At 51.5% G+C, this 69586-nt stretch overlaps 2 protein-coding genes across 3 annotated transcripts; both read right to left on the minus strand.

Moving 5' to 3' along the window:
- Positions 1-24947: 24947 nt before the first annotated feature.
- Positions 24948-42186, minus strand: SUV39H1 (SUV39H1 histone lysine methyltransferase). Of its 2 annotated transcripts, XM_062183970.1 has the most exons (8): positions 42093-42186; positions 39915-40060; positions 38109-38771; positions 32723-32869; positions 32506-32635; positions 31750-31829; positions 27328-27381; positions 24948-26092 (listed from the first exon to the last, which is right to left on the minus strand). In XM_062183970.1, exons 1-7 carry the CDS (start codon positions 42109-42111, stop codon positions 27367-27369), a joined length of 1200 nt encoding a protein of 399 aa, XP_062039954.1. In that variant the 5' UTR covers positions 42112-42186; the 3' UTR covers positions 24948-26092; positions 27328-27366. The 2 variants fall into 2 exon arrangements, with proteins under 2 accessions (XP_062039954.1, XP_062039953.1); XM_062183969.1 differs by lacking the exons at positions 24948-26092; positions 27328-27381 and having other exon boundaries at positions 30258-31829.
- Positions 42187-47078: 4892 nt separating this feature from the next.
- Positions 47079-54583, minus strand: WAS (WASP actin nucleation promoting factor). Its single transcript, XM_062183438.1, has 13 exons — positions 54422-54583; positions 53983-54123; positions 52463-52549; positions 52259-52361; positions 52110-52151; positions 51963-52016; positions 51186-51360; positions 50172-50214; positions 49830-49983; positions 49762-49769; positions 49234-49647; positions 48899-49013; positions 47079-47265 (listed from the first exon to the last, which is right to left on the minus strand). The coding sequence occupies exons 1-13, from the start codon at positions 54551-54553 to the stop codon at positions 47210-47212; spliced, it is 1524 nt and encodes a 507-aa protein (XP_062039422.1). The 5' UTR covers positions 54554-54583; the 3' UTR covers positions 47079-47209.
- Positions 54584-69586: the final 15003 nt, after the last annotated feature.

Here is a 69586-nt window from a genome sequence, read left to right on the forward strand (position 1 = left end):
AAATCAGGGCGATTTCCCACGTTGGAGACCCGGAACAAGCTCCTCGCTCCTAGTTTCGGGTCAGCGCAACTCCGGCTGTTGCAGCCATCTGGGGAGTGAACCAGCAGTTGGAAAGCTCTCTCTCTGCCTCTCCTTCTCTATCTGTGTAACTCTGAGTTTCAAAGAAATAAATCTTAAAAAAAAATCAAGGTGATTAGCATAGCCACCACCCCAAACATTGATTTATTTCTTTGTGATGAAAAGATTATGAAATTGTAGTGAATGTTTTATTTAGACCGTGTTATTAGTGGGAATATGGCCCAACTTTTAAGTGATGATATGAGCTGCCAATATTGCCATCAAGACTTTTATTTGATTTTTTAAAAGATTTATTTATTTATTTGGAAGTCAGAGTTAGAGAGAGAAGGAGAGTGAGAGAGAGAGAGAGAGAGAGAGAAGTCTTCCATCCGCTGGTTCACTCCCCAATTGGCCACAATGGCCAGAGCTGTGCCGATCTGAAGCCAGGAGCCAGGAGCTTCTTCCAGGTCTCCCATGTGTGTGCAATGACCCAAGGACTTGGGCCATCTTCTACTGCTTTCCCAGGCCATAGCAGAGAGCTGGATCGGAGGTGCAGCAGCCGGGACTCCAACCGGCGCACGTATGCGATGCCGGCAGTGCAGGTGGTGGCTTTACCCACTCCACCACAGCACCAGCCCCGAGACTTTTATTTAAGTTGAAGAAATGTTCACCAGTCACATCTGGACTGTACAGCCAGGTGCAGTCAGGGGTGTGCAAGACCCCTGGAATGGAGAGAGGTTTGAGTGGCTGAGGGAAGAGTAGGCTATGTGGAGTGGGGTCCAGGACTGGCTGAAGAAAACCATTGCCCATGTAGGACATGAGGAACGCGGCACTTGGGGAAATGTGTGCCCGCATTCCTTCATGACTTCTCTAGGTTTTCCGAGAGCCCAGCTGGCAGAGGAAGGCTCGGAAAAGCGTGGCTGCCCTGGCATGTCCCAAACTCAGGTGTCTGCAAGGCCCAGCTGTCTCACAAACGAAGCCAACCTGGCAGTGGGCACAGGTGGCACGGAGGACAGAGTGAGCCGTCCAGAGGTGCAGCTGTAACTACCTCCAGCCCGCGTGGCTGTCCGCTTGTCAGCTCTCCCAACATCGCCAGCAGAAGGCAGACACTGCCATTGAGGGAGGAATGTTTTACTTCTTAGAGGTTAGCCACCAAGTAAATATCTTTCAGCTCCTTTGTAGCTAATAGCCAGGTGGGCAAAAGATTTCAGCAGGCACACCATGGAAGAGGTTTTCCAAATGTCCAACGAACCTGTGAGACATCAACCTTGTCATTTACCAGGGAAAAGAAAAGTGAAATCACAAAGAGAAACATCATATAATATCAGATCACTGTTTGTTTTTACATTTGAGAGGCAGAGAAACAGAAATGAGAGAGAGAGAGAGAGAGAGAGAGAGATTGATTCTTACCTACTGGTTTACCTCTCAAATGCCTGTGATGGCTGGGGACTGCGCCAAGCTGGGACCAGGAGCCAGGAACTCAATCTAGCGCTCCCGTGTGGTATGGCCTCCCAAAGTGCACATTAGCAGGCAGAGACCATCTAGATTTTTTTAAAAAGATTTATTTTATTTATTTGAAAGAGTTACAGAGAGAGGTAGAGACAGAGAGAGAGGTCTTCCATCCGTTGGTTCACTCTCCAATTGGCCACAATGGCTGGAGCTGTGCCAATCTGAAGCCAGGAGCCAGGAGCTTCTTCCGGGTCTCACACATGGGTGCAGGGGCCCAAGCACTACTGCTTTCCCAGACCATAGCAGAGAACTGGATTGGAAGTGGAGCAGCCAGGACGTGAACCGGCACCCATTTGGGATGCCAGCGCCCATTTGGGATGCCGGTGCTTCAGGCCAGGGCTTTAGCCTGCAGCGCCATAACGCCAGCCCCTTGTTTTTGTTTTTTAAAAAAGATTTAATGCATTTGAAAGAGAACTTTCGTACCAGTTCACTCTTTAAATGGCCATAGCTGGTCCAGGTCTCCCACATGCGTAGCTGTTTTCCACTGTTTTCTAAAGGAGGCTGGACCAGATGAGTCTCGAACCGGTACACCAATATGGGACGCCGGCAACGCAGGCAGCGGTTTAACCCGCTGCGCCACGAAGCCGGCCTCAACACCAAGGAGTTGAGAAAGCCTGAAATATTTACCAATTAGCCCTTTACAGGAAAAAAAAAAAAAAGGAGGCCAAAAAAAAAAAAAAACAAAAAACAAAAAAAACCACCACCAACAACACATGAGATCTTCGTGCTCTACTTCTTGAACCTGGCTCAGGTGTTCATTTCATACAGAATATCCATTTCATTCAATACATTTTTTGTGTGTATGGCGTTTGAGCCACACATAAGGTGGTGGGTGTCTTTTGCTGATTTTGTCTGGGTCGTCACGAAGGGAACCATTGGGGCCAGCATGGCCAATGGGTGGTGACAGAATTCACCAGAGCCATTCCATGGTCCAACAGGTTTTCCCAGTGAGGTAATCTGCATTCGTCGTCGCAGGAGGTAAAGGAGCCTGCAACGCTGCCCTTAAATCAGGTTCTCCATCAGCTGCCCTGGGGCGATGCTCCACGAGGATGTCCCCCGCATCCTATAGAGCTTTTTTTCAATAAATCACAAAAATCCAGCACTTGGAGCTCTTTTCCAGCTGCAGTAGTAGGTTCTTAAGTCACTTCCGTGTCAATATGACTCAGACTCTACCTCCCCAAAGACACATCTGGACAATCCCTTCGGTATTTCCAGGGGACTTGGCTGAGGGAACACCCAAAGGGGAGACCGAGGTCCGAAGTTGTGAACAAGTCCCCACTGTGGGTGATCACCTCGGATTCAACCCCGTGCTCTGAAAATCAGTGGCGCCACGTGTGAGAGTTGGCAAATCAGTCAGCGGATGAAGGAGGCCAAAGGTCTGACCTCGCGTTATCACTAAAGAGGGTGCCCACACGCCCAAAGAACAAGAGACTCAACCTCACCATTCGTGGGGAAAAGCGAATCTGAAAGACAATGCCGAACATCACTTTGATGGCTGATTTTGATTGGGCTCAGAGATACCTTGAGAGCGGGTCAAACATTATTTCTAGGTGTTTCCAGAAGAGATTAGCATTTGAATCAGTAGACTGAGTAAAGAACCTCTAGCCAAGCTAGGCAGGCCCACATCACCCTATCTGCTGGTGGACCCACCCAAAGCGAACAAAAAGGCCAAGGAAGGGCAAATTCTTTTCCTTTCTTCTGGAGCTGGGACATCCACTTTCACTTCCCTTGAGAAGTCGTCGTAACTTGAGATCATGGGCCTTTTGACTCTGGGACTTACACCGGTGCCCCCCCCCCCACCCTGAGCTCCCTCAGTTCTTAGGTCTTTGGGCCTCGACAGGGAGTTCACCGTTGGTTCCTCTGTCTCTCAACGCCTTTGGACTTGGACTGAATGCCACGGCCAGCTTTCCTGGGTCTTCGGCTTGCAGATGGCAGATCATGGGACTTCTCAGCCTCCATAACTGAGTGAGCCAATCCCCATAATCGGTCTCCTTGTCTACCTAACATCTATCGATCATCTATCTCTCCATCCATCCATCATCTAACAGTTCTGTTTCTCTGGAGAACTTAATACAACCACATCGGCTTGGTAAATTACAAAAATGCAATTCTTCACACACGGATACCAATTCTTTTTTTTTTTTTTTTGACAGGCAGAGTGGACAGTGAGAGAGAGAGAGAGAGAGAGAGAGAGAGAAAGGTCTTCCTTTACCGTTGGTTCACCCTCCAATGGCCGCCGCGGCTGGCGCGCTGCGGCCGGCACACCGCACTGATCCGATGGCAGCAGCCAGGCGCTTATCCTGGTCTCCCATGGGGTGCAGGGCCCAAGCACTTGGGCCATCCTCCACTGCCTTCCTGGGCCACAGCAGAGAGCTGGCCTGGAAGAGGGGCAACCGGGACAGAATCCAGCGCCCCGACCGGGACTAGAACCCGGTGTGCCTGCGCCGCAGGTGGAGGATTAGCCTATTCAATTCTAAAACTAGTATTTTTAATTATGATTTCGGTAATGTAACAAACAATACACTTAATGTATCTGTCTTATCAGGGATTACTTTCTTGGTGGGGATATCCCTGCCTTATTTGGGGTCTCTTTCCAGAGTTACTTATAGCAATAAGTCCTAAGGTATGACATTTCTGTTCTCATGGTGGGATTGAATCCTGGCTGTTGGGACAGCTGAAATATCTCATTGCTCAATGTCTAGTGTATAAAGTCTATGAGGTTTTGAGTGTCTGAAACCTGAGGGTTCTGGATTCGCAGTCTGCTTTTTAAAAAAAAATTATTTGAAAGGCAGAGTTAGAGAGAGAGAGAAGCCGCAATGATCAGGGCTGGAGCAGGCTGAAGCCAGGAGCCAGGAGCTTCTTCCAGGTCTCCTACATGGGTGCAGGGGCCCAAGGACTTGGGCCATCCTCTGCCGCTTTCCCAGGCATGTTAGCAGGGAGCTGGATTGGAAGTGGAGCAGCCAGGACTTGAACCGGAGCCCATATGGGATATCAGGGTTGCAGGCAGCAAGTTTACCTGCTACGCCACAGTGCTAGCCCTGGATTCACACCCTTAATGTGCAAGTGGTCAACTTCTGTGGGTTCTGAGTTCTGGGAGTAATTTGAGTTCTGTTTCCGGGCATGGGGTTTCTGTCTTTTTGGTAATCTCGGTTCCAGAGCGTGATGTGTCTGCTCTATTAAGGGAATGTTCCAGGCAGTAAGGTCACTGAGCTGTGTCAGTGCCTCTTTTCCAAGGTGTGGGGTAAAGCCACCGCCTGCAGTGCCGCCATCCCATATGGGCGCCAGTTCGAGTCCTGGCTGCTCTACTTCCAATCCAGCTCTCTGCTATGGCCTGAGAAAGCAGTAGAAGATGGCCCAAGTGCTTGGGCCCCTGCACCCATGTGTGAGACCCGGAAGAAGCTCCTGGCTTCTGATCGGCGCAGCTCTGGCCACTGCGGCCAACTGGGGAGTGAACCAGCGGATGGAAGACCTCTCTCTCTCTCTCTCCCTCTGACTTTCAAGTAAATAAATAAATCTTTAAATGTCTGTGTCCTTAAGTAAGAAGTCTCATAGGCTTTTTTTGGTTTGTCTCTAAGGATCTGTAGTTTGAGATATTTATGGGTCTGTATGCCAGCTTATGAGGCCTCTGAAACTTTTCTTTAAAGATTCATTTATTTATTTGACAAGCAGAGTCACAGAGAGACAGAGAGAGAGAGAGACAGATTTGCCATCCATTGGTTCACTTCCTAAATGGCTGTAATTAGGGCTGGGCCAGGCTGAAGTCAGGAGCCAGGTGTTTCTTCCAGGTGTCCCACGTGGGTGCAGGGGCCCAAGCACTTGGGCCATCTTCTACTGCTTTCCCAGGAACATTAGCAGGGAGCTGGATGGGAAGTGGAGCATCCGGGACTCAAACTGGCACCCGTATGGGATGCCGGTGCTGCAGGCAGTGACTTTACCTGCTATGGCACAATGCTGGCCCCGCTGAAACATTTTGAGGTTTGTGTGGAAGATATGTGATCTCAGAGATAGCACTGTGGCATAGCGGGTAAAGCCGCCGCCTACAGTGCCGGCATCCCATATTGGTGCTGGTTTGAGTCCTGGCTGCTCCACTTCCAAGCCCGCTCTCTGCTATGGCCTGGGAAAGCAGTAGAAGATGGCCCAAGTCCTTGGGCCCCTGCACCCACATGGGAGACCCGGTGAAAGCTCCTGGCTCCTGGCTCGGATCCGCGCAGCTCCGGCCGTTGCAGCCATCTGAGGAGTGAACCAGCAGGATGCCTTCTGTCTCTCACTGCCTCTGTCTCTGTCTCTCTGTAACTCTGCCTTTAAAAAAATCAATAAACCTTAAAAAAAAAGATATGTGATCTCTATGTATTTTTTAACTCTGTGTCCCAGGTTTCAGGGCATCTGAGGTGTTTGGGAGTCTTTGTTAAAGGGATTTAATTCTCTTCAAGGGTTTGAGGTCTCTTGAGATTTTGAATATGTGTTCCTGAAGGTATGATTCATGTCACCACGTTTGGGCTCTGTGAGCTATTTGGATATAAAATCCCAGAATGCCCTGTGGGCTGGTTGTCATGTTGAGCATGGTTTCCCACTTGCTTCCCCTCCACCCCATTAACAGAATTCCTTTAGGTAGGTCCTCCACCTAGCATAGGTTCGTCACCTTCATTCTCTCTGTGTTTAGGCTGCTGACTCGTTTGTGGTCTGTCAACTGGACGAGGTGTCTGTCCACATGGTTGATCTGCATGCCAGGTCACGAAGTCTCTGAGCTGCTTCAGGGTCTGTGTCCAGGGTGTGAGTTGTCATGGTGTGGAAGTTCCCCTCAGTTTTGGGCCCTGTCCCAAGGCATGAGGTCTCCAGAGCATGATGTGTGTTGTGTTACGTGTGCTCTCCAAGTTTTTGCCAGTCTTTGACCAGAATGTGAAGTATCTAGGTTGTTTTGGACTCTTTGGTCCATGATATGGTCTTTTGTGCTGTGTCCAATGATGTGAAAAATCCTCGAGCCATCTGGGGTATGTTTCCTGTGGTTAATGTTTCATTGTTGCACAGTCAACAGATACCCCATGGTATAACTAACACAACTCACTTCTTTCCATTTGATCTTTCCCTCCCTGGTTGGTTGGTCCTCACATTCCTGTGTGCACACACCTGTGTTCGTGTGTGTGACCGTTTCCTTAGAAGGGCAGGCATTTGGCAGTTAAACTGCTGCTTGAGACAGCTGCATCCCCTATCAGAGTGCCTGGGTTCGAGTCCTGGCTCCACTCCTGACTCCAGCTTCCTGATAATACACACTCTAGGGGGTGGGGAGTGGCAGCAGATGATGGCTCAAGTGCTTGGCCCCTATTACCCATGTAGGAGACCCGGATGAAGCTTCTGGCTCCTGGCTTCCATGTGGCCCGGCCGTGGCTGTTGTGAGCATCTGGGGAATGAACCAATGGATGGAGGATCTCTGTCTTTCAAAAGCAAAAACAAAAAACCCACCACATACTTAGAAGTGGAATTGCCAAAGGCATCATTCTCTAACAAACTCCCTTTTGTGTGTGTGTGTGTGTGGGGGGGTGTTACATCCACTCATCAGCTAAAATAGAGTATTACAAAAACCAGTGACAGTCACGCATGAATTTTATTGAATATGAGAGGCAAGGCAACTGATCGGGACCAACACTCCTTACCAGAGTGTGGCCCCCAACAGCCGAGTATTCTGTCCACTAGGGCTCACAATTTCGAACCGGGCCCCTGGTATTCAGTGAGCAATAAAAAAAAAAAAAACCAGAATATGGTTGTAAGATAACAGTTAACAATAACAGTTAACAACAGTTAATAATAACAAAAACCAATAACAGATCCAAGATATGGTTGTCAGATATCAGTGTAGGACCCATTTCTGTCAACCTAGTTCCTGGGAATTTGGGCCCACATAGTTTCACAACATACACCCTTAGTCATTAGTGATCTAATATGTACATAAGCAAGAGATCTGCAATTAGCTTTTAGCCACACTCACTCCATTTTGATTCTGATTCTACAGGGGCAGGCACCATGGAACTGGAAATTCACAGTTCGCTGCCCTGATGGTGTTCACATTTTACTAGGAAGCAGTGTCAACCCTTTGTTTTGATAAATACTGCCACACAAATGCACACTAATAGCCGAGGCCCGAGGAGATAACGCCTGGGCGGGGCTCTGCAGCACTGGGTTGGATGCCTGAGCCTCTGCGCTCTGCACGATCGTCAGGGTTCATGGCTAGGACGGTCCATTGGGGGACGTGAGGCGGGGGGGAAGGCAGATGTGAAAGGATCTTACTGAGTAGTGTTAAGGTGAATCGAAGACTAAATATTTCACGCGACATTGATATGAAACAGCCTTTCCTATGTCGCACAGACAAGGCGAACGTGAGGCGTGGGGCTGAGTTAACGATGAGACAATGCAACTCCAGGACATACCACTGCGCAACGAGGAGATGGAACAGTCCGCTCTGGGGCGTACCACCGGGGAGGGGGGTCGCGTATTTTGGAAGAGACCATTTTGTGTGTAGAGACATGAAACGTCTCCTCATCTCACGCGTGGATCGGCCCCCACCCCAGAGGGAAGAGAGAGTGACGCTGCCTTGACCGACCTCAACCCCCGCCTGCTTTCCACCTTCCGCCTAAAGCCTCCACCTGTGTGGAAACCGCCACCGCCGGGATCTTCAATCTGGTCCCGTCGGGGTTGGCTCTATGGATTCGCATCAACAGCCGGGCTGGGGTGGAGTGGAGCGCCGCGGGTCAGTGATTGGCTCCAGGATGAGTAGGGCGGGATCAAAACGTGCCCTGAGTTCTAATTAGTCACCTTGAGATTGGCTACCCCACGCTTTCCCAGGGCACCGAGGTTTTTTGGATTCTCTGAGAGGCTACCAGTCGGGTTTTCCAGCTCTGTGCTCCCATTGGCTGCTGGTTCGGCGCAGGCGCTATGGCTCCTGGGTTGACGTTCGGGATTGCCGAGACAGGGCTTTGGGCTACTGGACACCATGGGTTCGAATCCCGTTTAGGAGCTCTACTTGCACGCCTATAAAAGAAGCTGCATTATTGGCTTGTACTCAAGTGTTGGCACAGAGTGTGTTGGGTAATCTTTTCCGTTCTCTTCTACCTATTCTTTTAAGAACAATGCCTATTGCATCCTATTATATTGATTTCAGGATTCATCATTCACAACAGCATTGAGAAAAACCTTCCTCTAGGGTCCCTGGCATGTGTCTTTCAGGCTACCTATAGGTCTGAGTCTAGCAGATAAGGTTCAAGGCCATCTCATAATCCATCTCCAGGCCGGACGCTCTCCCCTAGAAGAGGGGGTGACCTACAGGCTTTCTGCTCCCTCTGGCCCGGGCCTGACTAGGTGTGTGGCTGGTGTGTGTGTGGGGAGGAGTAGGGTGAGGGAGTGGGCCATCAATGACTAAGGAAAGATGCGTGGTTTTGTGCCCTGGAGAGCTGAGGGCTGTGTGGCCGTTTTGCAGCAGGCCAGGAGGGTATGAGTTACCTCAAAGGAGTACACTTTTTAATGATGGGATTTTAAGCATCAGGCAGGAGGGGTGTTTGGCTGCGAGTAGGGAAGTAGGAAAGTGATTCTCCAATCAGCTCATCAGAGGGTGGTTATTACACTGCCCATGTGTTCAGGGTATCATATGTATGAACGGACTGGGGTGTTGGGAGATCTGTATAATGGGGGTTTATGTTTTTGGGATGTTTGTGGGTCTCTGATCCAGGGTGTACAGTTTCTAAGCTTTTTATGGTTCTTTACCCTGTATGTGCAAAGCTTTTTTTTTTCTTACAATTTAACTTCATTTTTCATTTTTGACATATCTGTGATTGCTAGAGAGGCTTAATACTGTGCTCTGTAATTGTTGGTAAGATGTACAAGTATTGAAGTTTTATAAATTCCCTGTTATGTGTGTGCTGGTCATTTTTCTGAAAGTTTTTTTTATTAAAAATCTTTAAACTTACAAAAAGATTATAATCCTGTACCCTATTCACCTACCTTTCCTTAATGTTGTTTTTTTTAAAACATTTATTTATTTATTTGAAAGTCAGAGTCACAGAGAGAGGGGGGAGAGATCTTCCATCTGCTGGTTCACTCCTCAAAAGGCCAGAATGACCAGAGCTAGGGCAAGCCAAAGCCAGCAGCCAGGAGCATCATGTGGGTTTCTCACGTGGGTAAGGGCCCAGTCACTTGGATCATCTTCCACTATGTTCCCAGGCACATTAGCAGGGAGCTGGGTCAGAAGTGGAGTAGCTGGGACTCGAACTGGCACCCAGATGGGATGCCGGCACTGCAAACAGCAACTTAACCCACTGTGCCACAAAGCCACCCTCCTCCCCCACCTTAATGCTTTTTTAAAAATTATTTCTTTAAGGGCCCACACCATGGCATAGTAGGTTAAACCTCTACCTGTGGCAACGACATCCCATTTGGGCGCCAGTTGGAGTCCTGGCAGCTCCACTTCCAATCCAGCTCCCTGTTAACGGCCTGGGATGGTCCAAGTGCTTGGGCCCCTGCACCCATGTGGGAAATCCAGGAGAAGCTCCTGGCTCCTGGCTTCAGATCGGCCCAGGTCTGGCAGTTGCAGCCATCTGGGTTTGTGAACCAGTAGATGGAAGATCTCTCAGTCTCTGTCTCTCCCTCTCTGTAACTCTGCCTTTCGAATAAAAGAAATAAATCTTTAAAAAATTATTTCTCTATTTTCAGCTTTACTTGGAAGGTAGAGAAACAGACCAAGAGAAATCTTCCATCCACTCGTTCACTCCCCAAATTCCCTCAACAGTTGGAGATGGACTAGGTAAAATCCAGGAGTCCAGAACTCAGTGGGTGGCAGGGACCCAAGTACTTGAGCCGGCATCTGCTGCCTCCCAGGGTGCATGTTAGTAGGAAGCTAAAATTGGAAGTCAAGCCAGGGCTGAAACCCAAGCACTCTGATATGGGATGTGGGTGTCCCAAGTTAAGTCTTAACTGCTGTGCCAAACTTTTCTCCCCTAACCACAGCCTCCTCTCATATTTGTAACTTTCTTTTTAAAAGATTTATTTGAAAGTCAGAGTTACACAGAAAGAGGAAAGGCAGAGAGAGAGGTCTTCCCTCTGATGGTTTACTCCAGTTGGCCGCAACGGCGGGAGCCACACTGATCCAAAGCCAGGAGCCAGGAGCTTCTTCCGGGTCTCCCATGGGGTGCAGGGGCCCAAGGACTTGGGCCATCCTCTACTGCTTTCCCAGGCCACAGCAGAGAGCCGGATCGGAAGTGGAGCAGCTGGGTCTCGAACCAGGTTTACTTCCGAGGAGTCTAGAACTAGATGCAGGTCTCCCACGTGGGTGGCAGGGACCCAGGTACTTGTCATCTCCTGCTGCCTCCCAGGGTGTGCAGAACAAGAAGCTGGATCAGAAGCAGAGCTGGAACTTGAACCCAGGCTCTCCAGTATGGAATGTGGGCATCTCAACTTACGTCTTAACTTCTGCACCAAACACTTCCCCCTCTTTTTAATTCATTTATTTGAGAAGCATAGAGAGAGCTGTCATCCACTGGCTCACTCCCCAAATGCCTACAATGGCTGAGGCTGAGCCTATCCAGAGCCAAGCCCTGGGAACTCACTCCAGGTCTCCCACGTGGGTGGCAGGGACCCAATCATTTGAGCCCTCTCCACTGCCTCCCAGGGTCCACATTAACGGGAAGCTGGAGTCAAGAGCCGGAGCCCAAGTACTCTGTAGGACATGGGCATCTGAGCTGCCACGTACGAATATTTCTGAGTTTGGTGGCAGAGGGCCTCTCTGTCCCAGAGTTTTGGCTCTCTGAGCTGTTTCTGAGGGTATGTCTGAGAATATAAAGTCCCTGGGATTTTGTGGGTGTCCCTGGTGTGCTTACAGCTCTGTGTTGCAGTCTAAGAGGTCTCTATTCATGGGAGTACGTATTACACGATGAGGTCTCTGAACAATCTCAATGTGTGCGCCTAAAGTTGTGAGGTCTCTCGTATGTTTGGCTCAGTGTTTCCCAGAATGAGAGATTCCTCCTTTTGTGGGTAAATATTCCAAGATGTGAGTTCTCTGGTCTCTTGGGGTGTTTATACATGGTTTCCATTCTGTTTGTGAGTGTATGAGGGTACTTCTAAAAAAAGTTTGTGCAAAAAGTGGAATTAAAGGATAAGTTTAGGGGCTGGCGTTGTGGCGCACTGGGCGAAGTCATCACCTGCAGTGCTAGCATTCCTTATGAGCATGGGTTCAAGTCCCAGCTGCTCCACTTCTGATTCAGCTCTCTCTGCTAATGCACCAAGGAAAGCAGCAGAATATGGCCCAAGTGCTTGGACTGGAGATCCAGGCACCTGGCTGTTGGTGCCATTATAAAGAGTTATGTATTGGCCGACGCCGCGGCTCACTAGGCTAATCCTCCGCCTGCGGCGCTGGCACCCTTGGTTCTAGTCCAGGTTGGGGCACCGGATTCTGTCCCAGTTGCTCCTCTTCCAATCCAGCTCTCTGCTGTGGCCCGGGAGTGCAGTGGAGGATGGCCCAAGTGCTTGGGCCCTGCACCCGCATGGGAGACCAGGAGAAGCACCTGGTTCCTGGCTTCAGATCAGCACAGCGCGCCAGCAGCAGCGGCCATTGGAGGGTGAACCAATGGAAGGAAGACCTTTCTCTCTGTCTCTCTCTCTCACTGTCTAAATCTGTCAAAGGAAAAAAAAGAGTTAGGTATTTATTTAAAAAGCAGAGTTTGAGAGAGAGAGAGAGAGAGAAAGAGAGAGAGAGGCAGAGACAGGTCTTCCATCTGCTGGTTCACTTCCCAAATGGTCACAATGGCTGGAGCTGGGTTGATCTGAAGTCAGGATCCAGGAGCTTCTTCTGGGTCCCCCATGTGGGTTCAGGGTCCAAGGACTCGGGCCATCTTTCACTGCCTTCCCAGGCGACCAGCACAGAGCTAGATCAGAAGAGGAGCAGCAGGGACTCGAACCAGCGCCCATATGGGATGCTGGCACTGCAGGCAGTGTCTTTACCCGCTACACCACAGCGCTGGCCTAGGCATCCATCCTGTTTCTGCAAGTATGTCCTAGAACATGAGTTCTCTGACCTGTTTGTGGGTGCATGGCTCAGGATTTGAGACGGAGGTTCTCTGATCTATGGGTGATTACACGTCCCTGAGTGGGAGGTCTCTGATTAGTTGTGGATTCAGTTCCTAGAGTTTGCCATCACCCATCTGTTTGCAAGTGTATGTCCCGCACATGCTGTCTGCTCCTTTCAGTGGCCTATGGCCCAGGATGTGAGGGATCTCATCTGTTCCTTGGTGGCTTTCCACCTTCGCATTTGAAGGTGTGGGCCCTGTGATGGGAGGGCCCTATTTTCTTGGCAAGTATACTCCCAAGGATGTGAGCTCTCTCTTGTTGGGATGGGACATCACAGTTTGAGAGCACTCTGCTTCCTCTCTGAGTGTATTTCCTAGTCTGTGGGGTCTCTGCTCTCTTTGTCATGTATACTGCTGGATTTGTGTTTTCCAGTCTATGTGCACGTATGCCTCAGGCTGTGTGGTTTCTTTTTCTTTCTTTTTTTAAAAAAAGATTTATTTATTTAGTTAGTTGAAAGCCATAGTTACAGAGAGAGGCAGAGAGGCACATAGAGAGAGAGAGAGAGAGGGAGGGAGAGAGGTTTTCCATCTGCTGGTTCACTCCCCAGATGACCACAATGGCCAGAGTTGCGCCGATCCGAAGCCAGGAGCAGCTCCAGCCGTTGAGGCCAATTGAGGAGTGAACCAGCGGATGGAAGACCACCCCCTTCTCTCTCTCTGTGTAACTCTTTCAAATAAATAAATAAATCTTTAAAAAGAAGAATCCCAAGTGACAAATGTAGAAGGAAGGCATGAGGGAAATAGAAAATCAGTGTCAGAACACCACAGAAGTAACTATTGCAAGCAAGATCCCCGAGGAATGCTAAAACCAGTGGGTAAAATTTTAAGGAGAAATCGGATATTGCATAGCTTCAATGTATCTGCCTGTTTCCTGAGATGGCAGACATGAGACCCGAGTAGAAGGAAGCATGCTAGCCAGTGAGGTTTCTTGTATCTTTCTGAGTATATATCACAGACTGAGGGCCTCTGATTGGTTTGTGTATGTTCATCAAGGGTATCAGATCTGTTCAAATTGTCCTTATAAATGTCCCAAGGTGTTAGGACCCTAGCTATAAAGCAAGTGCTTGTCCCACATCGTGTCCACTGTTTGTGGATGTATGTCCCAGGATGTGAGGTCTCTGATCTGTTTAGCTATGTTTATTCAAGGGGTGGCGTTTCTAGTCTGGTTTTGGATGCATATCATGCTGTAAGGCCTCTGATCTCATTGTGGGTCTAGCTCCCAGGATTTAAGATCTCTGATCATTTATGGGTGTAGTTTGGAAAGTGTGTTTCTCTACATTTTGTGGTTGTACATCCCAAGTTTTGAGGTCTCTGATCTTCTAGGGGAATTATTTTTCCAAAATGTGAGATTTCTTATTTGTTTGGGGGTATTTATCATAGCAAGTGAAGTGTTGGATTTCTTTGAGGTATGTATGTCCAGAATGTAAGGTTTGTTTTTACTTGGTTTTGTTTTTAATTTTAATTTATTTGAGGGTTTGTTTGGTTCACTCCCCAAATGCCCACAACAAGTGAGGCCAAAGCCAGGAGCTGGGAATTCAATCCAGGTCTCCACTGTGGGTGGCAGGAACCTAGTTATTTGATCCATCACTGCTGCTTCCCAGGGTCTGCATTAACAGGAAGTTGGAGTCAGGAGCCAGAGCTGGGAATTGAACCCAGGTACTCTGTTCAATAATGGATACAGGCATCTTAACTGCTAGGCTGACTACCTTCCCCCGCAAAGTGTAAGGCTTATGATCTTTTTGTGGTTGTATGTTTCATCATGTGAGGTCTCTGTTCATTGCTGTACTTTTTATTTATTTATTTTTAAATATTTATTTATTTATTTATTTGAAAGAGAGAGAGAGAGAAAGAGAGAAATCTTCTATCCACTGGTTCACTTCCCAAATGGTCACAATGGCCAGTCTGGAGCCAGGAGCTTCTTCCAGGTCTCCCATGTGGGGAGCAGGGGCCCAGGCACTTGGGTCATTTTCCACTGCTTTTCCCAGGCCATTAGCAAGGAGCTGGATGAGAAGCGGAGCATGGCCAGCGCCGTGGCTCAACAGGCTAATCCTCTGCCTAGCGGCACCGGCACCCCAGGTTCTAGCCCTGGTCGGGGCGCTGGATTCTCTCCCGGTTGCCCCTCTTCCGGGCCAGCTCTCTGCTGTGGCCCGGGAGTGCAGTGGAGGATGGCCCAAGTGCTTGGGCCCTGCACCCCATGGGAGACCAGGAGAAGCACCTGGCTTCTGCCATCGGATCGGCGCGGTGCGCCGGCCGCGGCGACCATTGGAGGGTGAACCAACGGCGAGGGAGGACCTTTCTCTCTGTCTCTCTCTCTGTGTCACTGTCCACTCTGCCTGTCAAAAATAAAAAACAAAACAAAAACAAAAGAAGTGGAGCAGCCAGGACACAAACTGGAGCCCTTATGGGATGCTGACGTTGTAGGCGGTGGCTTTACCCACTACACCATAGCGCCGGCCCCATTGCTGTACTTTTTAGTATGTGATGTCTCTGTCCATGAACTTTGTCAAAGATGTAAGTTCTCTGATCTGTTTGATGTTGAATGCACAGTGTGTGAGGCTTCTGAGTTTGCTGTGTGTGTGTCTCGGGGGGTGAGAGTTAGCACGGGTTTCTGGGTGTGCATCCCACGTTTTTGGGTCTGCTCACCTGCTGGGGATGAAGTTCAGCAAGTGGCAAATCTGAACCCTTTATGTGCAGGCAGCGAGGGCTCTCACAGGATGTAGGATTCACAGGATGTTGTGACTGTACATCCCTTGGTCTGAATCCTCTAATGTCTGTGGGTATGTGTCCCTAGAAGTGAGCTTTTATGATCTCCTTGTGGGTGCTGTGTCACAAGATATCGGGTCTATGATCTATTTCGGGCTCCTTTTCATAGCATGCCTGGTTTCTGACACGCTCGTGAGCGTACGTTGGCAGTGCTTGCTCTCTCTGATCTGTTTCTGCTCCTGTGTGGCCTCTGAGCACAGCCCATGGTGTGAGCTCACTGATCGTCAGTTGGTGTATGTCTCAGAGTATGACGTCTCTGACTTCTGTGTGGATGTGTATCATAGGGTTTGAGGTCTGTGCTCTCTTTGTGGCTACATATCCAGGTAATGAGGTCTCTAATCTGTCTATACGTCCACATAACAGCTGGGACTAGGCTGAGCCAAGCCTAGGAGGTAGGACCAGCGAGGTCTCTAACATGGATGGCAGGAACCCAGGCACTAGAATCATCATCAATTGGCTCCCAGGTGCATTAGTAGGAAGCTAAATGAGATGTGCGGAGTAGCCAGGACTGGACCCAAGCACCGTGACCAATATGGGATGCACATGTTCCCAGTGAAGGCATATCCCAAGATGGAAACTCTCTGTTCTTTTTTGTATTTGCCTAATGCCATGAAGAGTCTGATGTTTGGGGGCAATACTGTGGTACAGTGGGTAAAGCTGCTGCCTGCAGTGCCGGCATCCCATATGGGCACTGGTTTGAGTCCCGGCTCATTATTTGTTAAAGTGTCTAAGGCATGAGGTTTATTTTTTTTTAAGATTTTATTTTCATTTTATTTGAAAGGCAGAGTAACAGAGAGAGAGAGAGAGAGAGAGAGAAGAGATCTTCCATCTGCTGGTTCACTCCTCACACTCCTCAAATGGCCGCAACAGCCAGGTTGAAGCCAGGAGCTACGAACTCCGTCCCAGTCTCCAAGTGTGTGGCAGGAGCCCAGGCATTTGGGCCATCTTTTGCTGGTGTCCCAGGCACATTAGCAGGCAGCTGCATCGGAAGTGGAGCAGCCAGAAGTCGAACCAGTGCTCCAATATGGGATGTCAGCATTGCAGGTGGCAGTTGAACCTGCTGCACCACAACAGTGACTCGTGTTCTGAGTTCTTGTTTCAGAGGTACCTGCATCATTGTGGTGTCCGATCCGTTGTGCTTGCTATTTCTCAGGGGAGGTCTTTGTTCTGTTTGTGAGTGTGTCTCACAGTGTATGAGGCTCTTAAACCATCTCTTCTGCTCGTTTATCAAGAGTGCGAGGACTATTCTGTTTGTGGAGCGTGTGCCAGGATTTGAGGTCTCTGAGCTTTGTGGCAGTATGTGTCGTGTGAAATGAGCCTCTTTATTGTGTGCGCGGTTGTACTCTGCTGACTTACGGTCCCCTAAACATGCCCATGTCCTTGGAACTGAAACATGTGACCTTACCTGTTAAAAGCATACTTTGCAGACGGGATTCAACTCAGCATCTTTTTTTTTTTTTTTGACAGGCAGAGTTAGACAATGAGAGAGAGAGAGAGAGAGACAGAGAGAAAGGTCTTTCTTCTGTTGGTTCACCCCCCAAATGGCTGCCATGGCTAGCATGCTGCGCCGATCCGAAGCCAGGAGCCAGGTGCTTATCCCGGTCTCCCATGGGGTGCAGGGCCCAAGCACTTGGGCCATCCTCCACTGCACTCCCGGGCCACAGCAGAGAGCTGGACTGGAAGAGGAGCAACTGGGACAGAATCCGGTGCCCCAACCGGAACTAGAACCCGGGGTACTGGCGCCACAGGCAGAGGATTAGCCTAGTGAGCCGCAGCGCCGGCTGAACTCAGCGTCTTGAGACAGGCAGATTTTCTTGGATCTCCCCAGTGGGTCCAATATAAACACGTGAGTCCTTAGACAAAGGAAGACAAGAAAGGATGGTTGTTGTCACTGAATACAAAGTAATGACACCAGCTGAGTTGGAGGCAGCGACGTGATACTGGGAGTGTTTGTGAGTGTGTATTCCCGCGTGCCCTTATAAGTCTTTATGCCGCTCAGGGGAGTGCCTAGCCACGATGTGAAATCTCCAATTGTTTGTGCAGGTATGTGGGGGGGGCAGCTGAATAAAGGTCCCCTAAAGCTGTCCAGCAGAGGAGGTGTGAGCAGGGAGCCTGGACCAGGGAAGGGGATGGAGAGCTGCAGATGAAACGCTGTCGCCCTTAAAGGTGCAGGAAGGCAGGGAAGGCAGCAGGCAGCTCTGGGAGCTGCAGGAAGGCAAGGAAATGGCCTCTTCCCCGGAGCCCTCCAGGAGCAGGGCAGCTCTGTTGACACCGGACTTGAACATCGCGAAGACCCATGTTGCGGCCACTACACCATGTCAATGTAATCTAATAAATAAACCTGTGCTCTTCACAAGACGAAGACTGGGTGATTTGTTCCAACAGTGGCAAGGCGTGCAGGGCCTGATGCCCATCTGGTTGTTGGTGGGCATCCCCGCATGTGACTCCCCTGACCTGTGTGTGTGTGTGTGTTGTGCGGGAGGCCTCTGATCTGTGTGTGGGTGTTTGTACTGGACTGACAGGTCTCAGACCTATTGGAGAGTGTGTGTGTGTGTCCCTAGACGTGTGGACACCAAGGTTGTAGCAGGTGTGCCTCTTGGGATACGAGGTCTCTCATCTGTTTTTGTGTGTCTGAGGTTTCTTGGCTGACTGGAGGGGTGAGTTATGCTTAGGTTGTTAGGTTTCAGAGGTTTTGGGAGCATTTCCAGAATCACAGGTGTCTGAGCTGGGAATGAAGAGATGAGGTGTCTCTGGTGTGTCTGGGTGTGCATATCTGGGTGTGAGATTTGAAGCTCATTGTGGGTGGGTTCAGTGTGGCTTGAAGGCTCTGATCTTTCTGTGGGTCTGTGTCCTCCAGGAGTATATTCCCAAGATGTCAGCTCTATAATCACTCTCCAGTTGTTTTTCCGAGCACGTGAAGGTCTGTGATCTGTGGTGGCTGTGAAGTCTACAGTCAGTTGTGAGGGGCTGGTGTTGTCAATGAAGTGGGTGAAGCTGCCACTTGCAATGCCAGCATCCCGTGTTAGAGTGCTGGTTGGAGTCTTGGCTGCTCTACTTTTGATCCATCTCCTGCTAATGTGCCTGGGAAGGCAGCAAAAGTTACCCAAGTACTTGGGCCCCCTGCACCCATATGGGAGACTCAGATGGAGTTCCAGGCTCCTGGCTTCAGCCTGGCCCACACCTGACTGTTGTGGCTATTTGGGAAGTGAACAATTAGTGAATAAAAGATCTCTCTCTCTCTCTCTCTCTCTCTCTCTCTCTTGTTCTCTGTCACTGTGCCTGTCAAAAACACAAGAAATTGGGTGCGGCTCTGTGGCATAGTTGGTAAAGCCACCACCTGCAGTTCTGGCATCCCATATGGGCGCCAGTTCAGGTCCCAGCTGCTCCACTTCTGATCCATCTCTCTGCTATGGCCTGGGAAAGCAGTAGAAGATGGTCCAAGTCCTTGGGCCCCTGCACCCACGTGGGAGACCCGGAAGAAGCTCCTGGCTTCTGTCTTCAGATCGGCCCATCTCCAGCCATTGCGGCTATCTGGGACAGTAAACCAGAGGATGGGAGATCTCTCTCTCTCTCTCTGCCTCTCCTTCTCTCTGTGTGTCACTCTGACTTTCAAGTAAATAAGTAAATCTTTAAAACAAATACAAGAAATTGAAATAAAATCTCAAAAACAATAAATAAAGTCTGTTAAAAGTATGTATGTTGAGGTGTGAGGTATCTGGATGTGCAGTCTCTGATCTGTTATGGGAGTGTATTACAGGAATTGTGGTCTCTTCATCTCTTTGGATAGGCCTTCATTCTACATTCTTTAAAAGATTTATTTATTTATTTAAAGTCATAGTTACACAGAGAGAGAAGGAGAGGCAAAGAGAGAGTCTTCTATCCGCTGTTTCACTCCCTAGTTGGCTGCAATGGCCAGAGCTGAGCCGATCTGAAGCCAGGAGCCAGGAGCTTCTGGGTCTCCCACGTGGGTGCAGGGGCCCAAGGACTTGGGCCATCTTCTACTGCTTTCCCAGGCCATAGCAGAGAGCTGGATCTGAAGTGGAGCAGCCAGGACTCGAACCAGCACCCATATGGGATGCCGGCACTGCAGGCAGCTGCTTTACCTGCTTCGCCACAGCGCCGGCCCCTTCATTCTACATCTGCCTTTATGTCATCACAGCATTGGCATCTCTGATCCTTTTGTGTGTACTTATCAAGGTTGGGTGGTGTCTTCTGTTTGTGATTATGTGTCCCAGTTTGTGGTGTCCCTCCCCTCTTTGTGGGTGTATGACACAGAACATGTGCCTCCCCCTCATTTTGGATTCTGTGTCCACGGGTGGGAGGTCTCAGATCTCTTTGGAACAGTGTGACACAGGATGTGGGATCCCTGAGCTGCAGATGCGCGTGGTTCTCACCATGCGACGTTTTCCATTGCTTGTGGGTGTATATCTGAGGTTGGTGAAGTTAAGGTCCCTGAAGGATGTTCTTGTCCTAATCTCTGGAACGTGTGAGTCTGTGACCTTACACGTGGAGAGTCCCTAGCACATGTGACTGGGAATCATCGTGAGATGAGGAGACACCCAGATCTTCCTGGTGAGCCCAGTATAATCACCATGTGAGGTCTGGGGGCTGTTTGTCGTGTTTGTCCCTGGTGGCCGGATAACAGCACGTCAAAGTTGTCCTCTTCCTACTTCCTGGAACCCATGATTTTGCTCATTCCCGTGGACTCTGCACGTGTGATTAAGGTCAGCTGGGAAAATTACCCCAGAGTCTCTGGCTAGGCCCAAGGGAATCACAGCATCCTTATAGGAGGGAGGCATGAAGGCAAGAGTCAATGCAGTGGCCGGCGCCGTGGCTTAACAGGCTAATCCTCCGCCTTGCGGCGCCGGCACACCGGGTTCTAGTCCCGTTTGGGGCACTGGATTCTATCCCAGTTGCCCCTCTTCCAGGCCAGCTCTCTGCTATGGCCCGGGAAGGCAGTGCAGGATGGCCCAAGTCCTTGGGCCCTGCACCCACATGGGAGACCAGGAGGAGCACCTGGCTCCTGGCTTCAGATCAGCGCGATGCGCCGGCCACAGCGGCCATTGGAGGGTGAACCAATGGCAAAAAGGAAGACCTTTCTCTCTGTCTCTCTCTCTCTCACTATCCACTCTGCCTGTCAAAAAAAAAAAAAAAGAGTCAATGCAGTGACAGAAGCAGAGAGAAATGATGATGCTACAGTATTAGCAGAGGTCAGAGAGAGAGAGAGGAGAGGGCTGGGTACATGGTGGGGGGAGCGGCTGGTGTGAAGGTGGGGGTCTGGCACTGAGCTCAGGAATGCAGGCTCCTCCAGGAACTGGCCTCTCCCCGAAGAACTCCAGGAGGAAGTCGGCTCTGCCAGCACCTTGACTTTTACCCTGTAAAACTCCTTGTCGGGCTTCTCATCTGCGGAAACGTAAGACAATAAATTTGTGTTGTTTTACGACCAAACGATTGTGGTGGTTTGTTTCAGCAGCGACAGAAAACGAACACGATGTCCCAGGTTGGGGTGCCTCAGTTTGGTTGTCGGGGCACCTCCCGGGATGTGAACTCCGGGACGTGTGTGTGTGTGTGTGTGTCTGATGGTGGAGGTGTCTGGTGTCCATGCTGGTATATGTAGCAGGGGATTATGTCTCTGTTCTGTTGATCTGTTTGGAGGTTGGTGTTCCAGAATTTGTGCCCACAGCTTTTTGGGGGTGTTATGTCCCAGGACGGGAGGGCTCCAATCTAATTTTGTTCCATGTCCCAACCTGTGAATTCTCTGATCTGTTGAGGTGTGTGTAAGTCCAAGGGGTAAGGATTCCCTCTGGACTTTGTCAGTAGTCCTTTGTGAGTGTGTTTCCTTTTGTTTAGATAAGCCTGATGTGTTTCTGGCTTAATGTCCCAGAAAGTGAGACTCCCTGTCTCTGTCTCTGTCTCTGTCTCTCTGTCTGGTAGTATGAATCACAGTGTAATCACAGGATCCTTAGAGGAGAGAGGCAGAGAAGCCGAAAAGAGGCCCAAAGTAGACATCCGAGAGAGAGGTTTGAAGATGAACTGCTGCTGGCCTTGAAGACAGAGGAAGGAGCCCCAGGTCAAGGAGGGCATGCAGCTCTAGAAAGTGGAAATGGCCAGGTCACAGAGCCTCCAGCAGTGCTACAGCTCTGCCGACGACGTACTCGATTGTCGCCCTTCCAAAACCCATTTGGGTCTTCTGGCCTGCAGAAAGGTAAGATCATAAATCAGTCTTGTTTCACGACGCTGATTGTGATTTGTTATAGCCACAGTTGAAAAGGAGTACGTTGTCTCAGGTCGTGGTGTCTGTCTGCTTGTTGAGTTGCATTCCACGATGTGAACTCCATGTGTACGTGTGTGTCTGATGGGGGGAGTCTCTGGTGTGTGTCTAGGTGTATGGACCCCATTGAGAGGGCTCTGAGTGTTTGAGAGTGTGTGTGTGTCCCAGAATCTGAGGTTTTCCAGCTGCCTGTGTGTGAATGTCCTAGGATATGACATCTTTAGGCTGATTTCTGGGAGTGCATTCCTATGCGTGGGTCTTTGAGTTCGTGGAATAGGTTCCAGAAAGTTCAGCCTCATCCATTTGGAAGATATTACTGATGATCAGAACTTTCTGATTTTCTTGGTTGCATATGAGGGCACTTTCAAAAGAGTGTGGTAAAATGGAATTGAAGATAAATTTATTCTGGTACAAAAACGGGGGGGGGGTGGTATTTCAAAAATTTCATGGAAACACATTTTATACACACACACACACACACACATACTGTGAATTTCAAGTTTTTTCACACCCAAACACACTTGAAATTAATTCCATTTTTTGGAAAAACTTTTTGAAGTCTCCTTATATATAGCAGGATGTTGGTTGTCTGATCGATTTAGGTTTGTATGGCCAAGGCGTGAGGTTTCTGAGCTTTTTGTGGGTGTATGTCTCAGGGTGGAGGTCTCTCATATGTTTGCTGATACATGTCCCAGCACGAGATCTCTCGGATCCGTTGGTGGGCACTTGTGATCTATGTCTGGTGTTTTCCTGGCCTGTGAGGTCTCTGACTTGTGGGTATAGGTCGCAGGATTTGAGATCTCTTCAGCTATTTGTGGGTGCGTGTCTCAGGTCTGTATGGGCTCTGTATTGTTTGGGAAGCACATCTTAGGATCCGAACTTGCTGATTGGTTTACCGTATATGATTCCAGCTTTGAAAGTGCTGATCTGTCTGTGGCGATGTGTTGCAGTTTGAAGGCTGTGGGTGTCTTTGTGGATTCAGGTGCAGGTTGTGAGGCTTCTAATCCACTTGCCCGCGCATGTCCTTAGGATTTCAGCTCCCTGATCAGTTTGAAATCAGAGTGAGGACTCTGAACTATTTGTGGTATTTGAGGCCTCTGGTTGCTTTGTGGCTACATGTGCAGATTGTGAAGTTTTGAATCTGTTGGTGTGTGTTGCAGGATGTGGCCTTCTTGATAGGCATGCGGGCTACATCTGATGTTGTGAATTCTCAGGTCTACTTGCAGGCAAATGAACCAAGATGTGAGGTCTGTGTGAGGGTCTGTGTCGAGGCTCTGATGTCTCAGATCTGTCTGTAGGTGTATGTCCCATGATGGGACTTTCCTGATCTGTTTGTGGATGGTGCTGATGATGTGGAATGTCTGGGGTGTTTGACCTGTGCTGGAGATATCCTCCGGGCACTGGAGCTTTCTGGCCTGTTTGTGAAAGCATGGCCCTAGGAAATGTTTGCTCCCTAGACTCCTCATGGATGCACACCCCAGGAAGTGAGTTCTCTGAGCTATTGGGGCATGTGTAGAACAGCTTGTCGGATCTCTGAGGTCTTTTAGGTATATTTCCAAGCATATGTCATTTATTTGCAGATCTGTCTATATCATACATTCTGGTCTGATGAGGTGTGTATGTGTCCAGACTGGCAAGTTACTGAGTGCTTTGTGGATTACTTCCCTTAGTTTGAAAACCGCTGACCTGTCAGGGAGTATGTCTCAGGACATAAAATCTCTGATCTCTTTATATGAGTGCAAGACCTCAGATCCATGGCCTGTTTGGGGCTCTTTTTCTCTTTCTTTCTTTCTGTCTTTCTGTCTTTCCTTCCTTCCTTCTTTCTTTCTTTCTTTCTCTCTTTCTATTTGACAGGCAGAGTGGATAGTGAGAGAGAGAGACAGAGAGAAAGGTCTTCCTTTTTGCCGTTGGTTCACCCTCCAATGGCCGCTGCGGCCGGCGCATCTCGCTGATCCGAAGCCAGGAGCCAGGTGCTTCTCCTGGTCTCCCATGCGGGTGCAGGGCCCAAGGACTTGGGCCATCCTGCACTGCCTTCCCGGGCCATAGGAGAGAGCTGGCCTGGAAGAGGGGCAACCAGGATAGAATCCGGCGCCCCAACCGGGACTAGAACCTGGTGTGCCGGTGCCGCAAGGCACAGGATTAGCCTGTTAAGCCACAGCGCCGGCCTTGGGGCTCTTTTTCTTAGCATGTGAGGTCTCTGCCTTGAGTATAAGCCTATGTTGCAGGATTTTAAATCCCTGATCCGTGTATGTGTATCTGCCTCAAGCCATGAGATCCTGGATCTATGTGTGGGTACATGTCTCACAGGATCAGGTCTCTACATGCACTGTTGGTGTACGGCATGGATGTCAGGTCTCTAAGCTGTCTGTGGGTTCATGTTGTAGGGTTTGAGGTCTCTGTTGGTGCAAGTCGATCGCTGTATGTGGATGGCAGCGTCTGATCTCTGTGCGAGTTTGTAGAGGGTGTGGGGGCTATTGAGTTTGTTGTTCCATGTCCCATTTTGTGAGATGCATCACCTGTTTGGTGGGGTTTATCTCTGAGAAAGTGTTTCTCCTTGCAGTGTGTGTGTGTGTGTGCGTGTGTGTACATGTCTTGGGTCTGGAGGTTGGATCTGTTTGGGGGTATATTTCCCAGGATGTGAGGTCCCTGGTCTCCTAGTGGGTGTGGATGCTGTGATGTCAGCTCCATACCTCTCTGAGTGTATACATCTCAGATGGGAAGTTCTACGTGTTTATGGGTTTAATCCCAAGGGATGGAGGATTCTGAGCTGTTTTTCTTTTTTTTATCTTTTATTTAATGAATATAAATTTCCAAAGTACAGCTTATGGATTACAATGGCTCCCCCCCCCATAACTTCCCTCCCACCCGCAACCCTCCCCTTTCCCGCTCGCTCTCCCCTTCCATTCATATCAAGATTCATTTTCAATTCTCTTTATATACAGAAGATCAGTTTAGTATATATTAAGTAAAGATTTCAACAGTTTGCTCTCACATAGCAACACAAAGTGAAAAATACTGTTGGAGTACTAGTTATAGCATTAAATCACAATGTACAGCACATTAAGGACAGAGATCCTACATGATTTTTTTAAAAAAATTGATTAATTTTCTATGCAATTTCCAATTTAACACCAAGTTCTTTTTTTCATTTTCAATTATCTTTATATAGAGAAGATCGATTCAGTATATACTAAGTAAAGATTTCATCAGTTTGCACCCACACAGAAACACAAACTGTAAAAATACTGTTTCAGTACTAGTTATAGTGTTACTTCACATTGGACAACCCATTAAGGACAGATCCCACATGGGATGTAAGTACACAGTGACTCTTGATGTTGATTTAACATTTTAACACTCTTGTTTATGGCGTTAGTAATCTCCCTAGGCTCTAGTCATGAATTTCCGAGGCTATGGAAGCCTTTAGGGTTCACCGACTTCGATCTTATTCCGACAGGGTCATAGTCAAAGTGGAAGTTCTCTCCTCCCTTCTGAGAAAGGTACCTCCTACCTTGATGGCCCCGTTCTTTCCACTGGGATCACACTCACTGAGATCTTTCATTTAGGTCTTCTTTTTTTTTTTCCCAGAGTGTCTTGGCTTTCCATGCCTAAAATACTCTCATAGGCTCTTCAGCCAGATCCAAATGCCTTAAGGGCTGATTCTGAGACCAGAGTGCTATTTAGGACATCTGCCATTCTATGAGTCTGCTGTGTCTCCCACTTCCCATGTTGGATCGTTCTCTCCCTTTTTGATTTTATCAGTTAGTATTAGCAGACACTTGTCTTGTTTGTGTGATCCCTTTGGCTGAGCAGTTTTTCATGTGTGTCCAACAATGAGAAACTCTGCTCTTTGGGGATGTTATGTTAGATTGGTGGGAGATGTCCGATCTATTTGGAAGTATGCTGCTTCAAGTGAGGTCTGTGTACTGTTTGCCCTATTTGGCTCTGGTGGCTGGATGATGACACCCCAAAGATGTCCACTTCCTAATTCTTGGAACCCATGATTGTGCTAATTTACACAGAAAGGGGGGTTTTACAGATTAGATTAGGGTGAGCATCTAAGATGGGCAGAAACCCCAGAGTCCCTGGCTAGGCCTATGGGAATCACAGCATCCTTATAGGAGGGAGGCATAAAGGCAAGAGTCAATGCAGTGACAGAAGCAGAGAGAAATGATGATGCTACAGTATTAGCAGAGGTCAGAGAGAGAGAGAGGAGAGGGCTGGGTACATGGTGGGGGGAGCGGCTGGTGTGAAGGTGGGGGTCTGGCACTGAGCTCAGGAATGCAGGCGTGCTCCAGGAACTGGCCTCTCCCCGAAGAACTCCAGGAGGAAGTCGGCTCTGCCAGCACCTTGACTTTTACCCTGTAAAACTCCTTGTCGGGCTTCTCATCTGCGGAAACGTAAGACAATAAATTTGTGTTGTTTTACGACCAAACGATTGTGGTGGTTTGTTTCAGCAGCGACAGAAAACGAACACGATGTCCCAGGTTGGGGTGCCTCAGTTTGGTTGTCGGGGCACCTCCCGGGATGTGAACTCCGGGACGTGTGTGTGTGTGTGTGTGTGTCTGATGGTGGAGGTGTCTGGTGTCCATGCTGATGTATGATCTGATCTCTCCGTGGATCTGTGTTGCATGGTGTCAGGTCTATGATCTGTTTCTGGTGTTTTCCTGGCCTGTGAGGTGGCTAACTTGATTGCGGCTGTGTGTTGCAGGATTTGAGCTCTCCGATTTGTTTGTGGGTATGAGTATGAGCATGTGAGCTCCCTGACCTGTGCCATGGTGTATGTCCCACACACGGTGTGAGTTCTCGGAGGTGTTTCTGGGCATACGTCATGGTTTTGAGGGCTACAGCCTGTATGTGGGTGTGTTTTTCAGCACGTGACTCACATGGCAGTGAGAGTATATTGTGGGGTTTGAGGGCTCAGCTTGGTTTCTGGGTGCATTTCCAGGTAGTTGGTACTGTCCTCACTTGAGCATGAACCATCCCAATCATCAGGTGGATGATCTGCCATTGGGTAGAATACCATGCTCTTTGCGGGCATGTGCCCCACTACGTAGGGGTCCTGCCCTGTTCTTTGGCTTAGCTCCCAGAGTGGGAGTGCTCTGATCTGTTTGTGGGTGTATCTCTGATATTTTAAAGGTCTCACGTCCCAGGGATTGAGATCTATGATCTGTTTGTAGGATGTTATTTCTCTGAAGTGCTTGTGGGCGGACATCTCAGCTTGTACGGTTTTTTGATCTTTCCGTGAGTGTGTGTCACAGGATGTGAGGTCTCTGTTTTTTGGGCGTGTGCTTCCTAGAATTTGAGTCATCTGAGCTGTTTGTGTGTGTCGCAGGAGCTAAGGTCTTTGAGCCGTTGCTTGGTGTATATCTAGGATGTGACGTCACTGATCTCTTTGGGTGGGTGTGTGTTCCATGATTGGCAGTCTCTGAATTAGTGCAGGTTTTGCCTCTACCCTAATTATTCTGTGAATTTTGTTTTGGGGAGTCTACACCCTAAGGCTCAGAAGGCTTTCAAAATCCTGGATTTGAGGGGTCCCGGTCTACATTTCGGGGGTGGGGAGTTCGTGGGGATGTTGGCAGGGACTGTGTGTACATTAGGAGCTCTCCAAGCTGTTCAGCTTACCTGAGTCCTAGGATACGTGGTCCTTGAGCTCTTTTGGTTTCAGAATTGCTCCACCTGTTTGGGAAATATTTTCAGGTGTGAAGTCTCTATTCCTTTTTGGAAGTCTCAGTCTCATTAGGTTGTTTCCCCCCTCCCCCCGCCAGGGTCAAGGTCTCTGCGCTTTGAATAGGGGTGTGTGGAGCAGGAAGTGAGTTTTCTGAGCTGTTTGGGGGGGTCTATATTTGGTGTGTGAAATCTCTTAATTCTGTGCAAAACATGATGTCTCTGAGCTTCTTACTTAGCTGCCTCTCTTTTCAGTGTGTCTGTGGCCTTCAAATGACAACTCTGATGTGTGTGGGTGTCTGTGCCTAGTGTGTCATTGCTCTAGACTGGTGTGGGCCTGTGTCCCAATGTGATATTATGGGTTGTTGGGATTTTTCTGAGCCGTTTCAGCCTCTGTTTCTAGTGATGGTGAATTATGATGGTTTCAAGCCTCTGAGGTGCTGCACCCTCTGTGTGCTAACGTGTGAGGTCTCTGATTGCTATGTCCCTTGCTGTCAAGGCCCCTCAGCTGTTGGGCTGTTTCCAAGGGTGAGGTAGTTTCTGTTGGGGGAGTCTCATTCCCTGGGATGGAGGTGTCTGACTTATTAGGGGTCTGTTTTCAGGGTTGGAGGTCTCTGAGCGGTATGGCATTCTGTTACCAGTTTCTTATGTCTCTGAGATGTTTGGGGGTCTGTACCCAGGATGTCATGTCACTGAGCTGTCTGGGGCTCTGTGTCATAGAGCGTAGTTGAACTCTGAGCATTTTGGCACTGAATGTCTGTTGTGCAAGGTCTCTGGCCTCTTGGTAGGTCTACTTTCCAGGTTGGAAGGGTGGGAGTTTGTGTCCCATCACACAAGGTGCTGGTAGCCAGGATGTGATGTCTATGAACTGTTTTCATCCATCTCCCGGGTTAGAAGTTTGGGGGCTGTGTCCACGGTGTGAGGTCCCTAAGCTGTTCTGGATCTGTGTCCCAGTTAAGATCGCTGTTTGTAGCTGGCTTGGCACAGATTGAGTTGATCTGTGTCCATGACTGTCAGGTGTCTGAAGTCTTTGTGGACATAAGTACAAAGTGCACGTTCCACGAATGGTTTTGAGTGCAAGATGTGGTATTTGAGTCCTCTGGAGGTCTGGGTTTAAAGTGGGAAGATTCTGAACTGTGTGGGGATCTGAGCCTAGGGTAGGTTTCTAAGCTGTCTGGGGTTATGCCAGGATGACCTGACTTGGGGGCTCTATCATAGAGTGTGAGGTGTCTAGGCTATACACAGGATTGGCGTGCAGAGTTTCAGGTCTCTGATCTCTTCAGTGGACCACAGCGTGGGGCCTCTGAGCTGTTTGGGGGCCTCAGTATACAGCGACTCTGAGCTATTTTGGGGAATTCTGCATCCAATTATGACATCTCAGGGGTGAGTTCTGGTTGTGCTAGCGCCTGTGTTCCTGAGTGTATGTGATCTTGGAGCTCTCTAGTATGGCATCTAAGATGTGAGGTCTCTGAGCAGTCTGGTGGCCTGAGTAGCTGTGAGATCTCTGGGCTGTTTGTCCACCTTTGTCCCTGAGTTTGTGCCCACTGAGAAACTGGAGGGTCTTTATCCCTGACTGTGAAGTCTCTGAGCTCTGCGGAGGTCTCTAAGCAAATCTTCAAGGCCCTGGGTGAGTGGGTTACAAAGCACTGGTTGTCTGTTCCCAGGTGCCCTGACTCAGAACGATTTAGGAGCCTGCTTCAGAAGGTGCTCCAAAGACATTTGTCCCCAGGGTATGAATCCTCTGAGTGGGCTGCTTCCAGGATGTGGGATCTTGGAGCTCTTGGGGTTTTTCTGAGACTTGACTGTGAGTTGTTTGTGGCACTATGTTCTAGAGTAAGGGCTCTGAGCAATCTGGGGGTCTCTGTGCGAGGGTATGGGGTTTCAGAACCATCTGGGGGTCTGTGGCAGAGTGTGAGGTCTCTCGGGTATCGCAGGCCCTGACAGCCCCGCTGTTTGGGTGGTCTATCCCAGGCAGCATGTGCAATGTGGAGGTCTGATAGAGTGTGGATGGTGATATCCCAGGGTGTGAGGTCTGGGTCGTGTTTGTCCATCTCCTCTGCAGAAGGTAGGTCCTCTGATGCGTGTTTAGTCCCGATCCCAGTGAAGCAGCTGTGAGATCTGAGCTGTTTGGGTGTCTGTAGCTGTTTTACAGACGCTTGCGTATTATTTGGGGTGTGTGTCTCAGGGTACGTGGTCTCCAAGAGGTGTGGGGGCGGTGTTTCAGGTCTAAGGAGCTGATTTGGAAGGCCTGAGTATGTAGGTGTCCCGTGCGTGAGATCTGGGGATTTGGGGCAGGGTCTCGGTCACAGGGCATGAGAGGTCTTTTGGGATGTTTGGGACTTCTGTCTCTGAGATATCTGCGCATGTGTCACAGCACGTGAGGCCTCTGAGCAAAACCAAAGAGCACTGGCTCGCCTTCAGGCCGAGGGCTGATGAGGACAAGCGAGCAAGCGAGCGCATTTGCAGCGTCATGGCTTGCCATGCAGGTGCTCCAGAAACACCTGCAGCAGCTTCACCCGACTCTTCCCCTTTGAATGCAGGGGGCAGGCTGAGGGTTCGAAGGCTCTGAGAGCAGGGAGTCCGGCTAGGATCCGGCCCACACTGCTGCATCCCCACTGTGCTCCTGGCTCTGCTTGGTTATTTTGGTTTACGTCTAGTGACGATGGTTTGTTTATCTAACTGGACTGAGCTTGTTTTCTAAGTGTGTTCAAAAATGTAAGGATAAGGAGAGCTTTATGTTGGGTCAAGATGCTATGTAGATGATGGTACAAGGGGGTACACGGTGCCGGACCAAATGGGGAGGGTTAGGGTCAGATGGCTGAGGTCTGAGGGACACGTCCCTGGGCAACCGCAGCGCCCTGGGCTATCATCCCCCACCCCCTCCTACACACGCTCCTCAATCTTCCATACCTTGTTCGGTCAACATCTCACTTTATTGATGCCTACTCCAAGCTGGGTAGGGCTGAGGGCTACACAAGAGGAAAACCAGATTCAGTCCATGCCTGAAGGTCCATCTAAGGAGTAGGGAGGGACAGGACGGACACACAGACGAACACACAGACCTGGCATCTGATAGCAGGGCACATAGTCTCACAGAGGGGCACTTGGGCACAGGTAGTCAGGAAAGGCTTCCTAGAGAAGACCTCGTGGCGCGGGGGCGCGGGGGAGCGGGGAGCGAGGGGCGAGGCAGCCATCAGAACCTTGGCCTTTTGTACATTGGGAGGCAGGTAACTTCTGAGAGCAGTGGGCCCAGGCTGAGTGCGAAGGGCTGGGGCTGGGGCTGGAGCTGGGGCTGGCAGGCAGCAGTGGCTTCCCTCTCACCTCACCAAGTCCTGACAGGGACACTTCCCCTTCCCCTCCCCCCATGTCCGGCCTGTACTCCACCTTCTGCCACACGGGCCCTTTCCTGGGATCCACCTCCGTGGTTTTCAAGGCTTCCCTGAGACAATCCACGGGGACCAGGTGCCCTACCCAGTGCCTGGCACCTCCTCAGCGCCCTCCCAGTCAATGCACATCATTGTCCTAAGTGCTATCTACCGATTATCTAGGTCTTGCTTCCAGCTCTTCCAGCAGGCGTCGTGCCCCAGGGCAGGGCTCCCGAGAGCCCCTGGGCATCTCCCTCTGTACTCCGTGAAAGCAGAGCTCGGTTCCAGCCCACTGCCAGGGCTGGCAAGGTCTGGGCTTCCTTTCTTTCGCTGGCCAGTGGGCCACCGGCACCCACTCCCCTTCCCCTGGCATGTGGGTGTCCACTTCTCAGACACGCAGCCCTGCAGAGCCTGGCCAGCTCTTAGGGCCAACAGTAGGCAGTGTGGGAAGCAGAATGAGCCCCTTTTCTTGCACTAGGACAAAGCTTCTGTGGCGAGGAAGCAGCTTCCTGTCAGGCTGGGGGCGCTGGGCTCTGATGTGTGGGCCCGCCCTGGGGGTTATTTCCCCATGCTGTTGGGGCAGCAGGGAGGAGGCCTGCAACGGACTCCTCGAGCTCCAGGCAGAAGCAGGTGCAAAAACACACATCTTTTTGGGGGAGCTGGGCTGGAGCATACCCCCAGTGGACCTCCTGCATGGGCCCCGAATCCCAACTGCAGAAAGCCCTGGCGTCAAAAGGTGGGCGGGGCTTCTAAGTGCAACCCACAGGTGGAGTCGGGGCAGGGAAAGGGGACACCTGGAGTTGTCCTCACCATAGCCCTGACCCTGGAGCAGCTGGAGCAGGCGGGGGCAGGTGGAGGCAGGTGAGGCCCTGGCAGTCATTCCCCGACAGGAGGGCAGCAGTGGGGGAGGGGTGGGCAGCTTCAGGCCCCCTCAGTCAGTCTGGCATCAGACTTCCAAGGGCTAGAAGAGGTATTTGCGGCAGGATTCAGTCCCACACTTGCATTCAATACGGACCCGCTTCTTGGGGGAGCCGGGGAGGCCAGCCAGGCCAAAGTTGGAGTCCATGCGAGTGCTCTCCATGTCCACGGGGTCCACTGTGGAGTCACAGCCACCGATGGAAGGGAAGGAGGGAGGAGAGTTGTTAGAAGGTCAGATGAAGTGTCCTGCTACCCATTCTACCGCGAGACACCCCCCACCCCAGGATCTTGGGGCTGGGGAGCAGTGTGGGATTTGAGGTAGGAGAGGTCTTGGGGGTAGGGCCAGGGCTCAACCCTGGGGGATGGGTGTTCAGGCCAGTGGGGGGGGGGCTGTTGGGGGAGGTGAGGGCCTGTCAGGAAACAACCAGAGGAGCTCTCAGGTGGAAGTCAGTGATGAAAGCCCCCCGGGGCACCCAGTGGGGTGTCTGGACTCTCCTGCCATGGAGGAATGACCTGGCTGGAGGCTATACAGGTGTCCACAGGCTAAGGCCAGAGTAGGTTAAGGGTGGGGGGAACTACAAGGTTGGAGTGCTGGTTAGGATCCTGAGAGACCCTCTGAGTGTCTCAGGGCTGGGGATTCAGAGTGTGGGAGTAAGGACCCCCACACACACCCGGGATAGGCAGGGAACCAGGAATCGCAATGGGAAATGGGAGTCAGGAAGAGTATCTTAAAGCCCCTGCCCAAGTATTTCCCTTGGTTCTCTGAGTGACTGGTGAGGGCTGCCTGGAGGAGGGGTCCTCATGTGCTATGATGCTGTGTGCGTCTGCTCCCAGAAACCCTTGCCACCCCTACCTTGCATGTTGTAATCAAAGGTGAGCTCCTCGCCTGCCCGGATGGTTCTTGTGGCAAAGAAAGCAATGCGGGGCAGCCGTTCGTCAAGGTTGTCTATGAAGACGTTGTACACCTGCAGGTTGGGGTCACACTGGGCGAGAAAGAACAGTGGGGGCGGGGTGAGGAGGCGGCCGGCCTGCCCCTCCCAACCCCCTGCCCTCCTGCTGGGAGTACCCACACTATGGTTGACAAAGTGGGAGATGTTGCCATAATAGGCGGCATCCACGGTATACACGTCCTCCACATAGTCCAGGTCGAAGAGGTAGGTGGCGCCCTGGCGGTCGTAGATCTGGCCCCGCCGTTCGGCCTCCTCTGAGGTAATGATCTGGGGAAAGGGCCAAGCAGGAGGGGAGATTGGCCACAAAGGTTCAGGAAAGGCAGCCTGTGCCTGCCCACCCCTACCTTCATCCCCCAACCCCCCCCCCCCCGCCCCGCTGCTGAAGAGCACAGTGAGCACGGGGACACAGCCGGGCCATCATGCAGAGGGTCTGTCAGCTCTTCTCAGGGCACTGCCCACTTGTCCTCAGGCCTCTGGATAGCATGGGGAACCTTGCAAGGGGGCAGAGGCTGGCACAAGAGATAGGGTAAAAGAAAAATTCCTGCTCGTAAGGCTTCCCAGAGCCTCCTATCCCCTCGGGACAGAGCAAGAGGCCCTGGGGGGCATGGGACGTCAGTGGGCCGGGTGTGCAGGTAGCACCGGATCACGGGCAATGAGGAGACCTAGGGCATCATGAGGACAAGAGAGCCTGATCCAGGGCCAGTGGGAGTGTGGAAAGCAGCACAGCATGGCTGTGCAGATGGTGAGAAGAGAGAGGATGTGGGATGGGGGTCAAAGGGACAGAGAGAATGGGAAAGAGAACAGAGAGAGGCAGAGTCAGGTGGAACACATAGGATGGTAGCACGAAAGACCCAGGTCCAGACAAGAGACCAAGACTCCTGGAGAAAGTCCACGGCCAAGAGCTCTCAGAGCCCAAGATGGCAAGAGACTAAGGCCAAAACCTTGAGACAGAATGCCAGAGAGAGATGGGCAGAGGGAGGGGAGATAACAGGAAAAAGAGACAAGAGTTCGGGTAATGGCCTCCACGGGCCGCACGGTGCCAGCGCCAACAGCTGGCAGCCAAGACGGCAGTGGCCTCTCCTCCCAAGTCTCCTCCTCCCCAGCTGTCCTAGCGAGCGCGAAGCCACCCCACTGTCCCGGCACCAACCTGCTCTCATCTCTCACATGCTGTCAGTGGATTCTCTACCCCAGCATGGCCCACCCTGCCAAGCTCTCCTCTCTCCCCTGCAGGGCCAGTAATTGCCGCCTCTGGCAGGCCCCCAAAGTGCAGGTCACCATGCCTTGCTCAGGGTGAGGGTCCCACAGTACCCGGGACTGTCCCTCCTCACCCTCGAGTGCCCTCCCCTGGGTTTCCTTCCCCGTCTCTGCCGGAACACTGTGCAGCACACAGCGGACATGCTGTAACTGCTGTGTACTTCCTGGGTCCCAATGACAGCTCAAATACTCTCTTCCCCCCGCCCCGTGTCTCTTCTTCTGTCCATCTCCCTTTGTCACAGGCCCAGGTCCTTGGCCACCCTCTTCACGTGGGCTAGGGACCAAGCCCTTGCTTCTGGGCTTGCCTGCCCTCTTTTCTCTAGCCAGGGCAAGCACGCTGGCGTCCTCTTGTTTGTTCCCTGCCTGTTAACGCTGCCACCGCCAGCCCATGCTGGATCCAGCCCTCTGCCCACACGGCTCACTGGCCCATGCTCCAGTTCTTCCTTGAGAAACCTGGCTCCCTGACACTCAATTTTTGTTTCGTTCATTCATTCATTCATTCATTCAGTGGATTTTTCTTGAGGCCTACCCTGTGCCCAGCCCCAGCTTGCAGGGGTGCCAGTCAGGAACAAGGCCTGGTTTTCAGCCTCAGGGGTTACAGGATGGTGACAAGAGACAGACTCTGATATCCACCGTGCAGGGCAGCGCTCAGAACAGAGCACTTAGGGTCAGAGGGGCAACGGAAAAGAAATACTTCCTGCAGAGCAAGGTGCAGACCCTGAGAGAGCTGTGACGCCAGAGTGGGGGCTGCCACCTCAGGGTACAAGAGCCCCAGGGGTGTTCCGAGGCAAAGTGGATCAAGGTCAGTCTCCCTGTACCACCGTGCCTTGTGGAGAGTCAGCTCCAATGCGCCTTCTCTGGGCCGCCTTCCTGAGCCTCCTGTTTGCCACCACCGCAGGAGTTGGCCGGCTTGCTCCTGGGATCAAGGCAGGAGCAGCCTCTCCTGGCTCATACACAGGACGAGTGGGTGGGAGGGAGCCATCTTTGGCCCTGCAAGCCCCTCCGTCAGCCAGGAGGTATGCCTGTGTGCTTCCCGGCCTCTGTCGTCCCACCTGTTCTGCCCCTACCTGCTTCCCCAGTCTCACCAGGAGTGAGTCACACTGCAAGCCCTCCAGGGCACAAACGGTTCCTCCCCTGGCTTCCGTTCAGCCCCACTCGGTCGGTCGTGGTGGGGCCACCTTGAAAATTTCAGGCAGAAAAACTTCCACGTCTCTGTACCCTAGCGGCTCTTTAGAATGAATGGGGAAGATGGGCTCTAAGCTGGCAGCGTGGAAAGGCTGCTGACGCAAACAGGAAGTAGCAAACTAGGAGGCAGCTGCTGCTCTGCCCCCTCCTGGCTGGGGGATCCTGAGTGTTCTGTCTCTCTGACACCCATTTCCTTGGCACACCACCCCCACAAAAAGCCCCCAGGCCTGGCAGAGCACCAGTTTTAGACACTTGGACCTGTTCTCTCTGTACCCACTTTACAAGCTTTGTGACTCTGAGCAAGTTACTACTGGTCTCTGGGCCTCAGTTTTCTTAGCTGTAGAAGGGGAAATGATGGTCCTGACAGGGGCTCTTGTGAAGAGATCCAGCCAGACTGCATTCCCTGCTGGGCGGGAATGTGACACCGACCACCGAATGTGCAGGAGCTGGTGGGGCAGCTCAGACGGTGGGCACTGTGGCTGCCGACTCCTGTGTCCCCTCAGTGGAAGGACAGCATGGTGTACAGGCGTGGTGGACGTGTCCTCCAAAGCCTAACACCCTGGCAACGTCTGGGGCAGCACCACATCCTCCAGCGAAATCGTATTTCTACAACCTAATTTATGAATATTCACCCCAAGTGGGATAGAGACCACAAATAGGCCCCTGTCAGGTCAGGTTGGGTTTTGAGGCCAGACAGCTGAGAAAAATCCTTGGATTTTCTGCATTTTGGACCATACTGGCTAACAATTACGTAAATTACCTAATTGTGTACTGAACGCTGTTCAAAGTGCTTTGTCCCAGTGCTGCACATGTAGTAACTTGTCTAACACTTTTAACTAGCGTATGAGGTGGGTGCTATTATCATTCCCATTTTCCAGATTAGGAAACTGAGACACAGACAGGTTAAGTGACTGCTGATGGGTGCTGGAGTTGATGGGATTCAAGCCGGGGCAGCCAGGCTCCAGGGCCCATCTTCCCAGGCTGCCTCGTCAGAGGGGGTGTGGGAAAGATGAGTTTGGCTTTGGCAGTGCTTGGGGACCTGTGGCACCGTCAGAAGGACCCTTGGGTCTGGGGGGCAAGCCAGAGGGGACCTGGAAGTCCCCAAACATGGCAAGAGGAAGGCCACGAGATAGCACAAGAGAATGTGTAGACAGCGGGCAGGCTGAGGGCAGGAGTGAGAAGGGCCCTGGAAAGGAGTAAGGACACTAAGGAAAGTCAGCAGTCCAGGGCACTCTGAGACGGCCTGTGGGGTGCAGGCTCCCCTGCCCTCGGCCGTCAGGATCCTTTGTGTAGACAGCTTTCCCTCCAGGCCCCAGCATGGTGAGGCTCAGGACAGCCCCCAGGCCTGGCAGCACCCCATGGCGTCTAGACACTGCTCCAGAGCGTTGGCACGCTGAGGGTGTGGACCCAGTCTCTTCCAGACAGCCTAGACCCCTCCTCCTAGGACAAGGCCACTTCCTTCTGATCCCCAGGACAGCACGGGTGTGGACATTTCCTAAACCAGACCACCAGGGTCCTCTGGAATGTGGCAAGCTCAAGCTGGGGTCACTGTGGGATGTCGGGGCCAGTGTGGGGTACAGACCCCTCTTCCCGCACAGTGTCAGGACCTTTCCTGCTCCCGCTGTCAGGAACCCTCTGGGTGTGGCCACCTGCTTCCTCCAGACCATCAGACCCTTTGTCCAGCACGAGGAACCCATAGGGTTCTTTGGGGTGTGGGCGAATCCTCAGCCAGACTGTCTGAGTCCTCTGTGCTGTACACCCCTCAGGGGCCTACGGGAATAAGAGGTTTGGGGGGTTTCACGTTGGCAGGGCACACTCATGGGTTTAAACACTCAAGGTCCAGGGAGGCCTAGATGTCCCCCAGTGCATGAGGAATCGCCCCACCCTAAATGGCCATCATAGAATAGGACACTTCCTGCTGTAGACACCTGCTATTCACTCAGATCTCTTGTGTTTCCCACATGCACACACGGCTAAAGCACATGCCCCGGCCTCCCTTGCATTGGAGGTAGGACCAATGCCAGCCATTGGGAGCAGGGACGTGCACTGTGACCAGGTCTGACCCATTAGAACCCACCCCTAGGGCCGGCATTGAGCTGCCACCGTTGACACCTGCATCCCATATCGGAGTGTTGGTTTGACTCCTGGCACCTCTGCTTCTGATCCAGCTCCCTGCTAATGTGCCTTGAAAGGCAACAGAAGATGGCCCAAATCCTTGGGCCCCCGCCATCCACTTGGGAGACCCAGATGGAGTTCCTGGCTCCTGGCTTTGGCCTGATCCATCCCCAGCTATTGTGGCTATGTGGAAAGTGAACCAGCACATGGAAGATGGATCTCTCTCTCTCTCTCTCTCTGTCTCCTGCCTTTCAAATAAATCAATCATTAAAAAAAAAAAAGCACCCACCTTCCCTATTCCCTACTTGGCCCACCTACCAGGCAACGCTAGGGATCTAGTGTGACTCCGGGGCTCTAAGACACAGCTGAGGCATGTGAGGGAAAGGCCTAGGTGTGTGAGTCGCTGTGTGAAAGGAGGCATAGCCACACAGGACTGCTCCAGGAGTAAGCTACCTTTTAATGGGCACAGCCACTAAAGCCTTGCGGACTCCTACTACAGTGGCCCAGCAGCCTGCAAGTCCAGAGGAGGAAGTAGGCATCCTCCATCCCAAGCGTGTCTACATCCGACACCACCCAGCTCGTGCTCCTTCTGTGCAGACCAGGAAAGGGGCTCCTTCGGAGCACGCCCCGCCTGGCCCGCGGGAGACGAGAAGAGGAAGCACCTTCCAGGTGCCGCAGTCGTGTGCCAGACCACACTGCCCTGGGCCCCAGTTCCTCTCTTTCTGCTCGGCCTGGGACCCTTGAAAAATCCACCCCGCTGGGAAGGACTTCAGCATTCTTTAGCCATTAGCATGGCCAAGTTGTGATGTCCCAGCTTGGAATACCAGCCCCTGCCAGGCCTTACCCATAGGTTCTGGGCACATGCTGCAGACACATGATGGGAAGAGTTGTGCGCAAGTACGCACGCACACACACACACACACTCTCACACACCCCAGTCCCATCTCCCTACCTCTCCCACGTACTCCATGACGAAGCTGTTCTTGCGGATCTTCTCCAGCGTGCGCACACCCCAGCCACGCCCATCATCTGTGCGGAAGATGCAGAGGTCATAGCGGATGCCCTTCTGTACCACGCGATTGGGGCAGTCATAGCCACAGCGACAGCGGGAGTTGCACTCATAGATGGGCAGCCCGGCTCGTAGCCGCACCTGGCCCTGGTCATTGTAGGCAAACTTGTGCAGGGACGCCCCAGGGCAGCAGCCTCCAGCAGGTGCCGACAGACAGTCCTGGCACTCGCAGCCCACGGCTACCTGGTTGAGGGTGATGCCCTCCCCAACCCGGTACTCGTTGATGTACACAAAGGCCCGTGGGGGGCCGTCGAGGTCCACCTCATTCTCCACTGTGATGCGTCCCAGATGGTTGCGCTTGGCATTGAGCTCCTGCTCCCAGCGCCGAAGCGCCCGCCTCTGCTTGGCTTTCTGTACCAAATAGTTGGCCAAGCTTGGGTCCAGGTGCCGGGGTGGCTTTGACCGGTGGTGCCGCCGCAGCAGCTCCCTTTCTAAGTCCTTGTGGAACTGCTTGAGGATGCGCACGCACTTGAGATTCTGTCGGGGCTCCCAGGTGCTCTCTGAGTCTGGGTATCCGCGCCACTTTACCAGGTAGTACTCCTGTTCCTGTTGGGGGGCCAGGACGGACAGGGGCACTGTGAGTGGCAAGACCCTTGGGCAACCAGCTCTCGTGGGCTTCCATCCAAAGCTGACAGCTAACACCCACCCCATGCCCCACCCTTTTTCTGGACTGGGCCTGCAAGGAAGAGAACGAAGTTCCAATCCTGCTCTCCCCCTTAGTACTTGGCCAAATTTGAATCTGGAAGTGAATCTCTCAAACCCATTCCCTCCTGACAGCTTTTGCTCGCAGCCCCACCTCCCACATCTATCCCTTAGCGCCTCCTGCCAACCTCCCCTGCAAAATACATCCAGACTCTGATCCCTTCAAACCTTCATGACTGTCATCACCGTCAGGGCTGGCCTGGGCCCCCATTCCCACGGCCCCCCTCACCCCTACAGGCTGCCCTCCACACAGCAGCCACAGCACATGCTAGTTCAACAGCCTGGGTACAAACCCTCAAGCTCCCTTAGCTTTGCTGCCTCAGGCATGCTATTTCAATGTGTTGGGCCACAGTGTGTAAAATAAGAGCTAATATTTTTTTTTCTAGCATTCATTATGTAGTCTAAGCAATTTAGAATAATATTTACTCATTTAACCCTCACGAAGCTCTATGAGGTAGGTGCTATGGATCATCCCCATTTTACAGATGAGGAAAGTAAAGTGCAGAGGGTTCTGGTAAGCCAGATTTAAACACAAGGCTTGCTGGCTCCGGCCTGTTCTTTTGACTCTCTTGCGGGTACCTCCTCTGACAGCAGTTAATACTTAACAGTTTCCAGGCACAGGGATTAAATGAGTCTCTGAGAGGAAGCGCCTGGTACACTGAAAGTGCCCGGTGACCATTAGCTATCACCAGCTCACTCCTGGGCTTAGCATCTCAATCTCTGCGACTGGTTTACCTTCCTAGGGATGTGGCACGAGACATTTACTTGGGGATTCATTCTGGCTTCTGCTCCCCTCAGAAAGCCACTTAGTTTTCCTACCTGTAAAATGGGGAGGAGAGAGAGGCTACTCATCCTAGTTTTCCAGGATCAGAAGAGAAATTTCCCTTTTAGGCACAGATTGGGGTGGGGGGGGACACATAACCCAGTAGGAAGCCAACTTCCCAAGATCTACCCCCTTCCCCTAGGGCCCGGTCACTGCAGACTCACGCGGATCTTCTTGTAATCACACAGGTACTCGACTTCAAAATCATAGAGGTTCCTCTTAGAGATGCCAAGGGCAGGACAGGAGAGCTTGGCCAGGCGGCACAGGTCCTGCAGTTGATTCCAAGAAGACTTGCAACACACACTGCAGCCTGGAACGACAGGGCGGAAAGAATCATTACTGGGCAGCCTGACCTGGCCAGCCGCTCCAAATCCTCACTGGGCTACCCCAAGTCCTACCTAAGACGTAGTAAAATTGACCCCACAGGTCTTCCCCAAAGTGGAAAATTCTGCAACAGCAACCGGCCACTCCAGGGAACCCCAGTGCTGACTGCCCAAGGCTACCCCTGGGGCAGTGAACTTCAAAGTGCCGCCAAGTGCCATTTGCTACAGGGATTGGCCTAAAGGATTCTTCCCAGACCTTCAGACTCCCTCTACACTAGTCCTAAAACAACCTAGCTTCTGGATCACCTTTCTTTCCACTTTGCAAAAGAAAGGGACAAACCCCCCCCCCATCTCAGCAGGGTGCATTGCCCAGGGAGGGGGTGGGGAGGGGAGGGGATTAAAACCTCCAGGGTACCAAACAAAGGCATAACTGGAAAGACTGGTCCTCAACCCCTTATCTGAAGCTCCTGGGCTAGATGAGCTTTAGAATTCAGCATTTTTTTGGATTTTAGAAGTGTAGCTCTAGGTATGTCCTGTCCATTTGCAAACACTCCCAGCCTGGACAGGCACATCAAGCCATAATCAAGTGTACTGATAGCTCTGTAGCAAAAGTGCAAAAGGTTCACATTAAGTAGTTGAAATAAAGATGTAAGATAAGGTAACCTCACTGGACAGTCCTGCCTTATAATCAATCTCCTTTTGCCATGAATGGTGCCAAATTTAAGAAAAAGCTTTCAGTACTCAAGAGATTTTGGAATGATGAACACAGGACTGTGGAATGACACTATGTTACAGGAAGCTTCCTTGAATGGTTAGTCTGGGTACTTTAAACCTACAAAGTATGTTTCTTCCACACTGTATTCTGACTCTCTGTCTCAACCACATTTCTGTGAAAGGTGAAACCGCTCTGAAGTCAGCAACAGGCAAAGCAATCTAGGTTAGTGACATCCATTCTTTGAAACATCCCTGGAATCTTTCTGGGGCTACCAAGATCATTCAAGACCGGATTTTTAAAAACAATGTATCCTTCTTTCTGATGCAAGGCACCTTCTTAATTAATATGCTTTAGAAGCCATTTTATCAAAGCATGTCACAGGGCACTTCAAGTCCACGTCCCACTTCGTCTTTCAAAACTGTCTAATATTTGCTACCTGCCTGCCATTACCAAACTCCAGCCTATTTAAACTCAGGACGAAACAGCCTAGATGTCAATCTAGAAATGTACAAGAGCTTTTCGTAATTATTCCGTGGGCTCCCCCCACACCCTAGGCAAGGCCTAGTGGAGACTCTGAGCCTGGGCCCACACTTTCCTCTCCTTGCGATGCAATCCCTTCGCATGCACGTGAAATCCGCCCCCCCCCAACCCTCTCAAGTGGTCCCTGTTAACACCTCCTGCCACGGGCTCAGGCGCGGACCACAGCTGGGCTCTCCTGCCCCGCAGAGGTCCCCCTCCCACTTGTGGAACGCACACTCCTCGCAGCTGTCCGCACACAGAGGAGCTCCCCCAACATGGTCACCCCGCTTTCCTCGCACATGGGGGGAGTCCGGCTCTCCCAAGAAGGAAGCTCCTATTCCCCTCTGCTGGAGGAACCCTCTCCCTTGAAGAGCCCCCCTGGGGGTCCGTCGCCCCTTCTCTTCCCTCCCCTTCCGGCGTCTCGCGTGGACACCGTACGGGTAACGGTCACCGGGGGCCGGTTTTCCCGCGCGCGGGCGAGGCCTCCCCGACAAGCCCCTGCGCGTGCGCGCGCCGCTCCGGTCGCGATCTGCGACGCGCGCGCCCCGCTCCCGCGTCCCCACTTAGCCCCGCGGCCACCGCGTTCCGAGGAGCGCGCCCCCTCCCCTCAGCCCCGCCCAGCCCCGCGCGCCAGGCCCGCGCTCCCCGAGCCCCTTCCTTTCTGCGCCGGGTTTCCGGCTCCGGGCTCCGTGGCCTCGGACGCCAGGACCCCGAGCCCGCGACGCCACCCCTCCAGCCCACCCGGCCCGGCCAGCGAGCCCGCGCCTCTGCCGCCACTGCTTCACCTTTTAAATTTTCCGCCATCTTTCCCCACGGCTAACGACATTCGGGCCTAGCCGGCCTCGCGAGAAGAGAGCTCGCGCGGGCGTGGCCGGGAACGCGCAGCCTATTGGCCGCGCCTCCCCGCGAGCAGCACCGGCGAGGACCAACCGGCGAGCCGTGACCGGACCCCTCCCCGCCACCCGGCTCGGTCCCGGAGGCGGGTGCTCGCCGCGCTTTCCCAGAGTGCGTCTGGGCGGCGGCGGCGGCAGCGGTAGCGGTAGCTGAGGGTGCCTGAGGCCCTGCCCGTTCGCCGGTCTGTCTGTCACGCTGGTAGCCAATCACGTCGTCAGCCAGTCGTACGGGGGATTCTCCGTCCTGTCAGACCCCCAATTACCTCCGTCAGTCAGTCCGTCACCACATTTTAACCCCAAGCAGGCCGTGACCCAGCGTGGAGCAGCGCCACGGACAGCTGCCCAATCAGTTGCCCTATTCAAATAGGCGATGGGTCAGTCTCCCCAGGCAGGTGTCTCGCCAGACCCCGCCTCCTTCACATGCTCTGTCAGTCAATGGCAGCATCCGTTTGTGCCTTGGGCCAGCTGCGACTCCCTGGAGGCAGGCCCCCGGCTGTTAGCCAGACTGCCCTTCCCACAGACGGTCCCCGCAATGGCGCAGGCCAGTCAAGCAGCCCTTGCCCTGGGACCAGCTCCTAGGTAGATCCTCTCATCAGCTCCGGCATCCAGCCTTGGCCGCAGGCAGGCAGGCAGGCAGGCTGTGATTAGGTCAGGACAAGCTGCCGTTGGTTACACCCCACGCACACCACCCAGCTAGGTCCCAGAGCAGAGCCATAGCAACTAGAGGGACAATTATGTTTCCATGCCACCTGTCATTGGCTCAGCCAGCCTGGCCTTTCCCAGGCGACTCATCTCAGCCTCGGGCAACGGACCATGGGTCCTTCAAACCAGCCACTGCCCTCTGCTTTTCCGCACCCCTGGGAGAGGCTGGCATCCTGTTAGGGCACACGGCCCATAACCACATAGAACCATCGAGGCAGGCAGCTATGCTGGTCTTGCTGCTGGCCAGCTGGCCTGTGACCCATTCCACCTGCCTCTCATCGTAGTCAGTAGCCCACTGATCTCAGCATCTAGAGGGTGACAGGTCAGCCAGCAGAGCATGGAGCCAGGCCCTTGTGTGCCGTGATTCAGTGGAGGTGGACCGTTGGTGGCAGATTTCATTTCTCCATTCCCTCAGGCCAGGCCTGATTCCTGTGGCTCCTCTGCCTCTTAGTCCCTGTGTTACATAGTGCACCAAACAGTCATGCAGTTAACTCAACAGATATTCCATCTGCCTACCAGTCCAGGAACATGGCTGGCCTGTCTGACATTCTACCCTGCCTGCCACGAATCCAACAGTCAAGGGCTTAGCTAAGTCCTACTTCAGTCCCCTAGCCCTATTTTAGAACAGAGAGTAGATGCTGGTTCTCACGTCCCACCCCCCACCCCCCAGTCTCCTTGGACAGACAGGGCCCTCCAGGGACATGACAGTGATGGAAGACATGACCGCTGGCCATCTGGGCCTGGAGAGGAGATTTAAGAGCCTGGGTTCTGGAGCCTGGCTACCTGACTGCTTGGTTCTACCAGGCACTCAACTGTGTGGCCACAGGCAATTTTCTCACCTGTACCACCTCAAATGAGTGATTCTGGCGTGGGTATTTCCCACTCATCTGAAAAATGAATCTTTCTGGATTAACACCTTTGTAGGAGACCTCAAAGGTAAGAGCTTGTCCTATTACGACTGTGTCCTATTTCCAGCTATCTGTCCATTTAGCCTTAATTTAGTTCCTACTGTATATCCTGCTCTGCCCAAAGTTCAGGCCAAGGCAAGTTTTATTCATTGCAAGTGGCACAGATTTGGCCTATTTTCATGCACACCTCATACTGGAGTGTAGCACACATACATAAAAGCACATGACCATGGGTGCATGGTGTGATGAATTTTTCACAAGCTAACATACATGTGGAGTCAGAGTGTGGGTTATAAAACATCATCAGCCAGGGCTAGTGTTGTGGCATAATGAGTAAAGCCACTGCCTGCAGTGCCGGCATCCCATATGGGTGCTGGTTCAAGTCCTGGCTGTTTCACTTCCAATCCAGCTCTCTGCTATGGCCTGGGAAAGCAGTGGAAGATGGCCCAAGTCTTTGAGCCCCTGCACCCATGTGGGAGACCCGGAAGAAGCTTCTGACTCCTGGCTTCGGATCAGCCCAGCTCTGGCCATTGCAGCCATCTGGGGGAGTGAACCAGCGGATGGAAGACCTCTCTCTCTCTCTGCCTCTGCCTCTCTGTAACTCTTTCAAGTAAACAAATAAAATATTTTTTAAAAAATCATCAGCCAGGGCATCTAAATCATTTAACTGAAATCAGCCTGCATCTTACAAGTGCAGTGGGCCCGGTAAGATGGTGTCACCTAATGACATTGCACCCATCTTAGTTTGGGTAAGTACACATTATGATGTTCACGCAACAAGAAAATCACCTAACAATGCATTTCTTGGAATATGTCCCCATCCTTAATTGATGCATGACTGTACTGGTTGAGTCATAATTTAAATGGCAGCACTTTTTTTTTGTCTTTCTTAGTAATACATAAAATAATGGTGCATTTTGTAGTCAATGATGACTCAGGATCACTGAAGTCCAGCAATAACGATAACAACAACAACAGCTGTGAAAATAGCACCTGACATTTCCAGAAGCCTGCAAGGATCCTGACACTTGGCAGAATCGCCTGGTTTAATTCCCAGTGCAGTCCCATGAGGAAAATATTTTTATCCCCATATTAAGGACTGAGGAAACTGAGACCCTGAGGGATCAAGCAAGTTGTTCACAGTTCTTTTTTTTCTTTTTAATTTGAAAACAGAGAGAGAGAGAGAAAGAGAGAGAGAGAGAGAGAGAGAGAGAGAGAGAGAAACATGCTCTTCCATCTGCTGATTCACTCCCCCAAATGTCCACAACAGCTGCGGCTGGGATAGGCCAAGGTCAGGAGCCCAGAACTTGATCCAGGTCTCCGAAGTGGGTTGCAGGAACCCAAGCAAGCAGGACTGGGTCTCGAACCCAGGCACTTTGGCCTTGAGTGTGGGCACATCTAGACTGCGTGTGCCAAGCACCTGCCCCTCACAGTCAACTCTTCTACCCAGCACTTACAGCAGTTCAGAGGTTGTGGGATGGAAGTTCTCTTCCAGAAGAGGGGAAATAAGTGACACTGACAGACCCTGCTCCCTAGACCAAGTGTCCATCTGCCTGCCCGCGGTGGGGTGGGGAAGTGGAGACAGGGGTGAAGAAATGAAAAAATTACGGAACTAGAGACTGCCTCCTTCTCTAGCTCAGGGCAAATGTCCTTGTCCTCAGGGAATTCTTAAGGGGCAAAGCTAGCTCCCGTGCCCTCCATCTCCCTCCCTCACAGCTCCCACCATCTCCCTCATTCTCTCCCTCTTCAACACCCCACTGCCACCCGCGCTTCCATGGCTCAGAAATTCTTCCACTGGTCTTGCAGAAGAGGCCTCCCCTCTCTGGGTTCCCCTTCCCCTTCATCTTCCTCCCCTATTCCCTCCTCTTCCTCCTGTAAAGGAAAATATTTGAGAACTTGAACCCCCTAGATTTCAGAAATAGGAAGGCATAGGGGCCTCAAGTCTAGGCTTTGATATGCCAGAGCTTCGAATTACTCCCTGGAAATAGCTGTAAGCACCAGACAGACAGAGCTCCTATGCCCTGGTTTACTCCCCAGATGCTAGCAACTGCCAGGCTAGCCCAGGCAGAAGCCAAGAGCCAGAACCTCCACTCAGGTCTTCCACATGGGTGACAGGGACCCAAGCACTTGCGCCATCACCGCTGCCTCTCGAGGTTCTGCATTAGCAGGAAGCTGGAGTCGGGAAGGGAACTGGACATGGAACCCAGATGTGGGATGTGGGATGCAGGTGTCCTAACCACGAGGCCAGATACCCCAAGGCCAGTTTTGAGGTACGCCTTTTTGGGGGGAAGGGAGGGAGCAAGTCCTGGAGGAGAAGGAGGAGGATGAGGAGGGGTGGGGATCATTTAAATGGTGTGATCACCACTTAGAGATGAGGAAACAGGCTCAGCGCCTGAGGCGGCTTGCTCCTGTTCTGGACCAGATCTGTGTGATCTTCTGTTGCAACTGGGTAGTGGTTTGCACCGGGAACCGGACAGAACTGAATTTTACAGTTGAAAGGAGCATCCTGCCCAACAGGTTCCTGCTGTATGAGTTGTGTACACAGAGAGTAGGGAGATTTGGTCATCAAGTGTGTTCTTGATCTAGTATTGTGCTCACTGAAAGCTGAGCACAATTTTTTTTTTTTTAATAATTAAGTACATGATCACCACACCTGGCCTCACACCAAGTTTGTCTTACCTCAGGGCCTTTGCACTGGCTATTCCAGAAGTTTAGACTGCTTTTTCTCCCAAATATTCTAATGGCCCATCCTCTGTTTCGTTAGGTTCAATACAACTGTCACCTCCTCCAAGCGCCTTCCCTTTGCGCTCCATTTGAATGGTATACCACAGCACTCATCATGGTCTGTAACTCTCCTTTATTTCTGTTTGGTTCTTTCTTCCTTGTCTGTCGCCCTAGGAGAGTGATTCCAACCCTATGAGGGCAGCAATTTCTTTTTCTGTACTTCTTCCTCATTCCTTCATTCCTAGCCCCTGAAGTAGTGCCTGGAAATAAATGTGGAAAGAAATACAGGCAAAATGGCTGAGGGCATAAAAGAACAAATAAATGAATATATCCATGTGAGGCTAAATAAATAAAATGAGATAGATCCACAAAAGGGACTTTGGGGAGAAAGGACCCCTAATTCTCACACTGGAAATGCAATCAAACACATTAGGGAAGACAAAAAGACCATGACTTTATTTTTTACTTAAAAATCCTTGAGTGAAGAGGACTGAGAATTTATATATATATATATAAAAAGGCCCTTGGTATTGGGAGGGTGAGTGTGGGGACCAGGCAGGGAGAACAGCAGCCAAAGTAGGGGTCGGGGAAGAAATGGGATTTGGGGGTCTGGGGTGCAGAGTGGGGGCTGGGAGGCAGGGGCAGTAGAGAGCAGAGTAGGGAGTGGGCAGTGACTCAGTCGTCCCACTCATCGTCTTCATCCTCATCGCCGGCCTGGTCCTCTCCTTCGTCTGAAAGGAGACAAGGATTCAGAGGGAGTTCAGCTTGGTGGGGGGGGGGAGTTCAAAGGCCCTGGAGGGCTGAGGGGTATTCCTAAGGTCAAGTTAGGGTTTCTGTTTGGGACAAGATAGGCATTATAGTCGGGAAGTCTGTTCTAGTTGGAGCTGAAATTAATATGGTATTGTTCAAAATATGGTTAGTCTGGGGCCTGGCATTTTAGTTTTGGGGCCTTTTGTTTGTCTGCTTACTACACTTGACCTTAGCCAAAAGGCCAAGAAGTGAAATTTTTGTTGTTGTTGTTTTTTAAAGATTTATTTATTTATTTGAAAGGCAGAGTGAGAGAGAGAGAGAGAGATCTTCCATCTGCTGGTTCACTCTCCAGATGGCTGCCAATGGCCAGAGCTGAGCCAGGCCAAAGCCAGGAGCCTGGGATTCCATCTAGGTTTCACACACAGGTGGCAGGGACCCCAGCACTTGGGCCATTTTCTGTTCCTTTTCCAGGCCATTAATGGGGAGCTGGATCGACAGTGGAGCAGCTGGGATACAAACCAGAACGATATAGGCTGCTAGTATCACAGGCAGCATATTTATCCATTACCCCACAACTCCAGCCACAGCTGCTCCACTTCTGATCCAGTGCCTGGGAAAGCACCAGAAGATGGCCCAAGTGCTTGAGTCCCTGCCTCCCACCTGGGAGACCCCAGTGGACTTCCAGGCTCCTGGCTTTGGCCTGGCCCAGCCCCACCTAGTGCAGCCATCTGGGGAGTGAACCAGTTGATGGAAGATTCTCTCTCTCTCTCTCTCCCTCCCTGTGACTCCTCTGTAACTCTGCCTTTCCAATAAAATGTTGAAAAATAACGCTTTAAGAAACATTTCCAAAAAACATGGTTAGTCGGGATATTGTCACACAAAGGGTTAATGTTAACCCATTTGTCACTTAATGGGGCAAGTGTAAATGCTGTTAGTGAAGGTGGGGTAATTTATTTTTGCTTAATGGTGGGTTAATGTTAATCTTTTTAACCCATAATGGAGTTTAATGATAAAATTGTCAAATGATGAGGCTGGTTATAATGCTGTCATATAATGGAATCGCATTAATCTTGTGGACACACTTTGGGGTTAATGTTATTGTCAAAGTTGGAGTTAATTGTATCATTGTCCCCTAATAGGTTGAAATTACTATTATCTTCATATCATGTGTGAAGGATAGTATTGTTGCCACAATAGGAGGTTAATATTAGCATTATTGTTGAAAGATGGAGTTAGCTACTATTATCATGGGTTCATATAAAGCTGTTGGTACAGGAAGTTAAAGTTAGTGTGTCAGATGGCACTCTTTAAAATAGGATTGTCACATACTAGGCTGATGTTAATAGGGCTGAATACAGGACAACATTAATGCCGTGGGCACACCCCTAATGATAATAATAGTTAATATTACATTAATACTATTGTCAAAGGAAAGAGTTATATTATGGTCATATACTGTCTAAATATTACCACTAAGGAGACTGATCTAAGACTCTTTGATACTGTTACCCACAGACATATATAATGTTTCTATTGATGGGGACTGCCTGAGATGTTTGCAGGCCAAGGCTAGCCCTGGCAACCAGGTTCAGGGTCTCGGCCTGACAGGCTCACCGGAAGAGTGGATGGCCCTGCTTCTTTTCTGCATCACGTGCATCAGGGCGCCCACCAGCCCCTCGGAGGTCTGCGGTGGCGGCTGCAGGGCTGAGCTCTCTGGGGCCCCGGGAGTCTGCAGCAAGGAGAGTTTCAGTACTTCTTCTGCCCCTTCTTTGTAATTTTTCCTCCCACACATCAATCCCTTTCAAGGCTCCCCACCCACCTCCCAAGCTTAGCACTAAACCCCAAAGCCTGGCACCCCCATCAGTCTCAGCCTCCGCCTCCCTATATGCTGACTTGCACCTGACACCCCAGAGTCCCAGACCCCAGTCCTTCCTCCTGCCGGTCCTCACCTTGTTCAGCTGAATTCCCTGCCGGATTTGATCCAAAAGCGCCCCCCGACCCCCTCCAGAGGCCAAGCAGCCCCCAGACAACGGAGCAAGTGGGGGCGGGGGAGGCACTGGCCCATCCCCGGAGCTGGGGGGTGGCGGTGGGGGAGGGGGCGGGGGAGGTGGAATGGGCGGCCCCCCAGCTCCAGGGGGCGGAGGGGGCGGTGGTCCAGATCGGCCAGTGGCTGGAGGGGGTGGTGGTGGAGGGCCCCCTCGGCCTGGGGGTGGGGGTCCTGGGGGTGGGGGTCCTCGGGGCGTGGGTGGGGGCGGAGCACCCCCTAAAGGTACAGGGGGTAGTGGACCAGAACGGCCTTTGTTACCCCCCACCAGAGGGGGTCTGGGGGGCTGGTTCCCTCCTCGGGATGGCGGTGGGGGCGGCTCTGTAGGGGGAAAATAACACACAGTTGCTATTATTGCTTTCTTCCAGGCTTCAGTTTTGTTCATTTGTAAAATAGGTCCCTCCGCCTGACCAATTCCCCATTCAAGCAGAACAGGGGGTTCTGCGAGGACTGGGTGGCTTCAGGGCTGGAGAAGAAGGGGGTGTAGTGAAGGGGCCTCACCTTGGCGCCTCATCTCCTGCCGCACAGCCTCCAGCCCGCCCTGGTCCTCGATGAAGTCATAGATGAGTTTGGAGGTCTCTGCATCAGTGAGTTGAGCCTCACTGATTCCTGCCCTGGAGAACAGGCTCCGCAGATCCGGGTCCAGGTTGTTCACCTGCCCCGGAAAAGGACCCGGGCAGGGGTGAAGGAATAAGGTGAGGAGGGAGAGGATAGGAATTGTCATTGGGTCCCTCCTGGCCAGGGATGTGGGAAGCATGGGGTTTGGATATGGGCTCTGAGCAGTGATCTATGAAAAGGTGGGTGGAAGTTGAGTGGGAACCAAGGGACTTTGGAGTTACTCACGTCAAATCCATTCTGGGGGTCCCACCCCACGTGGCTGACATGTCTGGAGGAGGTGAGGAGACTCCAGTGAAGCCCCACTGCCCTTTCTTTCCTCCCTTCCTAGTGAGCCCTCCTACCCTCTCCTGCTCCAACAGATCCTGAGCGGCAGAATTAGTGAAGGAGTCTAAACAAGTGCATGAGTGTGATCAGTAGTGAGAGAAAGAGAAGGGGTCTGTAGGTTTGATGTCCGTCTGTCTACCTGTCTTCCCACCATCTACCCACTCAGTTATCCACCTATCCATTCACACCCATCCTTTGCATCACTGATCTCTACAGACATCAGCCCCTCCCCATAAGCCCACACATGAGCCACCCCTACCATTTGGCCACTTGTCCACCAATCTGTCCTCACACACACTTGTCCGTCCACCCATCCATCTACCCTTGTGCCCCCCTTTCCATCCTGCCATTCATTTTTCTGCCTATTCAACCACATAATTCTGTTCACTTATCTACGGAACTGTCCATTCACCCACAAATCTGACCACCTCTCCATTCCTATCCACCTTGTCTGTGAATCATTCAGCTTATAATGTCCACACACTCATCCGCTCAGCCATCCATCTACCTGTCCACCACTGAAGTCATCTACCCATCTATCCACCCACCTACTCATTCATTCATCTACCCATCCATCCACCCTTCCACTCATCCACTTCCTGCACCATCAACCTCGCTCGTCCACCAGTCTACCAAGGATGGGACTAAGGTAAGACGAGACAGGTGCCAAGGCTACAAAATTTAAGGAGGCACTCACTCTCTGAGGCATGAATTCCAGTTGCACGACCCTAAGAGCAACTGCCTCCTTGAATTTTGCATGGTATGTGACTTATTTGCCTCTCTGTAGTCCCTTCCTTGCAGCCAGCTGCTCATCCATCTGACAGTTCTTCCATCCACCTAGCTGTTCAGCTCTTCATAAGCCCCCCATCCATCCATCCCCAGGAATTGGTAGATCTACTGGGGAGAGGTTCTCACTTGAATCCACTGGGTGCCCCAATATCTGCTTTGCTGATCTTCTTCTTTCCGGAGCGTTTCTTATCAGCTGGGCCAGGAGCAGGTGCTGGGAGCCCACGGTAGCGTGAACTCGTGATGTCAGGATTCTGGATGTCCACTGTCACCAGCCCCAAGGACAGTGGGCCAGTTTGTGGGCCTATGGAGAAAATAAGGTGATTGGACCATTTACCCACTTACCTACCAACCAAGTATGGGGGCAAGAAACAGGAAGACTGTAGTGGGGGGGGGGGAGCGGTTCATGGAGAAAATGAGTGAGGGGTCCAAGTGGTACAATGTAGAAATGGGTGGATCCCATAAACCATTAATAACCATTTAATTCATGCTTATCAAAGTATTGACTCAGTCATTCACTTACTCATTAATTAATTTGTTAAATTATTCATTCACTGACCCAGTTTTTCATCCAATCATTGCTTTCTTCACTAACTGGAATTTTATGTCATTTGTTCACTGTTCACTCACTTACTCACTTCCTAATTCATGCAGTCTCCCATATCATCCATTTATTCACGAACCCATTCACTTACACATCTACATACCCAGTCATGTATCTGTTTATGCTTTCAGTGTCCCACGGATTCATCCCCTCCTCTCAGCCATCTATGTGCCACCTGTCTATGCACATATTCATCCAGCCACACGTCCATGAACCTGCTCATCCATCCACATACCTATCTGTCTGCCCCTCCATTCACCCACTTATCCATCCAAGAGACACAGAGAAGAATCAGCACTCACCCCCTTGGTCTGCACCTGGGTGTGAGGGCAAGGGTGGGAGCCCCCCTCTTCTCTCTGGATAGATGGAAAGGGGAAAGTGCTATCACAGTCCTGCCACAGGTTCTTGGGCAAGCCCCCTGTTATTGCTACTTGTGCTAGAGGACTCACCTTCATTGGCTGGTGCTGGTGGTGGGGGTAGCTGGCGTCTGTCTGTAGATACGTCAATGGGGAGCCAAAATCATGATGGGGCTTTTGTAGTTTGCCACCTTTACATTCATCTCTGTGCAACCTCCTTATTACCCCCAAGGCCTCCTCACCTCCACTTTTCCTCTGATTCCTTTTTTGTATCTTCTCTTGCACCAGGGCCCGGAAGGCCTGGGCCTCACCCTCATCTGCAAAGTTCAGGCCCGCTTGGCAGTCCTGCACATGCCTCAGGGTCAGCAGCCTTCCAGGCCCCTCACACCTTTAGCACCCCCTCCCCATGCTCCCTACTGCTGCGCAGGGGTTGGTTGATCACTTACATCTCCAGCAAAGGTGTGGAAGAAGGGGGTGGGAGTGGAGTAGACCAGCTGTGAGTACAGCTCCTGTTCCCAGAGCAGCCGGCCAGCCTGGAGAGGTGCAGGATAGGGGACACACTGGCACGGAGGCACCCTCTGGGTGGGTGACAAGCCGTTATCTGGGCAGGGAGCATGGTGTCTGGATTTGGGGCCCTGGAGTCTAATTTTGGAGACATTCAGCTCAGTATCAGAGAGAGTGGTGGTCTGGGTGTCAGAATTGGAGGGTTGAGATAGCGTCTCAGTATCAGACTCTGTGGTGAGAGGGCCCTCCATGTGGAACTGGGTCGTGGTTTGGAAAACTTAGGACTGCAAGTTCCGGGAAATTGAGACTCACACATAGACTCGATCCTGCACTGCCCCAACTCCATGGAAGGTAGGCTTTTAGGATTTGGGAGTTGGGGTTGAGATTTGAGGTTCAGACATTTAGACTTGGCAGTTGGGGGAGGAGTCCAGACAAAGTATGTGCATTTTAGGGTTTGTAGAGCAGGCTTAGAGCTGTGGTGTTTGATCAATAGTTGATGGCTTTGGCATCTTGAAGTGATGGTAGGTCCATCTTTATGGACTTAAGAGGATGAATTTGGGGTATAAGCCTGGAAAGTTTGGGTTGGAGGTTGATAAGACAGGTCTGTTTTTTGCTGCAGTACTACCTCCTTATTTGGGTGTTCAGAAGTGTTAATGTGGAAATTATGGGGTCCCTGCTGTGGGCTTAAAAAGACTGATTTGGGGGCCTGCGCTGTGGCATAGTGGGTAAAGCCACCACCTGCAGTGCCAGCATTCCATATAGGTGCCCGTTCGAGTCCCAGCTGCTCCATTTCTGATCCTGCTCTCTGCTATGGCCTGGGAAAGCAGCAGAAGATGGCCCAAGTCCTTGGGCCCCTGCACCCACATGGGAGACCCAGAGGAGGCTTTGGATCAGTGCAGCTCCGGCCATTGCGGCCAATTGGGGAGTGAACCAGCAGATGGAAGACCTCTCTCTCTCTCTCTCTCTCTCCCCTTCTCTGTGTAACTCTGACTTAAATAAATAAGTAAATACATAAAGACTGATTTGGAGTTTGAGAAGTTCAAGATTCAATGAAATCTTCAGGTTCTGGGTCTGAGTAACAACAGGCTTATGACTTAGGAGCTGGGCAAACATCTGGGGCTCAGGAGTTTTGATGGAGGATTTCCTGAGATGCAACGTGTCAAGCTGGGAACAGATTTGAGGTACAGGCATAAATCACATGGTCAGTTTTTAGAATTTGTAGACCCAGTTGGGCCTGGGAGGTGGTCTAATATTTGGGGGTTGAGATACCGTGATATGGAGACTCTGGGGTCAGTCATTGTGAAGTCAAAAATGCAAACCAGAGTTTGAGACCTGGGGGAGCCTTAGTTCTAGGGTTCAGGGATTTGCTGATCTGGTCCCAGGGTTCAGAGCTATGTATGAGCAAAGGTCTGGCTTTGCAGGTTGAGGACGGGTTTGCCTATCCATTCAGGGGAGGAGTCACCTGAAGGCCATAAAGGCGGATGAAGTAGGACTTCTGGGGGTTATCCTTCACGAAGCACACAGCCCCACAATGCTCCTTGGTCCAGTGCTCGGCTCCAGGGGGCAGCGCCAGGTATAGCTGAACAACTGCAGTGGCCAGCGTCTAGGAGGGAGAGCAGGGATCAGTGGGGTCTGGTCGGAGGGGAGCCAGACCTGGGCCTTTCTGTGCCCCTGGCTGTCATGGGCCTGAAGGAAGAGTTGCAGCCCGAAGGAAGGTGAGGAGGCCTCGGGATCTTCCTGGGATGGGTGAGCAGTGGTAAAGTGGCTTCTAGGAGAGAGGGGCTGATGGAGAGGCAGAGGAGGAGGGGGAGATGGAGAGGGAGAGGCAAAGGGTGGGGAGGATGAGGAGGCAGGAGGGAGAGGAAGAAGAGGAAGGGAGGGCCGGGAGATCCCCAGCTCACCCAGCATTTTCGTCCGAGCATCTCGAAGAGTCGCTGGTTCTCGTGGTCCTGAAGCAGGGAGGAGGGAATGTTCTGCTTAACCTCAGGTGCTCCTCGACCCCCGGGCCTGCCTCCCACAGGGCCCCCACTCATGGTGCCTTCTGTCCTTGTCCTCTCCGCCTAGGCTCGGGGTGCAGGGTAAGAAGAGGAACTTCCGCAGTGAGCAAGGGAACAGGAAGTGCAAAAAAACCACAAGAGAAACAAGTCCTCCAGGGGGCCTCTCAGTAGGCCTGGCCTCGTCTTCCCCATGGGCCCTCCTCACCCACTTTGGGTTCCTCCTCTGTTGGACTGCTTAGACCCATCTTTTTTTACTAGCTCAGGTCCTTCTCCTTCAGTCTTATCCTCTGGGGCCCACCTCCTCCGACAAGCTCAGAGCTTCCTCTGGCTGGCTGGCAGCAAGAGCTGAGCCATCTGCAGTACCTCTGCAGGGCTGGCTGGGGCGAGGAGGAGCCATGGGGCTGGGAATCCTCCCTCTGCCCCAAAACACCATAGACTCCGGGGCCCAGGTCCAAGACTCCTAGTGCGAGAGGGCTCCTGCATTACAACTTTTCCCTTTAATTCCATAGCAAGCCTCTGGGAGCCCACTCCTATCCCAAGCCGCAGATATCGCCAACAGGGTACACACCCCTAGGTCACTTCCCTTACCCTTGTCTCCTGTAGCAACCAAATTACTTTCTGCCCATCAGCCCTTTTTTGTTTTTATTTTGTTTATTTATTTGAAAGGTAGAGTGACAGAGAGAGAGAGGGAGAGAAAAAGAGAGAGAGAGAGAGAGAGAGAGAGAGAGAGAGAGAGAGAGAGAGAATCTTCCATATGCTGGTTCACTCTCTAAATGGCCATAGCAGTGAGGGTAGGGCCAGGCCAAGGCCAGGAGCCCAGAACCCCATCTAGGTCTCCCACATGGGTGCAGGGGCCCAAGCACTTGGGCCATCTGCTGCTGCCTTCCTAGGTGGATTAGCAGGGAGCTGGATCGGAAGTGGAGCAGCCAGAATTTGAACTGATGCTCCCACATGGGATCCCAGTGTCACAGCTTATGGCTTAACTCACTGCACCACAGCGCCGTCCCCTCAGCTCTTTATATATATATTTTTTTATTTTTAAAAATCATTTATTTATTTATTTGAAAGACAGAGATAGAGAGATATCTTCACTCCCCAAAATGCCGCAACGGCCGAAGCCGGGCTGATCTGAAGCCAGAGGCCTGTAGCTTCTTCCGGGTCGCCCACATGGGTGCTGGGGCCCAAGCACTTGGGCCATACTGCTTTCCCAGGAGCATTAGCAGGGAGCTGGATCGGAAGCGGAACAGTAAGGACTTGAACTGGCGCCCATGTGGGAGGCCAGCACCACAAGTGGCAGCTTTACCTGCTACGCCACAGCACCAGGCCCCTTCGCTCAGCTCTATTAAAATAAAGGAACTTTATGGAGTCAGGGCTGTGGTGCAGCGGGTTAAAGCCCTGGCCTGCAGCAGCGGTTCAAGTCCCAGCTGCTCCACTTCCGATCCAGCTCTCTGCTATGGCCTGGGAAAGCAGTACAAGGTGCCCCAAGTACTTGGGCCCCTCTACCCGTGTGGGAGACCTGGAAGAAGCTCCTGGCTGCTGGCTTCAGATCGGCCCGGCTCCAGTTGCGGCCATCTGGGGAGTGAACCAACGGATGGAAGACTTCTCTCTCTCTGCTTCTGCCTCTCTGTAAATCTGCCTTTCAAATAAATAAATCTTAAAAAAAAAGAAAGGAACTTTATAGCACATACAAGTGCTTGAACAACATCTTATTTAGTATTTGTTGTTTTTTTTAAAGGTTTATTCATTTTATTTAAAAGGCAGAGTTAGAGAGAGAGGGAGAGACACAGAGAGATCTTCCATCCACTGGTTTACTCCCTAAATGACCACAATGGCCAGGGCTGGGCCAAGCAGAAGCCAGGAACTAGGAGCCTTCTCTGGGTCTCCCATGTGTGGGCCATCTTCCGCTGCCATCCCAGGTGCATTAGCAGGGAGCCAGACCAGAAGTGGAGCAGCGAGGAATCGAACCAGAGCATATATGGAATGCGGGTGTGCCAGGTGTCAGCTTAACCTACAGCCCAGGCTCCTCATTGTTTTGCTTTTGTTTTTGTTTTACTTTAAACATTTACTTTTTTTTTTTTTTTTGACAGGCAGAGTGGATAGTGAGAGAGAGACAGAGAGAAAGGTCTTCCTTTTTGCCACTGGGTCACCCTCCAATGGCCGCTGCGGCCGGCGCATCTCGCTGATCCGAAGCCAGGAGCCAGGTGCTTCTCCTGGTCTCCCATGCGGGTGCAGGGCCCAAGGACTTGGGCCATCCCCCTGCCTTCCCGGGCCATAGCAGAGAGCTGGCCTGGAAGAGGGGCAACCGGGATAGAATCTGGTGCCCCGACTGGGACTAGAACCCAGTGTGCTGGCGCCGCAAGGCGGAGGATTAGCCTGCTAAGCCACGGCACCGGCCTACTTATTTATTTTAAGGGCCGACAGCGATCTCCCATCTTCTGGTTCACTCCCTACATGCCTGCCACAGCCGGGGATGGGTTAGGCCAAGCCAGGAGCCAGGAACTCAGTCTGGGTCTCCCACATAGGTGAGAAGGACCCAACTACTTGAGCCATCATCTGCTGTCAGGGTGCACATTAGCAGGAAGCTGGTGTGGACAGCAGAGTCAGGACTCACCAGGCACTCCAATTTGGAAGGCAGGTGTCCCAAGAAACATCTTTTTTTTTTTTTTTTTTTTTTTTTTTTTTTTTGACAGGCAGAGTGGACAGTGAGAGACAGAGACAGAGAGAAAGGTCTTCCTTTTGCCGTTGGTTCACCCTCCAATGGCCGCCGCGGTAGGCGCACTGCGGCCGGCGCACCGCGCTGATCCGATGGCAGGAGCCAGGTGCTTCTCCTGGTCTCCCATGGGGTGCAGGGCCCAATGACTTGGGCCATCCTCCACTGCACTCCCTGGCCACAGCAGAGAGCTGGCCTGGAAGAGGGGCAACCGGGACAGGATCGGTGCCCCGACCGGGACTAGAACCCGGTGTGCCGGCGCCGCAAGGCGGAGGATTAGCCTAGTGAGCCGCGGCGCCAGCCCCAAGAAACATCTTAATTGCTACACCAAATGCCTGCTCCTGAACTTTGTAAAAATAGGCAGTTGGGGTGGGTTTTAGGCCTAGAGGTTAAGTCCCTGGTTAGGGTGTCTGCATCCCACATTGGACTGCATGGGCTCAATACTCACCTCTGGCTCTTGACTCCAGTCTCCTGCTGACACAGACCCCGGGAGGCAGCAGTGATGGCTCAAGTTGTTGATTTCCTACCACTCACATGGGAGACCCTGATAGTGTTCCTGGCCCCCACTTCCGCCCCACCCCAGCCCTGGGAGCTCCTTGGTCCAGTCCCTATATGGGAGTGCTGGCTTTCTCTCTATAATAATAACTGGCTGGCGCTGCGGCTCACTTGGCTAATCCTCCGCCTGCAGCGCTGGCACACCGGGTTCTAGTCCCGGTTGGGGCGCCGGATTCTGTCCCGGTTTCTCCTCTTCCAGGCCAGCTCTCTGCTATGGCCCGGGAGTACAGTGGAGGATGGCCCAGGTCCTTGGGCCCTGCACCCGCATGGGAGACCAAGAGAAGCACCTGGCTCCTGGCTTCGGATCAGCGCGGTGTGCCGGCCACGGCAGCCATTGGAGGGTGAACCAATGGCAAAGGAAGACCTTTCTCTCTGTCTCTCTCTCTCACTGTCTGCTCTGCCTGTTAAAATACTACTACTACTACTACTACTACTACTACTAATAATAATAATAATTTTGAAGACTTGATTTTCTCCCCCACTTGACATTCTATTTTCTCTTAACCTTCATGTAGCACTTCACATATGTGCCAGGTACAGTTTTAACCCCCTTGCATTAAAAATCATTTGAGGGGCCAGCACTGTGGCACAGTGGGTTAAATGCCCTGGCCTGGGCACCGGTTCGAGACCCAGCTGCTCCACTTCCGATCCAGTTCTCTGCTGTGGCCAGGGAAAGCAGTAGAAAATGGCCCAAGTCCTTGGCTCCTGCACCCGCATGGGAGACCTGGATGAAGCTCCTGGTTCCTGGCTTTGGATCGGCACAGCTCCAGCCGTTGCAGTCAATTGGGGAGGGAACCAGTGGATGGAAGACCTCTCTCTCTCTGCCTCTCCTCTCTCTGTGTAACTCTGACTTTCAAATAAATAAATAAATAATCATTTGAACTATCAAAACAGCCTTTGAGGTACATACTGTTATCATGCCCATTTTCCAGATAAGCAACCTAAGGCTCACAGTGGTTAAATGTCCCAGTAGTGGGGCTGCCGCCCACAGTGCCAGCATCCCATATTTGTGCCAGTTCATGTCTGGCTGCTCCATTTCCAATCCAGTTCTCTGCTATGGCCTGGGAGGGTGGTGGAAGATGGCCCAGGTTCTTGGGCCCCTCACCCACGTGGGAGACCCAGAAGAGGCTCCTGGCTTCAGATTGGCCCAGCTCTGGCCATAGCAGCCATTTGGAGGGTGAACCACCAGATGGAAGATTTCTCTCTCTCTCTACCTGTGCCTCTACCCCTCTGTAATTCCGTCTTTCAAATAAATAAATAAATAAATCTTTAAAAAAAAAGTCACAGTAGTGCCCAGGTGGCAACTGGAGCCATCAGATCGCTGGCAGGCTGTGCTCTGAGTGCACGCATTCATCCTGCTGCTCCATGCTGCCTTTCCTGTTGTTACTGAGTTGTAAGAGCAGTAGCTGTTCATTGTCACCACTGTGTAGTATTCTATGGCATGCACGTGCCAGTTGTTTATCCACAATCTCATGGTTACAGTCGGGCTATGTTTGCTTCTTGTAACTGGGAGTCAGGCCACAGTGTTTGCTCCTGGTCCACATGGGCTGAGATACTCTCAGGAGGGAACTTAGTGGGGTTTGCAACATCTTGAACTTTGCCAGATAATGCCAGACTGCTTTCCCATGTGAATACTGCCTGTATGCTACCCTGGGTCTGTTTCTCCACCCATCACGTAGGCCATTTGGGGGCATGAAGTCCTCAGGTACAGGGATAGCCTTTTTGGGGTGTTGTGCAGGTCTAGGCTGACACTGACATTTGCAGGTCCCTGAGAGGCCTCTGTGGCTCCCCACGCTAACAGGTCCAAAGCCACTTTCCTAAATCTGGACTCAAGGCCCTTTCTGGCAGTGCAACAGCAGCCTCCCTCCATCCCATTCTTCCTCATGACTCAGTTTATGGTGCCCCCCCCCAACTCATAGAGCTTGGAAGGTACTTCAAAAATGTTGTGGAAAACTTAAGTTAAAAGATAAGCTCATTTGGTGCAAAATTTTTTTTGGAAATCCATGTGTGGGAAGGATCTTCAAAAGGTTTATGGCAGTCTGTATTATAAAAAATTATGCATGGCTTTCACAAGTTTCTTGCACCAAAATAAACTTATTGTTCAACTCTGTTTTCTATGAGTTTTTAAAAAATACCCTGAGATTTCACACCTCCAGACCTGGAGCACCTTCCAACCTGTTGATTAGGGCCAGCCCCTACTTGCCTTTAAAACTCAACAATTCTAACCTCCATCCATTGCATTCATTCATTAAAAAAAAAAGATTTATTTATTTATTTGAAGGGCAAAGTGAAAAAAAGAGAGAGAGAGAGAGAGAGAGAGAGAAAGAAAGAGATCTTCCATCCACTAGTTTACACCTGAAATGTCCTAGCAGCTGGGGCCGGGGCAGTTCAAAACCAGGAGCCTAGAACTCCATGCAGTTCTCCCATGTGGGTGGTAGAGGACCAAGCACTTGAGCCATTTCCTGCTTCCTGCCAGAGTGTGCATCAACAGGAAACTGGATCAGAGTTGGAATGAATAAGAAATCAATAATGTCTTATGTCATTTTGCCTCTGGGATTTTTCAAAGTGTCTTATATGTGTTATTAGCTCAGTAACATTCACAGATGACCCCACGAGGTCAATTGTCCCTACCTTACTGATGGGGAAGCTGAGGCCCAGAGACGCTTAGGTAACTTGTCTGAGTCACACAGCTTCTGAGTGGTGGAGCTGAGGCCAATTATATGAGGGCTAGTTCCTTGTGGGGGCCAAGAGGAACTGCTCCTGCCCCTCCTCTCTCTGCCCCCAGATCTGTCCTCTTTACCTCTACATCAGGAAAGGCTGAACTGCTATATTCGCTGGTTAGTTTCTAAGTTGACATTTACAAGTTGTATACAATGGTCTTTCCATGTCTGTGGGGGACCCACCAGGATATTATGTTCTGCAGGTGCTCAACTCCTTTAGTGGGGGCTGGTATTGTGGTGTAGTGGGTTAAGTTCCTGTCTGTAATGCTGGCATCCCACATGGGCAATGGTTTGAATCCTGGCTGCTCCACTTCTGATCGAGCTCCCTGCTAATGGCCTGGGAAAGCATGGGAGGATGGTCCAAGTGCTTGGGCCCCTGCACCCACGAGAGAGACCCAAAAGAGGCTTCTGGCTCCTGGCTTTGGCCCAGATCCTGCTATTGTGGCCATTTGGGGAGTGAACCAGTGCATGTAAGTCTCTCTTTCTCTGTAACTCTGCCTTTCAGATAAATAAAAATCTTGTAAAGGTTCTTAAAAAATGGCTTAGTGTTTGCATAGAGCCTGTGCCCATCCTTCTGTATACTTGAAATCATCTCTGGATAACTTACAATATGTAGTACAAGGTCAGTGCTTTGTAAATCATTGTTATACTGTATTGTTTAAGAAATAGTGACAAGAGGGGCTGGCGCTGTGGCATAGCGGGTAAAGCCAACGCCTGCAGTGCTGGCATCCCATATGGATGCCAGATGGAGTCCCGGCTGCTCCACTTCTGATCTAGCTCTCTGCTATGGCAGTATAAGATGGCCCAAGTCGTTGGGCCCCTGCCACGTGGGAGACCTGGAAGAAGCTCCTGGCTCCCAGCTTCGGATTGGCCCAGCTCTGGTCATCGTGGCCAATTGGGTAGTAGTGAACCAGTGGATGGAAGACCTCTCTCTTTGCCTCTGCCTCTCTCTAACTCTGCCTTTCAAATAAAATAAATTAAAAAAAAATAGTGACAAGAAAAATGAGTATACATGTTCAGTATAATTTTTTCCAAATATTTTCTTTTAACAATATTTACTATATTAATTGAAAGACAGACATGCAAAGAGAGAAAAGCAGACATAAAGAGTTTTCCCATCTGTTGATTCACTCCCCAAATGCTCACAATAGTCAAGGCTGGACCAGGCCAAAGCTGGGAGCTGGGAATTAATTTTTATTTTTTTTTGGACAGGCAGAGTGGATAGTGAGAGAGAGAGACAGAGAGAAAGGTCTTCCTTTTTGCCGTTGGTTCACCCTCCAATGGCCACTGCAGACGGCGCATCGTGCTGATCCGAAGCCAGGAGCCAGGTGCTTCTCCTGGTCTCCCATGCGGGTGCAGGGCCCAAGCACTTGGGCCATCCTCCACTGCCTTCCCGGGCCATAGCAGAGAGCTGGCCTGGAAGAGGGGCAACCGGGATAGAGTCCGGCACCCTGACCAGGACTAGAACCCGGTGTGCTGGCACCGCAAGGCGGAGGATTAGCCTGTTAAGCCACGGCGCCGCCGGCTCGGGAATTAATATTAATGCAGGTCTCCCATGTGGGTGGTATGGACACAACCACTTGAGCTATCACCTGCTGTCCCCTGGCGCCCCCCCCCCCCCCACCAGTGTGCACATAGCAGGAAGCTGGAATGAGGAGCTGAGCCAGGACTGAGACTCAGGCACTCGACGATGGAATGTGGGCATCCCACATGGTATCTTAACCATTGTGCCAATGTCTGCCCCCTTCCAAATGCTTTTAGTTTGAGCTTGGTTGAGGCCATGGGTGTGGAAGCTGTGGATATGAGGGCTGACTGTATTTTCTCTTCTTTCCAAATAGCTGACAGGTTTCAGATTCATGCTTGCCTCTAAATAAATCTAAAGCAGCTTTTTTTTGTTACTTTAGTCTTTAATAGAATCATTTTCCCATCCTGCAATATAGTGGTTTATAACTTATTTTCACATTCTTCCTATTGCTGGATTACTCTGCTGGCCTTCGTCAGTAATTTGGAGCTGGTTTATTTTGCCTTTTCCATAAAATTTATTTATGTATTTATTTGAAAGGCAGAGCATTAGAGCGTGAGTGACAGAGGGTTTGGGATCTTTCATCCACCGTGGAACTTCCACAGCGTGAGCTTCCATTCACTCCCAAGATGGCCACAAGAACCATGGCTGGATCAGGCCAAAGCCAGAAGCCAGGAACTCCACCCTGGTCTCCCATGTGGGTGGCAGGGGCCCAAGCACCCTTCCCAGGCGCATAAGCAGGAAGCTGGATGAGAAAGAGTATCAAGAACTTGAACCTTAACCCTCTGTGCCACCATATCCACCCCTTTTTGGTTTTGTATCCCCTAAGCTCTGGCTTTGCTGCCCTGGATATCAGTACCTGCTGAGGTGATGACCTCAGTGGTAATCTGTTCTCCTGCTCCTTCAGACAGACTTTTAAAAAAATTCTAGTAGGCTCAATGTTGTTGTTGTTGTTTTAAGATTTATTTATTTGTTTGTTTGAAAGGCAGAGTTAGAGGCAGAGAGAGAAGACTTCCATCTGCTGGCCCACTCCCCAGATGGCTGCAACACCCAGAGCTGGGTTGATCCGAAGCCAGGAGCCAGGAGCTTCTTTCGGGTCTCCCACGTGGGTGCAGGGGCCCAAGCACTCAGGCCATCTCCCACTGCTTTCCTGGGCCATAGCAGAGAGCTGGATCAGAAGAGGAGAAGCCAAGACTTGAACTGGCCCATGCAGGGGATGCTGGCACTGTAGGTGGCGGCTTTACCTGCTTTGCCACAGCACTGACTCTCTTCAAAGGGACTTCAAACCAAAAAAACCTCAATCCAGCTTTTCTGGGTGTTCTCAGCAAAAGCGCTGGTCTGATGGCAGTCAGTGCACCACAGCTGGGTGGGCACCAGGACCCAGTATGCGCCTGGTAGTAACTTATACCCACCTCATACTCCAAAGCTGCCAGGGGTCACAGATGGAGAATCATGTGCTGCTCTTATCTTGTGCCTTCTCTTATTTGGGGAAGATGTTGCCTATAAGATCCTGATCCCTACCTTCCAATCCCCAAGTAGGCAGTAAGACATGGGGGTGTCTTCCATTCTCTGGGCACCACCATGTAATTGAGTCCATGGACGACAGGCAGGCGTGGGGAGGTTGCTAATGCTGCTCTTTAAGACCACAGTAGGGCCAAGAGGGCAACACTTAGGTTGCCGCACCATCCTGCCCGACCTTCACGGCCCTCTGTACCTCTGCCTGAGGGGTGCTCCCTGGGACAGCCCCACCTCAGCAGGTGTCCTCTCCCAACCCTCAGACTCCGTGCTCCCTTTTCAATAGGAAGCATTGAGGAGGCTTCCTTTCACCACCCTGAAATGACACGCGTGTAAGTCACAAGCCTTGGCGCAGTGGGGCTGTGCCCCCTCCCCCTGCATCTCAACCTTTGCCCTTTGACTGTTGAAGCCCTCCAGTTGCCGTGACAACCAGACTGCCCACCAGGAGCTCCCAAAACACCCCCAGGGCAGGTGGGAAGTGCACCAGTGTCTGGTTCGTGCGGTATCCCCACGACCTAGCACAAGCCCCCACGTGCAACAGGAAAGTGCTCCGTCCAGACAGCTACCCTGTAACCTACTGCCCTCTTCCCTCAAGCCTTCCCTGCCCTCCATCACGTCCCTGCCTGGGGAGAGAAAGAAAAATAACTGAGTGCGCAAAGCCAGTCCCCTCCCACTGCTCTCTGATGCTTGGGGCACTGACGCTAGGGGCAAATGCATGCCATGGGAGCCCTCGGGCCGGGTGGGGTGGGGTGGGGTGAGCACAGAGACAGGGGCACTGACCTAGGGACAAATGCGTGGGGTGGGGTGAGCACAGAAACACCTGGAGGGCAGGGAATGGCTCAGAGCTTAGAGCCTCGGGCTCTGGCCCGGCTGTCTCAGCAGCGTGCCTTCTGGTACCTTCTCAGAGCCTCAGTCCTCCAGTCCACAAGTGAAGATAACAGCAGTTAAGGTTGTTTGTGAAGGCTCAGTGAGGCAACTCATGCAGGGTGATTAGGACAGGTCTGGGCACGTTGTGACTGCGTTACTGTCGGTTTATGAAATAGCTGAGTAACCAATGATCTCCCTTCCGCCAGTATCCGCCCCCCCCTCCCAAGCCCTTCCTCATCTTCCTCCATCAGATTTGCGGGTCGCACCACCACTGGCAATGGTCAAGCACCGAGCACCCAGCACCACGCTCCCACTGCCCTTTCTCTACTTTCCCCTGCGGCAAAGCGCCTCTCACGCAGCCATCCCGTGAGACCCGGACTCCGCCAGCTGTGTCACGAGCTCCAGGAGCCCTCCCCGCCAACCCGGGACCCCACCCACCACATGGGTCCCGCCCTACTGCCCCTCCTGCACAGCAAAATACCGGCTCTGCGAGCTCCAACTCGGACCAGCCGGGGAAGCAGGGGTCCCACCGAGCCCTGCACTGCCTACGCCCTCACTCCCCACCAGCGCTCCTTGCACCCCAATCTTTGCAGTCCCAGGAGTACCCACACCTCAGTCTGTGCGCTCACAACAGTGCCCACAGCCGAGTGTGCGGCTCCAGGCGTGCCCACTCCCCTGCCTGTGGGACCCCCAAAACGATAATGGGACAGCCTGGACTGGACCACGTGGGCACGGGGGAGGGACGCAGAAATGGAACAGTCCACCCGGAAGCGTAGCCCTGCGGAGGGAGGGGCACCTTGGAATGTGCCATTGTACTTCCGGGGGGGGGGAGAAATATGGAATTCAGGTGACGAAACCTCACTCCGTACCGGAATCCGCCCTCTTGTTCCAAAGACCACATTCTGATCTGGTGAGTGACTCAAGACTCTGGCTGTCCTCAATCTCTGGTAGGTCTTCGGTGTCTTTCACTTCCGCCATATTAACCTGTCCCCCCCACCCTGATTCTTTAACTTTGAACCATCTCTCGACGTACAGGAGCAGGCAATTAATTTAGGGCCAGGCCCTTCGTGGCCTCTGATTGGTCGATTACCAATTCTGGTCCTCGCTGCTCTCCGTAGCGTCCAGACCTCAGGAATAACGTAACCCCGCCTCTGCTAGTGCGCACTGGTCTCCAATTGGCCACTGCTTTGGGGGCATGCGCGGTGGTGTCTGACCCGTGATGGGTTACCGCGAGTGCCGGGCTGTGCGGGTTTAGGGTAGTGGGTTCAGGTATAGAGTAGGATGATTCACTTGTGAAAAGACAGACTAGGATAGTTATAGTTGGAAGTTAATGAGCTTATTCATCAGGGTCGCGCTTCCATTGTAACTTCTGTAAGAAACCCAATGGGGCTTTCTTGTCCGAGCCCGCTCGTTCTTAAATTCACTTATTCTCTGGTTTCTCAAAACAACTACAAAAAAATTGCCTTGAGTTTGGATGTGCGAGAATTGCACAGGGACGGTGGGTGTCTGGTTGTCCCAACACAGAAAACCTCAGAGAGGACACTGAGTGGTCTTCATATACAATGTAGTAGAGTTATATAAATTGAACTCCTGACAAAACGGCTGCAAAGTGTTGAGCAGTTACAAAGCCCCACAAGGCAGGGCTTTTGAGAAAGCACGTTTGGAAGGAGGAACGCTTTCCTGTCACAGAGTGATAGCTTTGGATCATTAGCACTGACCACATGGGAAAGGATCGCTGTCACTTCATACACATCGTGGGTGATGTAGTAAATTAACCTATTTTGAAATTTTCAACTTTACATTCGTCGTATTTTTTTTTAAAGATTTCATTTTATTTACTTGAGAGGTGGAGTTACAGAGAGAGGTGGAGACAGAGAGGTCTTCTATCCACTGGCTCACTCCCCAAATGGCCACAATGGCTGGAGCTGGGCCGACTGAAGCCAGGAGCCAGGTACTTCTTCCTGGTCTCCCACGCGGGTGCAGGGGCCCAAGCACTTGGGCCATCCTCCACTGCCTTCCCGGGCCACAACAGAGAGCTGGACTGGAAGAGGGGCAACTGGGACCAGAACCTGCACCCATATGGGATGCCGGCGACACAGGCGGAGGATTAACCTAGTGAGCCACGGCGCCGGCCCCTGTATATATTTGTTAAAATATGGGTATATATTATGTGCAGTTTCCAAAGTATCTAAATATGTGTTCCTAAGTGATACATATTTATTAATATGCTAGCCCAAACTAAGAAAGTACTGAGCAGCTGGGGTGCTGCTGAAGCAAATACCTAGAAGTGTTGATGTGGCTCTAGAACTGGGTAAAGGATAGAGGCTGGAGTGTTTGGAGGCACAAGCTAGACGTAGGGAAAGGGAAAGCTTCTTACAAAAGAAAAGGTATATTTAAAGTCCAGTGCTGTGGCATAGCAGGTAAAGCCGCCGCCTGCAGTTGCCAGCATCTCATATGGGTGCCAGTTAGAGTCCCGGCTTCTCCACTTCCCATCCAGCTCTCTGCTGTGGCCTGGGAAAGCAGTAGAAGATAGCCCAAGTCCTTGGGTCCCTGCATCCATGTGAGAGACCTGGAAGAAGCTCCTGGTTCTTGACTTCTGATCAGTTAAGCTCCAGCCATTGTGGCCGTTTTGGGAGTGAACCAGCGGATGGAAGACCTCTCTCTCTCCCTTTCTCTGTCTATATCTCTGCCTTTCAAATAAATAAGTAAATCTTTTTTAAAAAACTCTGATCTTAGGGGCCGGTACTGTGGTGTATTAGGTTAAGCCTCTGCCTCCAGCATGGCATCCCATATAAAAAAAATACATTTATTATGTTTGAATAGCAGAAGGAGAGAGAAAACTACCTTCCATCCCCTGGTTCACTTCTCAGATGACCACAACAGCTTGGGCAATGGTTGGGGCTGGACCAGGCTGAAGCCAGAAGCCTGAAACTCCATCTGGGTTCCTCCCCCCCACCCCCGGGTAGGAGGGGACAAAGTACTTGTCTCTACTGCTTTTCCAGGCTCATTAGCTCGGAGCCGCATTGAAAGCGAAGCAGCCAGGTGTTCAGCCATGGCTACTGTATGGGATGTGAGTCTCCCAGGTAGTGCCTTAAGCCACTACACCACAATGCTGGCCCACCAAATTGTTTGCTCTAAGTGAAAAGTTGACAGTTTTTCTTTCTTTCTTTCTTTTTTTTTTGACAAGCAGAGTGGATAGTGAGAGAGAGAGAGAGACAAAGAGAAAGGTCTTCCTTTGCCGTTGGTTCACCCTCCAATGGTTGCTGCGGCCGGCGCGCTGCGCTGGCGCACCATGCTGATCCGATGGCAGGAGCCAGGAGCTTATCCTGGTCTCCCATGGGGTGCAGGGCCCAAGCACTTGGGCCATCCTCCACTGCCCTCCCTGGCCACAGCAGAGAGCTGGCCTGCAAGAGGGGCAACCGGGACAGAATCCGGTGCCCTGACCGGGACTAGAACCTGGTGTGCCGGCGCCGCAAGGCGGAGGATTAGCCTAATGAGCCATGGCACCGGCAGACAGTTTTAATTTAATACAGAACAAGGGAAAGGTTATATGTTGAAATCCCTAAATCTACCTTAAGAATGAATCTTCTGCTGTGAATAACCTAGCAGTTGAGATCTGGTTGGGAAGCTCATATCTGGTATCAGAGTGCCGCGGTTCGAGTCCCAGCTCTGCTCTTCACTCTAACTTCCTGCTAAGGCAGACCCTGGGAGAAAGCAAGTGATAACTTAAGGTCCCTCTCACTCACATGGGGGACCTGGATGGGTTCCTGGTTCCAGTCCTGGCCAATGTGGCCATTTGGGGAGTGAAATGGTAGGTGCTCTCTCTCTCTCTCTCTCTCTCTCTCCCTCCCTCCTTCTCTCTTCCCCTTCTTTCCTCCTTCTCTCCCTCTCCCTCCATCCTTTCCTCTCTCTCAGAGTCTTCTATCTGTGAAATTATGAAGGAAAGAGAAATTCACACTAGTTTTGCTGTCATTCTTAACAGCTAAAAGTTCAGGCCACAGGGCGTAAGTGCTTAGTTAAGCTAGAAAAGTTAATAAATTTAGGCCGGCGCTGTGGCTTACTAGGCTAATCCTCTGCCTTGCCGCGCCGGCACACCGGGTTCTAGTCCCGGTTGGGGCACCGATCCTGTCCCGGATGCTCCTCTTCCAGGCCAGTTCTCTGCTGTGGCCAGGGAGTGCAGTGGAGGATAGCCCAGGTCCTTGGACCCTGCACCCCATGGGAGACCAGGAGAAGCACCTGGCTCCTGCCATTGGATCGGCGCGGTGTGCCGGCCGCAGCGTGCCTACCGCGGCGGCCATTGGAGGGTGAACCAACGGCAAAAGGAAGACCTTTCTCTCTGTCTCTCTCTCACTGTCCACTCTGCCTGTCAAAAAAAAAAGTTAATAAATTTGTGGGTGGAAGACATGAGCAGAAAATATGTTCAGATTGACGGCAATGGGTTGTGCCAGAACACATTGATCCCACATGAAGAAAACTTTGGCAAGGAATACCCCCAGACTCAGTCAGGAGGCAGAGCCAGGAAAGGAGGGGAAAGCATGGCCCAGAGCTTTTATTGTGGCTTTTTTGGGAGGGAATGGGTGAGACAGCTAGACAGTATGCTGAGGAGAATTATTAGCACTGGATAGTTTGAATAATTTTGGTGGCCTATGAGGTAGCCCTAATTGACTGGTACCTGGGGTGATTTAGGGCTGGGAGGATATTGGCTTGGTATATAAGAGAAAAACTAGAGATGGTTGAATGGTTGGCTTGCATATCAAAGGTATGCTCAAGGTCAAATTATTTCCTGTATTCAGGAATTAGTTATTTCTGGAAGGAATGGTCTCTCCCGGATTAACAAGGCCCCAAGATATGAAAGCATTGTAAAATACAGAGAAAATTTAAAAACATGAGGCAAAGCAGAGCAGCCGGGACTATGAAGCAGTGCCCATAAGCTGCTGTGCCACAATACTGGCTCCCAGTGTGTTGGGTTTTCACCATTCTACTAGATGTATAGTGGTATTTGATTGCTGTTTCAATTTGCAATTCTCTAATGGCATACGATGTTGAGCATTTTTTCATGTGCTTATTTGCCATCTGTACATCTTCTTTGATGTCATGTCTGTTCAGATCTTTTGCTCATTTTTAACTCGAGTTGTTCATGTTCTTGTTGATTTTTTAAGAGTTCTTTGCGGGACTGGCGC

Source organism: Lepus europaeus, chromosome X, assembly GCF_033115175.1.
Source record: "Lepus europaeus isolate LE1 chromosome X, mLepTim1.pri, whole genome shotgun sequence".
NCBI lineage: Eukaryota > Metazoa > Chordata > Mammalia > Lagomorpha > Leporidae > Lepus > Lepus europaeus.

Bases quoted from the DNA above. Each gene is read 5' to 3' on its own strand.
- SUV39H1 (XM_062183969.1), bottom strand. The intron at 38,772-39,914 runs GTGAGTCTGCAG...GCCCCCCAACAG, and splicing joins GTGATTACAAGAAGATCCGC to GAACAGGAGTACTACCTGGT. The intron at 31,830-32,505 runs GTAGGGGTGGCA...GTGACTCCACAG, and splicing joins CTTTGATTACAACATGCAAG to TGGACCCCGTGGACATGGAG.
- WAS (XM_062183438.1), bottom strand. From the start codon at position 54,553: ATGAGTGGGGGCCCTGTGGGAGGCAGGCCCGGGGGTCGAGGAGCACCT. The intron at 52,362-52,462 runs GTAAGTGATCAA...AGGCATGTGCAG, and splicing joins TCCACACCTTTGCTGGAGAT to GACTGCCAAGCGGGCCTGAA. The intron at 52,017-52,109 runs GTGAGTCCTCTA...CCATCTATCCAG, and splicing joins ACCAGCACCAGCCAATGAAG to AGAGAAGAGGGGGGCTCCCA.